Source organism: Akebia trifoliata, chromosome 5 (assembly GCF_017979445.1).
Source record: "Akebia trifoliata isolate Shusen 1 chromosome 5, ASM1797944v1, whole genome shotgun sequence".
Lineage (NCBI taxonomy): Eukaryota > Viridiplantae > Streptophyta > Magnoliopsida > Ranunculales > Lardizabalaceae > Akebia > Akebia trifoliata.
The window spans coordinates 28201633-28261943 of NC_141379.1; the positions used below are offsets into that span (position 1 = coordinate 28201633).

General features: G+C 34.4%; 4 protein-coding genes and 1 long non-coding RNA gene across 10 annotated transcripts; 2 read left to right on the plus strand and 3 right to left on the minus strand.

Annotated features, from left to right (window-relative positions):
* The first annotated feature begins 1303 nt into the window (after nt 1-1303).
* PEL1 (Eukaryotic release factor 1 (eRF1) family protein) lies at nt 1304-11012 on the plus strand. The gene is made up of 16 exons (XM_086443439.1): nt 1304-1515; nt 1594-1676; nt 2137-2212; nt 2462-2536; nt 2679-2735; nt 3413-3458; nt 3697-3772; nt 5435-5510; nt 5654-5686; nt 5822-5890; nt 7642-7748; nt 9361-9433; nt 9627-9665; nt 9948-10042; nt 10277-10383; nt 10719-11012. The coding sequence occupies exons 1-16, from the start codon at nt 1465-1467 to the stop codon at nt 10790-10792; spliced, it is 1137 nt and encodes a 378-aa protein (XP_086299565.1). The 5' UTR covers nt 1304-1464; the 3' UTR covers nt 10793-11012.
* A 9781-nt stretch (nt 11013-20793) lies between these two features.
* LOC147401950 (uncharacterized) lies at nt 20794-27317 on the minus strand. 6 transcript variants are annotated; one of them, XM_086443445.1, is made up of 4 exons: nt 27020-27317; nt 23323-23378; nt 21504-23133; nt 20794-21417 (listed from the first exon to the last, which is right to left on the minus strand). In XM_086443445.1, exons 3-4 carry the CDS (start codon nt 22675-22677, stop codon nt 21017-21019), a joined length of 1575 nt encoding a protein of 524 aa, XP_086299571.1. In that variant the 5' UTR covers nt 22678-23133; nt 23323-23378; nt 27020-27317; the 3' UTR covers nt 20794-21016. The 6 variants fall into 6 exon arrangements, with proteins under 6 accessions (XP_086299571.1, XP_086299569.1, XP_086299570.1 ...); XM_086443443.1 differs by lacking the exon at nt 23323-23378 and adding an exon at nt 23689-23774; XM_086443444.1 differs by lacking the exon at nt 23323-23378 and adding an exon at nt 23689-23779.
* An 8027-nt stretch (nt 27318-35344) lies between these two features.
* On the plus strand, nt 35345-38120 carry LOC147401951 (uncharacterized). Its single transcript, XR_015178771.1, has 3 exons — nt 35345-35502; nt 35640-35770; nt 37887-38120. It is a non-coding gene; the product is annotated as an uncharacterized LOC147401951 (long non-coding RNA).
* A 2402-nt stretch (nt 38121-40522) lies between these two features.
* SKS3 (SKU5 similar 3) lies at nt 40523-53163 on the minus strand. Its single transcript, XM_086443446.1, has 9 exons — nt 52847-53163; nt 49096-49205; nt 48380-48650; nt 48159-48297; nt 47599-47962; nt 43196-43561; nt 43022-43100; nt 41512-41711; nt 40523-40865 (listed from the first exon to the last, which is right to left on the minus strand). Exons 1-9 carry the CDS (start codon nt 52994-52996, stop codon nt 40754-40756), a joined length of 1791 nt encoding a protein of 596 aa, XP_086299572.1. The 5' UTR covers nt 52997-53163; the 3' UTR covers nt 40523-40753.
* Nucleotides 53164-56323: 3160 nt separating this feature from the next.
* LOC147401953 (amino acid-ligase) lies at nt 56324-59399 on the minus strand. The gene is made up of 4 exons (XM_086443453.1): nt 59031-59399; nt 57167-57301; nt 56873-57007; nt 56324-56657 (listed from the first exon to the last, which is right to left on the minus strand). The coding sequence occupies exons 1-4, from the start codon at nt 59332-59334 to the stop codon at nt 56560-56562; spliced, it is 672 nt and encodes a 223-aa protein (XP_086299579.1). The 5' UTR covers nt 59335-59399; the 3' UTR covers nt 56324-56559.
* Nucleotides 59400-60311: the final 912 nt, after the last annotated feature.

Sequence of the window (60311 nt, forward strand, 5' to 3'; positions counted from 1 at the left end):
GGTCCACGTTTCTTCAACTTGTAAACTGGGGTTAAAAGTTTCAGAATGGATGATTTTTTGTAAGAATGATGATCTAATTATAGAGATCATCCTCAACAAATAAAAAGAAAAAAAAAAAAAAAAATCAACCCATTCTAAACTTGTCAATAGCATCATCACCCAACTCTTTTCTTGAGATTGGTAAAAAAAGAAAAGAAAATATAAAATACGTGCAATAGTAAGGATAATATAAGATTTCATAAAATAAAAAATAAGCAATTTTTTTAGATTGATTTCTATTGGGCCGTGTTGATATGATAGTATTTAATCACTTCAGATAAATTTTGGATGGAAAAAATGAGTGGAGGGTTAGAATGAAAAATCAGTGTTTGTTTTGAAATCTAAAGCTCAATTGATTCATTTGTTTCGAATTTTTCATGTGATTGCTATAATAAATATTAGAATCATTGAAAATATAGATTTCAGGAAAAGAAAAAGTAGATTATGAATTTTAAAATCAGTTTTTGATCCATAATTAAAAGGGGCATTCTCCTTGCACCCATCATTTGTGCTCTATGACACACTTAAAAATAAAATGAAAAATGGTAAAATATCCAAACAGACCCAAATAAAAACTCTTCAAACTCACTTTAAAAAAAGACAACTTTTTGTTAGGTAGAAAGCTATTGAAAATTTTCATTGTGATATGATAGGATCCTACTAAATCTACCTGAACAAACTTGATAAGATCATATTGAATCTAATATAGTAAATTTCCCACTAAATCTTTCTCAATTGATTAAATAAAAACCTAGCAAATATTTATTGTCAAATGGTTTAGGTAATTTATACCTTAATTTGTTAATTCTAAGGATATTACTTATTTTATCATGAAATCTTCGTTGAAACTCTCTTTGAAATCATCGTAGATGAAAAATAGAAGACAACAAAGAAGAAAAATACTTATCACAAGAAGGAAGAAGAATGAGAAAGGGAGAGAAACCGACCAAAAACAAAAGAGTTGTGCTAGAATGACCTCAAGATTGTACCTCATAGTGGGACTCGATGAAAAGCATTTATGGTTCCTACACACTTCCACCCAGAAAAGTGCAATACGAGGTATATCTAAAGGAAAAGGAACCAGGGAGCTTGATAGTGGAGTGGATGCAAAGAGTAGACTAATAAGGTTTGATTGGGGTGATGGGTCAACCGGGACTGAAGGAATTTTGGGGTTGGGTGCAAAGAGTAAGTGGGTGCATACAAGACAAATGATTGGTGCAAGTGCAACCCTCCTGAATCCTGATTAAAATCTAAATCCTAAACAAACGCCCCCTATGAAATGCGACACGAGAATGTCTCCACAAAACAGGAAGAAAAAGAAATCCTCCCCAATAGGTGTTGTTGGAGAGAGAGAGAGAGAGAGAGAGAGAGATTTAGTTCAGTAGGGTAGGCGTTATTGGAATCGAGTCGAATTGGGTTTCGAAAATGAAGATAGTTCGCAAGGATCTCATCACCAACGGACCTGGAAGTGTTAAGGTAAACGAAAACAATAATTTATTTATTTATTTTTCTCTTATCTTCAGTCTTTAGTTGTTAATTTTGAATAATTTGCAGCTGATCCCAGAAGAATCAGATGATCTCTGGATTGCTTACAATCTCATATCTCGAGGAGACACTGTTTTAGCTGTCACTATGAGGTACCCCTCATCCCATCTGCTATTTCCCTATCTTAGAGGATCAATTTGAAATCTTTTATCTGTACAAGAGTAGATCATTATTATTCTAAAACACTAAATTGTTTAATTTTGAATTTCTTGAGAATAATGAATTGGGTTTAAAGCATCATGGGTTGGTTTTAGCTGTATAATTACATGTATGTATGTGTATCTTGGGATGTTTGCTTAGTCGAAAAACTCAAAATAGTTTAATTTTGGAGTTCTTGAGAATGATGAATTGGTTTTAAAGAATCATGGGTTGGTTTTGGCTGTATAATTACATGTATATATGTGTATTTTGGGATATTTGCTTAGTCGAAAAACTCAAAATTGTTTACTTTTGGAGTTATGAATTCTGTTCAAAGAATCATGGGTTGGTTTTACATTTTTAGGGCTAAGGATCATTCCTTAAAATTTTCCCCCCTAACATGTTTTGTTACAGAAAAGTTCTAAGAGAGGCAGCTTCCGGTGGAAGGGATGCGGAACGTGTGAAGCTCAAATTGGAAATTAAAGTTGAGGTATGATAATTATTGTGACTTAGGGCTCTAGTTATGTAAACATCGATGAGTTCCGAGCAAGTCATTTCTTGTATTGGGTGATGTTATTGCCTTTGGTGTCATCATTTAAGTTAAACTAGATGTAAGTATGCTCTAGTACCGAGAATTTTAAATTGAGAAGTCTGCAAACAACATAGATTTTGTTTATGATGCCTTTTAGTTCTCTCAGTGTCCTTGTTTTATACCATTTTTGATATTTTTTTTGCTTAGACTGTAGATTACGACAAAGAAGGGTCAGTCTTGCGTCTTCGTGGCAAGAATATCTTGGAGAATGAACATGTAAAGGTAGGTTTTATAGCAAAATAAACCTTGTTTATTATAAGTTGTCCAATGAGTGTTTCTCTAAATAACTTTTTTTTTTGTTGGGGGGGGGGGGGGGGGGGTTGTTCGTTAGTTCTCCAAATAACTCATTTATGTTTCCTTGCAGATTGGGGCATTCCATACCTTAGAAATTGAGCTACATCGACCTTTTGTGTTAAGGAAGGTATTCTCAGAAACTGCTTTGAGTAATGTATCCTCGATTAATTCTTACTAGATAAATTAAAATTGAAAACTTACTCTCTTTCCCATTTACTTCATTCAACACAAGAAATTGCAAGTTTTATTGTGTGACTCAGAAGTCACTTTGAGGAAGGCTTACTCGAGCAATATATGGTGATTGCATGAGTACCACATAGGCGTCAAGCAAATGAGAAAATTTGTTTGCTGTATGAGCTTGTTATTTGGTTAGAACTTAGAAGTATGTTTTGGGGATGAAACGTGGTGACCTTAGCTCCTTTACTTGTTTAGCGTGTCTGAGAATAGGGGTGGAGGTTCACTAGTGAAAGATAGCTTTTGGGTAAGTGATTGCTAAGGTTTCTTTTCCCGTGGTATTGGGTAATAATAGCTCATCCTTTGATGAGGAAGGAGGGTATACTCCTAGCTGGTCTATAACGGTTGTGCAAGTCTCTCGGGACATCTTTTGGATATTGAGGTTTCCAAGGAGGGGATACACTGAACTGGGCTTGGATAGATTTAACCAAGACTGTTTCATCATTGCCCAAACGATGATTATAGTCTTCAAGTTGGGCGCATAATGACTGAATTGAAATCTCTCAGATAATTACTTAATTGTATCATATCATATATTCTAACCTACATGTTTTTTCTCCATAATTCTAGGTTGTTTGGGATTCATTGGCATTGGATACAATCCAGCAAGCATCCGGTATGCTGTAAAAAGATTCTCAAGATATGGAAATTGAAAGCATTTTTGTTTATATCAAGAACTTAGATTCCTGTAATATTGTTGTTAGGTTAATAATAAAACAAAGTTTCTTGTTGTTTAATATTTTTGTTTATATCAAGAACTTAGACTGCTGTAATATTGCTGTTAGGTTAATAATAAAACTAACATATTTATATTAACTCTATTTGTTATATATTTTGCTACTTTCAAATTTCAGATCCTGCAGCAAGTGCTGATCTAGCTGTGGCTTTAATGCAAGAAGGACTGGCACATATGTTTCTTATAGGCAAAAGGTATTTGGCATGGCATTTGATTAACTTAAAAGGAAAATATTACGAATTTACGGTTAATGTTGATGGAAGAACAATTAATCTGCGTACCAATTTCGTTTGTGTCAATATGGCGCTTCTTATGACCTTTTTTGGTTACATTGTCACTTTCTTTGGTGTTTAAGAGCCTGCCTAAAATATCTTCTGGCATTTACAACTTACGATTTATCAATTTTGGGCACAAGATTGACACTTACAGAGCATGAAGACATTTATGGTGTTAATTTTAATTTCTTAAATCAAAGAGAACTCCCTTGTTAATGAGACTAGAAATGTCACGTGTAGATTGCACAAGCGATAACTTTTCTATGTTCATAGTCATCCGCTTTTGAATTTTCTCATTAGAAATTGGGCTTTGAATAATTCTCAGGATATCTTTGACTCATTCCATGTATACTTTTTCATAACGTGGTCAGCACATAGTTTTTTTGGTCTGTTTTCATGGTCAACACATATAGTTGAGGCCTATGTCAGATGAATTCTTCTAAATGATTGGATTCCGACACTTCACAGATTTTGGTGGGACACTTCTGGTTTCATTTTTTTATTTTAATTTTTTTTATTTTAATTTTATTATAAGTAATTTTTATTTTTTTACTATTGACACTTGCAATATACTGACTGAACATTTACAATAAGTTATGAGCTCTACCATTCCCAGTTGTTTATGTAGCAAGTATAATATCTATCAAAAAATGTAGAAAACATAACATTATATATATATATATATATTCTTTTTTATGTAGGTGTATGATACAAATTATAAAGTATCCTGTTACAATATCCATTAATATCCGTAGGATTATGTAGAAAACAATTACTTTGTTTCATAATAGGGATACAGCTGAATCCAAGGATCATATTTTCACATTTTCTTAATCTGACATTCTTTGCCCGTCTTGGAATATGACACCAATATCTGTATCAATGCAACATAGACATCTCGCATCCCTTAATAAACTTCCCATTTACCTTCTTTTGCATGCTGAAGTTGTTATGGTTAAGTTTCTCATCAATTAGTTTTTCACCCATAACTAATGCCTCTTCTCAACAGAATATGTTGAATGATTTAATGAGTGGATTGATGCTTGTTGGTCCATCAATCCGTGTTTTGTTTTTAGCTTCCTTGAGGGGCTCTATCAATGAGAATTTGGATTTTGACTTTCTTTCCACAGCTTTAAATATGGCACATGAGATGGAACAAATAAAAAATAGATACGAAGTCAGTAGGCAAGGAACAACTTCATGCTCCGTCTCCATAAAAGATATAAAACTGAAATAAAGCTTCATTTAACGCTTATAAGTCAATGCTTTCAAAAATTTTGGTTGGCCTATCATACATAACTTTTTCAACAATATATTGTAGTTGTATGGGCTCTGTTTCACCCTTGAATAGGAAATTTTAGATGAATCTCTGGGTATGACACATGTCAGTTCTTTAATTTCTCAAACATGGACATTTAGATACAAATTGGCTGATCATCTTTTTAGTTTAGGCAATTGCCTTCCTAAAAGAAATATGACAAGTGGTAGTCACGCATTCTACAAATTTCTTGTCTTAGCCATTTGATCCCACGATAGTGTTTCTTATTTATGATTTGCGTGGTTGGGGTTAATTCTGAACAGTGTGACGACAACTCGTTCCCGGATAGAATCTTCGATCCCGCGCAAGCATGGGCCTGCAATTGCTGGTTATGAGGCGGTACGCTGCTTGGTTCTTTCTGAAATGTAGTCTGTGATTTCTAAAATGCTGCAGTGCTGTATATTAGGATGATAATAGAATCCATTCTCTCCAAAAATTTAATTATTTAATGTATGCTGAAAAAATCTCATTTCATTTTGCAGGCTTTGAACAAGTTCTTTGAGAACGTTCTTCAAGTGAGTTTAATCTCAGTTGTACAATAATTTTTTTTTATATCATGCTTTCAGAAATTGGGTCTCTACCATATCATGTTTACCAGAGTCGTAGATGTAATTTCTTTACCTGTAATACGTGATGCATTTTTCTCTTAGGCTTTCCTGAGGCATGTTGATTTCACGGTTGTCCGGTGTGCTGTAATTGCAAGTCCAGGTTTCACAAAGGTATGCAATAGCCATGTTAGATTTTCTTTACTTTGTTCTTAGTGAGAAGTATTGGATAGGGCCATATGATTTTCTTTTGAAGGTGGGTTATATCTGAATAACATAAATGGACTTAAACTTAGTTATGTACAGAATTCTATCCTAGTTTAAAATTTTCTGCTTCTTTGAATGATTATTTGTAATGTCTTTCCTCTCTTGAGAGCAATTCATGATAATGAGTACCAAAGAAGGATTTGGCTTATGGGTTTGAGTGGAATGATATGTTATTACATAACATTGAGATAGAGATCTCTAACTGGGAAGATGTGTGAAGCTTGATGTGAATTTTGGATTTTTCTTAGTTACCAATACGAATTCAATTATTTTTACTACTTTTTCTATTTATAAGTTTAGAAAACAAACTATATTCTTTAAATAACTTCTTGTGATTGGGAACAGTAACATTTCAGCTTCTTTTGTTTGAAAACTGGTGTTATCTTCATTCTGACCCAAAACCACAGTATATGTGATAAATTTGGGGGTCCAACTCAAAACCAATTGGCAATGAGTGGATAGGCCCAGGAACTTATAAGGAGAGAGACAAGGCAATTTGTGTCCGATGTGGAACTAAACTCAACATGGCCCTACACGTGTGGGCCGAACTGGGCCAAAGCACGTGGATATATGAACTGAGTGACGTGGTGGAGAGAAAGGCGCGCTTTGATACCATGATAAATTTGGGGGTCCAACTCAAAACCAATTGGCAATGAGTGGAGAGACCTATAAGCTTATAAGGAGAGAGACAAGGCAATTTGTGTCTGATGTGGGACTAAACTCAACAATATGTGCCCATCAATGCAAAGAATGTATTGTATAGAAATCTGGATTTGTTCTCTGCAGTTGTTTGTTTGATTTCGTCTGTAAGTATATCATTTATTCAGTTGCATGTTGAGCTTTTGCGGTCCATTCATTGAAAGGTATCTACTGCTTCAGATTGGTGAGCTAGATACAATACAACACAAGGAATTCCTGTTGTCTTATTAATTGAGTTAAAATCTGTAGTTTCTCTTTAGTCAGGTATCTGTAGTTTGTTAGACATACAAGTCTTGAAGTTGACTGATTGAAAGTTAAAGTATGTCAGTCATGGTTGTGATGGAAAAAATGGGTACACATGCTACAATACGGTTTTAGTTCTTGATTCTTAGGGCCATTATACTGGACAGCACTCCCAAGACTTGCCAACATTAGTTGATATTTAATCTGTTGGAATAGTTCAGAGAAATGGTTATAGGGAAATTGTTGATTTTCCATGTGCACTTATAATGATTGTGAGTGGTGCGTGTTCCTAATCTGTTTAGTTATCTGGAGCATGTAATCTCTCTCCTACATCAATCTAATTCTCATTGTATGGAGGCAAATTTTCCATATTATCAACCAAATGTTCATATGCTTTCATGATACTCTTTAGTTTCTGGTTATGCTATTCATTCATTATTGAATGGGTATTTCCAGTGTTCTGTTTCTTGAATTTTTGTTTCCATAAGACATCATTTTTTGTCATAATGTCTTTTTCTAAAGTTGGTTTCAAGGGTGGGTTTCTTTGAATTTATAGTTTTTAAAGCATTACTGATATTATGTTTAGAAGATAATTCACTTGGTTGCTTTTCTTCATTTTGTTGTCACATATATTAAGAAACTAATCAAATGTAAATGATTTTTTTCCCCATTCAGGATGGTTCATCTTGTAAAATTGTGTTTTTAATGTGACGCAGGATCAATTTCATCGCTACTTGCTATTAGAGGCGGAAAGAAAACAGTTGAGACCTATCATTGAGAACAAGTCGCGTATACTTCTTGTGCATACAACATCTGGATACAAGTATGCCAATGCTTTATTATTATTTTTTTTCTTTTTGTTGATCATGGTTCCTAATTAATTATGGTTTCAGTGGATATCTGAAATGATATTATTTCTATGGTACATATGTGATGGATGGTAAGAAGTACCTTTAGGTAGATTTTTCTGTATGTTGAACTTCTATTTTGAATCACATTCAATATTCTGAGCCTGGAGATGATTTTTAGTGTGCCAAAGGCAAAATGGAAAGCCTAATGTTATTTGAACACACTCTTCCAGTTTGAAAGTCATGACAGGTCGTTTTTGGTTAGCTCCTATCACTCCCTTGCTTCTGTTCTGGAGCATTTCCCATTATTGCTATCTTGGGGTCCAAGGTTTTGTCCTAAGTATCTTTGTTTATCTGGATGGCAGCCTTGGGTAGACTCCTAACATTGGACAATTTAAGTGTTAGGGGTGTAACCATGGTTAATTTTTTTTTTCTTACTCTGTAAATCAATGGGAATCCGTCAATCACTTGCTTATTCATTTCCCCATTTTAGGGAAGTATGGTCTCATTTCCTATCCTTGTTTCATATTTGTTGGTGTTTCTGCACTTGATCCTGCAATTGTTGCTCTGTTGGAAGATTCAAGCATTTTTTGCATGGGGAGGAGACCGTGATCTTTAACCCTGTTTGCCTTGTGTTGGGATATTTGGAAGGAAACGAATAGCAGAGCATTAGAGGGAAAGGAGCATTCACTTCAAGAAGTTATTATATTTGAGAACTTGTTTAGATGAGATGCTATGTGTAGGGCTCTGTAATGTTGGAGGGTCACTTTGTATTGCACGGTATTAGGATGACTATCTCAGCATCCACTCTTTTCTTTATTGATAAATATTTTTTACCTATAAAAAATGCTCTTCCAGTTCCAAATCTGAGTTCCGATTAATAAATATGTATAGGGTCAGGTTCGGTAGACAAAATTGTAGACTAAGTGTTTTGTCCTATATGGGCAAAAAGTTCTGGAATGGACTGATTTTTTGTGAGGATGATCTCTATGGTGAGGAGATCATCCTCACAAAAAAAAAAGCCTATTCTGAAATTTCTAACCCTAGTTTACTAGTTGAAGAATTGTGGACCATCAATTTTTACCGTTAGTTTGTAAACCACTTTTCGTGGGGTTAGAAGTTTTGGAATGTGCTGATTTTTTTGTGAGGACGATCTCCTCACCATATTTTTAGCCATATAAGACAACTTTGTCTACCGAACGCTGTCCATATATAAAATGTTGTATGTGAATCAACAGAATGATAATTTTGTCAAAATGACCGCATACCTCTAGCTTACAAAAATTCACATGCGCCAGCTTAGAATTAATGCTATAGCACAATTTCTAAAGATGGGCCTAGCATAGCTATTATATCTTCCAATTTGTGGAGTGAATTTAGTATTATGTTAGACCTCTTTTGTACTTGACGCAAATACTTTAGCTTGGTTACTGGATAAGTTTGATTTGTTTTTGTTTTATTTTGTTTTTAGTTACTCCTCAATTGAAGAAATCTCATTTTTATTTCTTTTGATTTAATACAATTCTGAGAAATTATTACACACAAGATTCCTTTCTTTTCTCTTGATATTAATGCTTTGGTGGATAGGCATAGTTTGAAGGAGGTTTTGGATGCCCCAAATGTCATGAATTTAATAAAGGATACAAAAGCAGCACAAGAGGTAATATATTGAGCCAAACTCACTTAACAGTCTCCTATTTGTCTCTTTTGCTGTTTTTTTTTTTTGGCATAACTTTTGTTCATCTTTCTTATCCAAGCTCTCTAGGTGTGTATGAACATGTTAAAATTCATATTTTCTGTCCGTTTTGGTTCTTTTCATTCCTATACCCATTTTTTGTGACATCTTGTTTCAGGTTCGAGCTCTCAAGGATTTCTTCAACATGCTTTCAAATGTCAGGTTCTATCCTTGATATTGTGTTCTAAATTTAGATATGTGATACGTCACCTACATAAATGCTGTAATTTAAATGATAAATACTTTTAAAAATCCTTCCTTTGGCCACCTTCAGTTGGACTTAACCGTCTATGTAATTAGTTTGCTGAATGAAGAAAACTCACCCCTCTCATATATACACAAGGGTAAAGGGAAAAAAATTGGATAATCGTTTCTTGGAGTTCCTCTAAGAATTTTCTATTTCTTTTATTGGAATTGAATTTTATTTGGAATTTTGTAGGATCCAGCGCGTGCCTGCTATGGGCCAAAGCATGTTGAGGTTGCCCATGAACGAATGGCAGTTCAAACACTTCTAATCACTGATGATCTTTTCAGGTAAATATTTGTGTAGGTTTGTTTTAAGGACACTTAATTTCAAATTTAGTTAAAAAATGAACAATTTCAGTGTTGTAGGCCCCCTATAAATGGGTGTCAATTTATTGATTTATTTGTGTTGATTACATGTCAGAATGTACTCGTTCTTGCTCTCTGCATCTTCGCTCTTATTTTTTCCTCATTTTCCTTTTTTTTCCATCAATTAAAATTCTTGGGTCTGATTTTCTCTCACAGAAATGCTGATGTAGTAACAAGGCAAAAATATGTCGATTTGGTCAACTCAGTCAAGGGTTCAGGGGGCAATGCTTACATATTCTCTTCTATGCACGTGTCTGGAGAACGTAAGTAGAAATCTTCCCGTAGCATTCCTCATCGTTATTTCCCCTGTTTTCTATTATATATCAGTGTGTATTATTGGACATAGTTCAAAGTTCCGTACCATTTCTGAATGTTTCTTCAAAAAGCACAAGCGAAATGTTGAATGTTTTGGTTGGGTTGTACTCAACTGAAATATTGCCTCAACAAAAACTTAAACATTATCTTTGAAATCCGAAGTAGAATTCTCCAACTCTATACTTAATTTTGAAATTCAATCAGAGAAGTTTCTTTAGTGAAGAGTTCTGTCCCAAAAAGATGCATCTAATATTTTTTGAATTTTTTGGAAAAAAAAAAACAGAATTAGCTCAGCTGACGGGTATTGCGGCAATTCTGCGCTTTCCTCTCCCAGATCTGGAAGACATTGAAATGTGATCGAAGTTTCTGCAAATATGAACGGAGTACATAAAATACTTTAGAGCTCCGAGTTTTGTTAATTTATCGATTGATATATTATAAGCTGTGATAAGTTCAGAGCATAACGAATGGGTCTTGTATGGTTGATGTGAATGATCAGAAAAATTATACATGAATTTGTATTATAGTGATTCTAAGTTCTTTTTCAATATATTTTGGTGGAAAACATTTATATAAATTTTTGTTTGACCTTTCAAGTTGACTCACGAGTTATTGACTTGGTTTGACTCAGACTTGTTGGACATCTGAGTTTTGTCTAGTTTTTTAATTTTGAGGATGAAAAATGAGAAACATTTTCCTTAGTAACTTAGTAAAGATTTGAAGTCTTATTAATTTTTTGTTTTGTTTTTGGGCCTGACAAGTTTTTGAAAATGGACGGCCGTCTTGCTCCAAAATTTAAAATTAAAATTCAATGGTAAAAAATATTTTATTTTGAATATTTTATTTTCAAAGTTCATAAAATTGTCCTTTACAACTCTGAAGCATTAGATCATGTCTTTTTTTTTTGGACATCACAAGGTGAGCCAAGGACCTTTAGTAAGGGTGAAATCCTTACCAAGTTAGTGAGAATAGTCGGACTAGTGAAAATTTTCTTTTGCCTGGAAATTGAATTTAAAAGAAAAATAAATAATACTTAGAAGTCATATCTTCTAATAGAAATCATTTTCCATGCAGAATCAAACATATTCTAAGACACATTCAGGTTCACAAGTTTATCTTTTTTTATCACTCTGTAATTTGGTCATGGCAGGAATTGAACCCAGGTCCATTGCCTATTGGAAAATATTAATAATTGTTTTTAAAAATAAAAATTATTTTTATGGTTTGATCTAATTATAATAGATCTAATTACACTGAAGTAACATTGAAATGTACATCGTGGGGGATAAGGGACATTTCTGACGTGGATGTGTGTTCGAATCATAGATCTCGATGAAAAGCATCTATGATTCTGACACACATCCATCCATGTAAGAACCCCCCCCCCCCCCCGATGTACATTTCAATGTTACTCTTGCACGACTCCCAAATAAATAGAAAAAAATTGTGAAATTCTACTTTTCATTTTAAATTCAAAAATGGTAAATTATGAAATCGGAATTAATTTTTTTCATAAAATAAGAGGGTGCTAAATTATTATATAAAAAAAACCCTTTAATCCAGAATCTGGTTTGATTACACACTGTATTTTTAAAATTTGATTTCAAAATTTAGAATCATGATCTCCTTTTGTTGATCCTATTTTACATATCTACGAACAAAAAGTCACTTCAGCACGACGAACACAAGAAACAGATTCCAAAATCACAAAAATACATGCTGCTTCAATTCTCTATTGTAATCGATTTTTTATTATAACAACTGATCCAAGAATCTGATGGTCTCTGTTAGGAGCTTGGTGCCTAATGTGCCCACTCAAATGAGAGAAAGAACGATCTCGAGTGCTCAACACACCAGAGATAAGTGTAAAAGCATGAAAACAATATTCTCTATTAATTAATAAAGGGATTACATCCTTTTATAAATAAAAAGTCCTATTCTTAATAATTTACCAATTTTACTCTTTCTAAAACATCTATCCAAATCAAATACCTACTAAATCAATAATTAATCCTATTGATAGAATCCTAATAGAAATAGAAACTAAATCTATAAAAAATAGAGTCCTAACAACGCCCCCTTTAAAAATCGACCATGTACTCGTGGCAGTAAAGTAACTTTTATTGGAATATTTTCATTATCTACTTCATCTTGTTTTTCTAGTAAATATATTTGCATCTTCTTACATTGATGGTTTGGAGTGTAATGTTCATCGCAATTATAACACAACCCTTTGTCTCGTTGAACTTTTTCTTATCGCTTGAAATTCATCGTGCGGGTGCCGTGATCATCTTAGGTAAATTTTTGGTGTGTGTTTGACCGTTGGTAATCATTCTTGACATTGGTTGATTTGCACGTCGAAATCAGAACAATTTATCTTCTTGTCGTCGAACCAACATCATTGCCTTTTATAATGTTGAAGGTTGAAACATCAACACTTCTATCTTGTCTTGAAAGTCTTGAATGAAGGATCCCATTAAGGCTCTATCTATCCAATCATCAACTCGATTGCAAAGTTGTTTAAATTCTTTTTGATAATTTTGTACAGATACAAAATCTTGTTGTATCTTTGCCTACATTCCATCCAAATTCTCATAATCAGTTGATCCGAATCGAACCAACATGGATTTTAATGGAAAGGATTTGAGAAAAAAGAAGATGTCATTTTCAAGCCTTTTGAAGATTATGTAAAAAACTAAGGCTTTTTTTTTTAAATTGTTTTACTTCATTTTTTATTTGAAATCATCTACGCATATCATTATGTCAAGTTTTAAGTCGATCTTTCCATGTATTTTAGTTGGAAAAACTTGAAAAAACGAAATTAGGCTGGTTTTACAGCGTTGAGGTCGATAATTTTTATTTTTGAGTTCAATATTTTTATTGTTGAGGTTGATATTTAAAAAAAAAAAAAAAATTATTGTTGAGGCCACCCATTTTTTTAATTATTGCCGTCCTCGCCAATTTTTTTTATTGTCAAGGTTGACAATAAAAAAAAAATATTGGTGACCTCGACAATAAAATTATTGAACTCAAAAATAAAAATTATCAATCTCGATGTTGCAAAATCCACCTGATATTGTTTTTTCAAGTTTTTCCAACTAAAAATATATAAGAAAGAACCATCCTTAATCGATTTTTATTCAAAAAGAAAGTAAAGAAAAAATCCTAATTTTTTTACTTACATCTTCAAAATGCTTGAAAAAAGAAGAAAAAAACCCCTTGAAAATGGTTTCTTCTTCCTTCTCAAATCCTTTTCATCGTAATAGACTCTCCAAAACTCAATTGGGATACCAAAAATCTAAATTTTTTGGACGTAAAATGATGAATTTGAATGGTTAGAGCAATTTCGACATTTTAATTTTTATAAATGTCTAGAATGAGATTCACGGGCTGTTTTGAAGAGAGGGATTTACTAAATAGACTATTTTAATAACCTATAAAATCAAGGACTAAATTAAAAGAAAAATTAGCGTCAGAGACTATTAAGTAATTTTTTCTAAATCAAATCAATCAATTTCTCTCTCAATTCAGGGGGGAAAAGCCTTGTTATCTTAGAGTTCAATAGCAGTTAGGTTTTTCTTTTTGAAAATACTAGTTGCCGTGCATTTAGTTGTTCTTTTAGTATTTTTTTTTACTATTTTTTATTATTTATTTCATTATTTTCAAAGAAAATTTAGATTTTTAGGAGCTGATTTGAATTCAAATGGGTATGTAGATTTTTCTTATTATTTTCTAGTTTTTCTTTTTTCCTTTGTTGATGTTAGTTTGTTTCTTTATAAGTGACATTTTAGTTTTCTTAAGAAAATTTTATATTTTATATTTTATTCTATTTTTGTGTAATTAGATTTTGATGAAAATCATTTGAGTCGATGAGTCATGCAACTTCTTCCTTTACTTTTACATAGAACTAGTGCATTGTGAGGGAGGTTTTCTTTTCAATTTTAATATTTTTTTTTCTTAGTTTTTTGTTTTGTTTTGTTTTTCAATCCGAAGAAATTATATTTTCGCTAAGGGCTAATGATTTTTGAACTCAACCTGACAGCCGGACTCAAAACTCACTGACATGTCATGCACAAAGAGCCATTGATTCTTTCGCTCAGGATACACAATTGTACCCTTGGGATACACAACTGCAGATGACAGGTCGGTTGTCTATCCTGAGGGACAGAATCTACGGTTCTTTTCCCATGCCACATCAGTGAGTTTTTTAGTTTCCCTGTCAGGTTGAGTTAAAAAATCAGCACTCTTTTGACTAATGGGTTTTGTTTGAGTGAAGAGATGGGACTTTCGATGCAAGCTTAAAAGAAAAAGAAAAAATTCCATATAATCGTTTAGGTCACCCAAACTCAATCTACAAAATATATGTACCAAAGCTACCAAGCAATATTTTAAGTGAGTTCTTTGATTTCAAAATGATCCAGAAGGAGTTATACAATTTTATCGGATTTAAATTATTTACTACATCATAATAAACTTTGACAAATAGCTTGCAATCTAAATCCATCTCGGGATCAATATTAGACAAACAGTATGCTAGTTAATCTAGTAAAGAATTTCTAATAGAATCGTGATAATTTGATTTACCCACGTGGCATACTCATTCGATACCCCTAACGTGATAGGTTCACGAACTGTAGACCCACTCTCCTTGGGATACATAATTACGGGTTTCTATAAAAATGTGGAGTTTTATATTTCGAGGAGAGCAAATCTACGATTCTCGAACTTGTCATGTCAGAGGTGTCAATTGAGTATGTCACATGGCTAAGTCAGATTTTCTTGTCATGTCGGATTTTCCTTTTCATTTTGTTAATAGCATTGTGAGTTCCTCATATGGACTTTTCTAGCTCTCCATCAACATAAGAGTTGGGATTCACAGTGAAAATGCAGATTTTCTATAGATTAGTTTCAATCTTGTATGGATTTGTATACATTTTTCTAGAGATACAACTTTACTGGGAATCCCACACACCCCATTGGTGGTTGATGGTGAGCTCAACTTCGCTATTTTCCGGATACAGAAAGTTTGATGTCGCAGTCTATTGTACACCGTCAATCAAAATTAGCATTCTGTTTGATTAATGATGTGTTCTCCAATCAAATTTAATGATAGTAGAAAAATGAGTTATGTAATAAAATAGAGTTGTGCTGGAGTAACAATAGAATTAACATCGATTCTCACATTGCTGATGTGTAGGTGCACACGTAGCCATAGATGATTTTCACTCGTATCTATGATTCCGTATGTATGTACAGTTACATCAATAATGTGAGAATCGATGTCAATTTTAATGTTACTTCAGCATTTTCCAATAAAATATAAGGGGTTTTTTTTAACATGTGGACTGAGGGTAGACGTTTAGGTACATTAATTATACTTTGGAAATTTAATTTCCTACCAAAAAATGCCCTAATTTTTTTCCTAACCAAATATACTCTCAAATGATTATTTTCAAGGTGTATTTAATACATCTTAACTTGTGCCCTTAGGGCACATATTAACATACTCCTAAAATGAGTTGGTTACTGGGACTGTTACAATACAAATATTTAAGGAAGGGGTAAGGCTTTGGAAATGTGTGGAACCAACTCCAAATAGTCCTACCCCCAAGGGTAAGGCTGTAAATAGGGATACTAATCGAATCGGATGCGGTTATATCTGAATTTAAATTTAAAAATTTTTAGCGACATCCGAATTTGAATCTGAAATCCGACGGATCTTATGAATCAATATCTGAATTTGAATTCAAAAAGTATATCGGATATCTAATCCGATAAAAATTAGATGCGACCTATACCATCATCTTCAATTTGTAAAAAAAAAAAAAAAAAATGATTTTCCTATTCTTTTCAACTTCAAAAGTTGCTATCTTCAACCTATTTTATTCTTAAAATCAAAGAAACTTTGATTTTTTGAAAACAAAAAAGATGAAAAATTTGAACAAAACATCATATAGATATGGATTTTTGAAAAACAAATCAAGATTATTTTGGTTTGAGGTTGAAACCCAAAATTTTTGAAGGGGATAAAAATAGAGTTTCACTTTGAGAGAGAGAGAGAGAGAGAGAGGAAGTATCTACTTGGGTGCTCATCGGCCAAAGAAGATGGTGGTTATGGATAAGAGCGGAGTCAAGATTTTGCTCATGTGGGGGCAACCAAGAGTAGAAATTTTTTATGGGGACAACTAAGAGTGAAAAAAATAGTTGTGGGGCAACTAAGATTGGAAAAAAAATTTAGGGGGGGGGGGGGGCAATAATGGCATATTTTTTTAACCGTTACTGAAATCTATTGCAATATCTCACAAATTTATAGACTTTGAAATTCTTGTGGGGGCAAGTGCCCCCACTCTAAATCCACCTCTGGTTATGGAGTTGGCATAGTGCTCTTGCATTTTAGGTTGAGAGAAGATAAATATTTGAATAAAAATTAAGTTTCGTAACATGAATACACGAGACCATATATATAAGTTTTGTTGTGTAACATGAATACATAACATATATATTTAAATCGGAGCGGATATTATCGAATTGGATTTCGCAATATTTGAATTTGTATCTGAAACTCATTCGAATCTTAAAACAACATCTGAATTTGAATACGATATTCAAAAAATTCGAATAATATCCAATTATTCAAATCGAATTCGAATTCAGATTCGAATGTCTGAATATCCTTTAACAGGCCTACCCAAGGGGTTGGCTCTCTCTGACCATGTATTTGAAATTGGGTGGCCTTTCGATTTATTCTATTTGAATGTTAGGAAACTTCAATGGGGTTGGGGTGTGCGACCTCAAGGACTAGTTCTAATAGTTGTTTTAATCACAATAATGGGTGTTTGGTTATTCTTCAGGAACACGAGTGATGCCCTACTCTTCGTTAGCTTTGTTTGACATACTACTTAGCCATCAAAATCCCTAAAAACAATTATAAGAACATGATACGTATAGTTCTGTTAATAAAGTAGTTTCATCTTTTGGATTTTTTTTTTCTGGGAAACATTTGGTATCGGATTAGCATTGAACCGACCCAAAAATTTTGCTATATGAAACAAATCCGATTCGATCAATACATTTCTAAATCAAACCCGATCCAAATACATTTTCATTCAACCCAAAAACGATCCAATTAAGAAATTAGGCTTTTGCAAATTTTCAAAGTAGCCATTGTGAGCATGGTTTTTAAACTCGGTATCGCATCTCGTCTCGTTCAGCTTCGATACCGAGTTGTCTCGGATGAGTTTTCCGATACGTTTGAGACGTCTCGTGAGATAACTCAAAAAATTACACTGTGAGATGTAAAACTCGGTCAAAAAATGACTTTGTGAGTAGGTCTCGTTCAACTTCGAAACCAAGTTAACTCGGGCGATACGTCTCGGTCGAGTTTAAAAACCATGATTGTGAGAAAAGACAACTGAGTGAGGACGAGAAATGATAAATCTGTATTCGAAACTTTTGGACTTCCATCACTTCATCATTTGCTTCAGTTGGGCGATCATCATCAGCTTTGGTTGGACGATTTGGGCGATCAAATGCCAGTAACACACAAGTTTTTGTTGCTGAGTTGGTTTTGAGAATTTTGTTGGAATGGACAAAAAAAAGGATTCTATTTTATTTGTGAAAATGAAAAACACATATCTAGAAAAATAGGAGAGAAGCTTAACTTCATATTGAAGATGATGGGATTTGAAGATTTTGTGGATAATGTTTTAGAGTTTTTTCGTTTTAATATGGATAAAAAATAGATTTTGTGTTATGAACTAATAGGTTCAGATTTCAATGGAGAGGATTGAGGTTGATCCGATCAAGAATTTATCTGAGGTTTTAAATTTCAAATCAAATCTGATCGGAAATACCATTAATTTAAATCTAAATCTTTTTTTTTTTATCGGATTGGATACTAGATAAATTTCGTTTTGACAGTCCTATTAATCGATATACTCAAATTCAAAATCGAGTTTCGTTTCCTATTTTAATATAAAAACAGTGTGTTATGATTATTCTTTGAATTTAAACCGTCAAAATTGCGATAATGGAAGTAAAAAAATTTATTTAAATAGATCTTTAGTTTCCTCCAATATATCAAATGTGCATAATTTTCAATTTATAGGATTTTAAAATATTGAAGGAGAGATCAATTTTATTGTTCTAATAATAATAATAGGCTTCTAGTTTGATATTTCTTATATGAAAAGAGAAAGAATAAAAAACATTTAAATAATGTGATTTGATTTGTCATGCAAAATAAGTTGGTGTCAATAGTAGAATCGTGAAATTCATGAGAAATTATTTGCTTAAATGAAATGGCAAAAATGAGAAAATAGATTAGATGCTATATTAAATGGCCAATTTCTTAATAAGCCTCTTTTGGGAAGTTATGTTTTGAGTAATTGCGACTGCAAAATTAGATTGTTGGCAAGCTGGTTATAGGAAAAGTACTTTTTGGGGTGGGTCTAGAAGCATGAATTATTTTTTATTTATGATATTAAATTGTTTACCATCGATTGTGTATGAATAACAATAATGCCCCCAGAGAGAAAGAGAAGATAAAGAATGACATATATTGGAAAATGTGAAAAATACGAAATAGCAAAGATAACATAATTGCACAAAAATACAATGATTTACGTGGTTCGATAGTGTACTTATGTCCATGAGACAGAACAATCACTATTTTCTTTTTAGTTTTACTGTCCTAGAGATCTCTATTTATAAAATCAGAAGTTATCAAAACATTAATCTCATTTCCCTAAAATAGAAAATTCTTAAGAAAATATTACACAATTACGGGTAGTACCCCTGCTGCCCATAACTTTGCGTAGCGCAACAAAATACAAGATATTTATACAATAGAAAGAACAATGCTCAAGTGACCTTAAGATTGACATTGATTCTCACTTTGCTAATGAGGAAGTGTGTTTGAAACCTTAGTTGCTTTTCATTGAGATAAGAGTGAAAAACATTTATGATTTTGTGCACAACTCCACATCAGAAAGTGAGAATCGATGTCAATCTTGAGGTCACTCCAGCACGACTCTATTCGAAAATGTTGCATGAACAAAAGACCCCATAGAGCTTGGATGGGTAGAAAGTCACATTGGTCCAAATAACACCTCAGCCCTCTAGATTCTAATTTTATATTTTTGCCATTCAGGTCGAATGATTTATATAGGGTTTTGTGTTATAAGAGTTATTGGATGATGATGCCTTTTGTTGCACTCGTCTTAAATTGAAACCACATTTCGATTGCTCAGGGTCTCCAATTTTCCATGTCATTGTTGGAATTCCAAATTCACATTTTTTTGGTAAAAAATAAATTTGATCTTCTTCTGCAATGTTTCATGAGGAGTACTTATGCATATATTGTATATAATTAGTTGAAGTTATATATGCTTTTCGGGTAGCTCACAAATATCCATAGTAATAACCAAATGAATGTGGAGAGTTCGTGCTTCTAAACTTTAAAAAATTACAAATTCAGCATTACGAAACCTTATAATAAAAAAAAACATGTAATTTGTCACTTGAGATTATCAAACAACAAAATCATTTCTTGGTCATAATCGACAGAGTTCACAGTGTGGATTTTTGCAAAAATCAGAATTATAATTAGGAAAATTGATAAGGAACTTGAATATTCAAAAAACAATGAGAATATTTATTGTAATTTTTCCTTTTTTGGCCATTACAATTTGACTAAAAAATTGATAAGTAATTTGACAAACAGTCCTGACCCTTCAACCTAATGGTTTGAACACCCGGCAACAATAATCAATGATAGCTTAGTCAAAATCCCATTTAAGATGGTGAAAAACAAGAAAAACTTTGTTTTATTTAAATTTTACTAGAAGGTGGTATGTGCAAACACATAAATAAAAGGGTTTATTTATAATTTAAAATATTGATTAAAGGATTTTTTTTAGTTTAGATAACAAATAAGGATATCTTTGTAATTTTGTAAACTAAACTGTGTCATTCAAGAGGTTGTGGTTTGATGTTTTCTGGATTGATTTTTTACTAAAATAACCATGATTATATATTTCAATTTAAATATAAAAGTGAGGGCATTTATGACCACTCAAATTTGATGTCGAATTCACTTCTACTCCGCCTACTCTCATTATAATAGTAGAAATATTAGTCATAAGGAATTCCTAATAACTTCACCATGACTCAAATGGCTCGAGGTATGCATTGAACCATAAAAAATAAAGCAATCAGAAAGACCAAGATGGTGCCACATAAAAAGAACCAAGGTCAGGATGGCATGGTTGGCGATTCAAAGTAATGTGTGTGTGTGTGTGTGTTTTATTTGATTTCAATGCTGAAGAACAATGGTTTGAAAAAGAAAAAAACAGGGCGCCGATAAGTTTTCATCACTTCAATACCTAATAAACAGATTACAAAGCATATAATCAACATGTAAGTTCAAAAGGAATAATCAATTACAACAGACCAAATTATGTAAATAATACAATATAATTATACAGTGGGCCAACAATAATTAACCCAATTGTGTAAATAGTCCACATCTCTCTCGCAAGAAAAGACGGTTAACTAATCTGAAATTTTACAGTCTTAGAATCACATGACATTGTTAGGATGGTGTGATGAAGATCCGGCACCAACCACATCATCGGGCATTAGAGTATCACCAACACTATTTGTACTAAACTCCTCATCGTCAAACTTTTCAAAACCATCGTCTATGTCTTCGGGAAGTTCCCCAAGATTCTCAACACTGATTGCAAACTTATCTCGCATTTCAAGTTCATTATAATAGGCCATCATCTTCGAATTCATTTTTGTATAAACCAAATCTTCTAAAATATCTGGTGACAACTTGTTTATCTTCTTTGTCTTTGCAACTTCGAAAGCACTCCAATTTCGCCCACATGTTGAGGAACTACATGGTTGGCTCAAAATACGAATGGCAACCTTTCGTAGTAAAGGAACTTCACCACCATTGTATTCCCACCAAACTCCTATATGTAAAGAAAATGTTACCCACACATATTGTGAACAAAATATAAAATGAAAGAAAGTAAATAAATGAAAGTAACATACGTACGAGGATGAGCCTTTTTCATCATTAATATCGAGAGAGTGTTAAACAACTTTGGACTTTTTCCATTGTAAAGCAACAACTGTGCAGCGAAATCATCCATTTCATTTGGACCAACCATGCTTTCCACAACATAGTTCATGCCATCTCTTATCTCGGGTTGCTCATATTTAATCTTCCCATCATACATTAAAGATGGGTTAAGAAATGCGGCGGCTGCATGTATCTTGTGAATCATATCTCCATTTCGTTTTGATTCAAATAATTCCCATACCTTCAAGTATTTTAATGAATCACTATTACAATGTTGCCTGAGCTCTGTCCTTACCCTTTCCATTGCCTCGTACAAATAGCCCGCAGTTGATCCTTCACCATCAACTAAACGAAGTACTGTAATAAGAGGCTCCAAAACTGATATTACCTCCTCTCCTCGGCTCCAAAATGTAGTGCTTTCAATCATTTGAGTAATTTTTTCAGTTAGTGGACTCCTATTGTCACTCATGTCTCTCCACTCAGGTGACACAATCATCAATCGTAAATTTTCTTCAACTTCTAATATGGATTGAAGCATCATAAAGTGTGACACAAATCTGGAATTACAAGGCCTTTTAATCTCCTTCTCGGCAGTATAAACCCTCATTAGCTTTAAAGCCGTAGTGTACTTGTACATGTAATCAACTATCAATTGTGCATCATCGAAGACACTTTGTATCCATTCAACCTCTTTGTAAATATCTTCTAGAAGTAATTGAACTCCATGGGCAACACATTGTATTTTGTAGATGTGAGGATATCTTCCCATAATCAAATCAGTGACACATTCGTACTTGGAAGCGTTATTTACAACAATTTGGACCACATTTTCTTGCCCAATCTCATCTATAACAGACAAAAGCATGTCTCCAAGAAACACTCCTGTTTTTCCTTTGTCTGATCTCTCAAAGTTTTTTAAGAAAACAGCCCCTTTCGGTGAATAAGCAACCACATTAATGAAACAAACATCTTTCATATCAGTCCATGTGTCTAACATTAAAGAACATCCCGTAAGCGACCACGAGTCCTTAACATTAGAGACATATTCCTCGACATCTTTCCTAGAATCTTGTACCAACTTTGTGCAAAGAGTTGAATGGTTAGGTAATGAGTAACTTGTACCAAATTCAGCAATGGCCTTGACCATTGCAACAAATGATGGTGATTGAATTGCACCAGTGCAATATTGTTCATTATGAAGGCTTGAGCAACCATTCTATCCACTAAATCCTTGTCTTTCTTATTGTATATTGTTGGCAATGTAGTTTGATGTAAAACTGTAGAAGAATCTGGACAGGAAAGAATAGGGCTTACTATTGAATCGGCTCCATTTCGCTCAATATCTGTTGAACACATCGCAGTTTTTCTTTTCTTGTAAGGTGTCAAGTCTTTACCACAAACGGCATGAAATGCTAAAGCTTGGACATCTTCTGGCACACTATTACAAATAGCAATATCTCGCCCCTGTTGTCTAGACAAATGAGATTTAACTCGTGCTATGCCGCCAGGATAATCCTTACGGCAAAATTTGCAAACGAAACGTCCTTTTAAATCCTCAGCATACTCCCAAAATCGATCTCTTTGTCTCACCATTTACCTTCACCTACACATTATTAAATACATAGAAAGAATACATTACAAAATCGAAAAACTAAAAATGAATTTAAAAATGTAAATAATGGCCTACTCAGTTATCCTTATTCATGTATTCAAACATCATCCCCTTCATTACATTTTCATTCATTAGCATTTAGAAAAGAAGATAAAATAATAATTGTTAAAAAGGGGCAACCTGGCCATCCCTTTACTTAGACCTGAGTCCCATCTGCTGCATTCCATTTTCATTCACTAACATTAAAAAGAAAATGAGAATAAAATAAAATTGACCATCCATTCATTCAGATCTCATTCTCATCAGCCTAATAACATTTTCATTCATCAACACTAGAAATAAGAAGAAAATATATATTTTTTTAAATTATAACTAAAGAACCAATCTAGACATATATCATTTGCATTAGCTATATTCCATTTTCATTCATCATAATTAAAAATGACAACAGAACAAACAATTATGAGAGAAAACACAATAAATAAATTTACAACGAATATGCAATTATAAGGGCTCAAATACGCCAAAAAGAGAGATTCCAGTTACCTATGCGTTGATTAAGGCTTGAGAAACTGGCAGCCGAGATATAGTAGAAGTTATGGCTATCCTCGTACAAATAAATTAATCATAGTCTGAGCTATTTGTCAAGCCAAATGAGACGGAAAAAAGAAGAAGATTCAGATGATTGGCCGACTAGCACCTAGACTTAAAACAGAAAAAAAATAGATATTTTAAATTGACCCCAAAGCACCATTATTTGTTTGTATATCCATCAGAATGTCAATTTTTGGATATTTTTCTTGACAAATGAAACAACTTTCATCTCCAAATCCACAGGCGAGATATCATTTAGCCAAACACGTGGTAGAGGCAATACATGCAGCATTGAGATAATAGATATGTTGTATGGGATGAAATCTTCAAATTTAAATGACAAGTTCAAGAAAAGGAGGAAAATATCAAACATACTTGATGCAATAGTTGGAAAGCAACCATATCCAGGCAGATTAGAAAAGGAGATCATACAGTGGTAGTGATGCTTAGAGTACCAATATGAGTACTTATTTCCTTGGTTCAAAACATGTCATGGCCTTTATGTCAGATAGATATAAAAAATGCCTTCTTACATGGGGATATCTGATAGAGGAGGTTTATATGGTGTTGCCACCTGGATTGAAACTTGTAAGAAGTCCCAATCGGGTGTGCAAATTGAAAAAAGTTTTATATGGACTTAAGCAGTTTTCGTGCGCATAGGTTGAGAGATTCAGGAATGTATTCACTACATACAAAGTCAGGCAAATCCTGCATTATTTGTGCAGCCCAAACTGAATATCACTGTATTGATTGTGTATGTAGATGATATTATGGTCACAGGTAATAAGTGAAGATTTAGATCATGTCTGATGCATTAAGGAGAAAATGATGAGTCTTGCTAATAGATGAAGGGATTAAGGAAAGATGATGGAGTCATTACCAAAAAATTGTTAAATGAAGACTATACAAGACGCTAAGACTAACAAGAGATATATGTGAGATCAGAGATCATATGTACTTCCATAAAAATTAGGGGATCAAAAGTGAAAACAACTGTAATAAAGATGAAGACATGTATGGATTTAAGATCACATGGTATTCTTTTTTGGGAAATTTTATTGACACGCAAAAGAACTCTAAGAGCCCTCCAATTTTTAGGGAACCTCTAAAAATCCAAAATTTGTTATGGGCACTCCATGTCAAAGGGCACCCCTCTCATCTCCAACAATTCCGACAACTCGGGCGAGGAGGAGGGAGGAGGAGAAGAAGAGAAGAAGAAAACCAGAGAGAGGGAGAGAAATCGCAGGAGGAGGAAGAGGAGGAGGACAAGAAGAAGAAAAACAGAGAGAGAGAGAGAGAGAGAGAGAGAGAGAGAGAGAGAGAGAGAGAGAGATGAGGTGTCGACGTGTCGATTCACCGGAGAAGATGGAGCGGAGTGCCAAAATATATATATGTATTTTTTTCACTTTGGCCCGCCCTCGGAGAAAGTTGGCGTGTCAATAAATTTTCCCTTCTTTTTTTCTTTTTTTGATAAGTAAATGCAAATTATATTAAGTTTGGTCAAGAAATGGTATTCTGACACTTATCAAAAAAAAGAAATGGTATTCTGACAAAAATATGAAAATGCATGGAACATATTAGATTTTTCTAACTAAGTTCTATTTTGAAGATAAAAGATGTTCGATGAATGGAGAAAAAGTATGGCACTATCCATAAATATAACACAATAGACGTATAGAGTTGGACTATTGGAGCATCAAACTTATGAGTTGCGATGTGAAGTTACGAGAAATAACGAAGAAACAAAGATTAAAATAACAATAATATGAATTAAATAATTTGAGTTTATGATAAGGAGGTCAACCATTGAGGCTATCTTTTTTACTCAGAAAAATGATGGGAAAGTTTAAAAAAAAGGAGGAAGAATCTCCACATGACTTGTATTTACTTGGAAAATATCTATGATAAATTAGCTAGAGAGTTAATTTGGTAGGTAATGGGGAAAAAAGACATATTGCGAGGGGATATATATATTTTTTGCTTATCATGGATATCCCCACCTTACAGGTGAGACTAGTCCTACATGAAACTGGTTGAGTCGAGGATCAACCTACCTTGGAGGGTGGCCCCAAGGAATTCATTACTTCGTGGGGTTTCGAACTCTTGACCTACTCTTCCTGAGGAGCTTATCAAGGCTCGGCTTGCCACTAGGCCAACCCATTGGGGTTAAGAGGATATATTTACATTTACATAATCAAAAAGACATGTATGAGAGAGTCGACTCGAGTCATGTGAGAACAATTGGTGAGGAAACAAATGAGTTCTAAGTTACAACTCTTTTGGTAGTTTACATCAAGGATCTACTTCGAGTTCGTATTTTCTTGATCTAATTTAAAGGCTTTGTAAAAAATAGTAGTTGAGCATAAATGAGAAAATTACAGCCATAATTTCAAAACTCGTCCGAGACCGAGACGTATCGCCTGAGTCGTCTCGGTATCAGGCATGGACTAGACGGACGAACAAGGTATTTAGTTTTTGTGGAATCTCGCGAGACAAGCAATACATCTCGGACAAGATATAGAAAATCTCGTCTGAGATATCCAAGATGAACGAGTTTTACCAGTTTTCATGATTGAAACCCAATCATTTTCACTCCCAAATTGAGTTACGTTCCTCTTCTCAACCAAGTGAACCAGAGAACAAAGGGATTGGGTCCAAATTGAGTTAAAAACTTCATCTTCTTCATCAGATTTTTTAAATGGTTAAAAACCATTGTCTCAATATCAAAATGAAACGACTTGAACGAGCAGAGATGTATCAACCGAGTCAACTCGGTATCAGGCATGGACGAGACAAGAAAGGGAGTTTTAAAACCATGATTACAGCAGAGTATTAAGGGCCTGTTTGGTTGCCAAAAAACAATGTTTCATTTGTGACCTTCTATGGAAGCTTAGAAAAAAATTTATCCCTAAAAATAATTTTCTCCTGTATTGAAATTTTCAAAAATTTGCACTTTAAGTGATGTTAGCCCATTCCTCCAATTAATATCTTCAAGGGAAAAAATTCTAATTTTTCCCTGAATTAAATGAATTAAAAAAGACATCATTAAAAATTGACGAATTATTGCAACCAAACAGGTCCTAAAATGATAATCAACCCAGCTCAAACTCAAAACTCAAAACCATCATCATAGGAGGAATATAAAAAAAAAAAACCCTATTGAGCTTCCACCATCAAACCCTAGAACAAGAAGAGATACTAAATCAACCCAAGAAAACTAAAATTGATGAAAAAGTTCATTAATTGACACGAAATCAAATGAAACATCAGAGAACAAACATACCTGAATTAGACGATTACGAACAATTAGGATGTTTTAGAGGCTCTAACAGATAGAGGAGGGCGCAGTCTAGTAATCGTGCGCACCTTGAGAGAGAGAGACAAAGGTATCGAGCGCCGAAAAACAAGAGCGATGGAGGAGAAGGGTGGCGCCGCCGTGGAGATTGACGAACGAACGAAAAAGCAAACGGCGTGCAAAGAGTTGGTTCGCTTCGCCGTCTAGATGAGAATTTTACACGAACTTTTGGTTTGATCGTGTACGCCAAGGCCTCGCGTCTTTGTCGTCTTTTCTCGCATTTTTGGGTATCGACTATCGAGTGGACTCGTCTTGGACGAGTCAAACTATTTAACTCTGTATTTTAAAAACCGGACCGATGGTCCGACCGGATTTAAAAAAATAATCGGTTTGATTATCTTTGAACCAGTATTTTATAATGTACCCTTGATTTAAATAAAAAAAAAAAAAAAAAATCAATGGTTCAATTGTAAGAACTAAGAACCACCTTCTCATGAACCAGTCTTGAAATTTAAATATTATTACTATAGAAAAAAACATTTTTATTAAGAAATTTTCAAGAAATGAAGTTGAGAATTTTGTAGATTTGAAGAAAATAAAAATATTTCCGCTTAATCCTTTTGTGTTTTTTCATCAATTTGTGAAAGAATCCATTTTTTTTTTCTATTTTTAATTTTTATATATATTCAAAACTAGTTAATATCTATTGTTGAGATTAGTCCCACATCGAACACAAATTGCCTTGTCTATCTCCTTGTAAGCTCGTGGGTCTCTTCACGCATTGTCAATTGATTTTGAGTAAAGAGACCTCAGAGCTTATAAGGTGAGAGACTACACAATTTGTGTTCGATGTGGGACTAACTTCAACGTATAAATCAGTTTGACCATATTGAATCTCAGTCGAACCATTTAAATTCATATGCACTAATGAAATTAATATTTCTTTTTGGGTTGGTTCAAATAGACTTGTTGACGATGTGAAAAGAAGCATTCTTATTGATTGATTATCACATGGAATGGGAAGGGAGGATGATTTCTTGTTTACTTTAAAATTCTTACTTTCAATTGGTCGTTTAGGTGAGTTCGATCAAATATTTTAAACTTTTTCCCTAGAAGCAATTAATTTTTGTATAGATTATAAATTCATAGTAAATTTGTTTTAAAATTTCTCTAATGGAGATTTTCAGTTGTATCGAGAGGAAGTGAGATTGAGAGATTATGACCTTGTTTGTCACAAAAATGGTGAATATGTCTTATCGTCGCTTAAGCAATCTTGTTAAACCATATTAATTTTGCATTTTATTTGTTTCGATTTACAAAATTTATAATTGATAGATAAGGCAATGGTTTTTGAAATGAAGTTAACCTAATTACATTTATCTCCTGATAATTATAGATAGATAAGGCAACTACAAGTAGTTACATAAGTGACTAACTACACCCTAACTATATAAGATAATGATCTAGTGTATCAGTATACACCATTATAAAAAACAACATAATCTACTACTCTAACCTCCCCTGAATCAAATGGTCCTTTGAATAAGGAATGTACAATTGTACATATTATCAATGCCCTCGATCGTACTTATTGGAGATCATCACTGATTGTTGATGAATCTGATTGTCGATGATTGAGATGAAGTGATCGTCCTGATGGTTTGCTTGAAAGAAAAGGATGATATGCCTACGTGAATAGAAGAGAAGGAGCAACACGTTCAACTCAGATGACCTAAATTTGACCATTATCGGTTTAGGCTAAATCGAAATCCGACGGATTTTAATCCAAGAATTAATCAAATGGTCTACAATGGACCACATCACAGGCTCAATCATTGGCGATGACTTCTATGGGCCTTTAAAAGTCGTAATGGGCCAAGGGGAGCTTAAATGAATATTGATCAATGTGATCTCAACCAATTAGGCTTGAGTCAAATGTGGCCTATGTTGGGCCATACACGTATATTGGCCTCATATTTGAGCCAATTGGCCTCTTTTGAGCCTAAATGAGGAGATTTGACTCATCTTTGAGTCATTGGGCCTCTTTTGGGTTCATACCCAAAGCTCTAATACCATAAAACACTTTCAATATAGTTGAAATACTTGGGAAAACAATGGTGTTTGAAATGAAGTTAACCTAATTACATTGATCTCCTGACACTTAATAGATAGATAAGGCAACTACAAGTACTTACACCCTAACCATATAAGATAATGATTCAGACCATTATACGGTATGACATAATCTAATAATCTAACAAGCACAACCCGTAGTCTTGGTTGTCGACTGTGTTGATCCATACCTTCGATCAGAAGTTCATTGTTCTATAGTATGAGCCACTATAAACCCATCCCTTTGAACTCTATAAACCTATAGAATTTTGTGAAGGGCGACTTAGGCACTAATCCGAGAATACATCAGTACTCATCGATTAGGGACATCGTGCGCAACATAAGCCTCTCACCAACAAAAAACTTGATAAATCATCTCTTTCTTTGTTTAACGATCAGCATTATGTCGATGATCATAACATTGCTAGCTCGATTGCATCTCTGACCATACTTACTATAACATAGTTCATGTAAGTGTTGATATTATTTATGTAATGTTGTCTAAGCCGAATCATAACTAGAAATTTTACAATCTTACAACATAAAATGGACGAGGAAATCCCACATTTTCGATAGGTATACATACACTCAAAAGCCCATTTCCTTCTTTTCTCAAAATCATGATGGATCGAATAGGCTATCGTTATTAGATATTTTCTTCTTTTATTGATCGACTACGCCAAATATCTCGAACTTTGCTATTCACGATGATCAAATTGTGAGGATTGGGTGGAAACTGTAGCTCGTTTCTTGGTCCTTTGACTTAATAATACCCATCAGTTCCTTAGAAATCATCACTTTCGGAATAATTGAATATGACGCCGGAGAGTCCCCAGGAGTAGTCACGTCGTTATCAATCATCGACCTTACTTTGAGCATGTCTACCTCCCCATTGTTATTCATCATCACGACGTTGCATGGTATTCTATGTGCATAAAATGCTCTCTTCTTCCTGTGGTGCCTGTACAAAAGCAATGCCATACAACCATTTTTTCAATATTTTCTTTTAGAAATTAAGGGGGAATCGACTCATAATCAATTATGGGACTAATTAAGCCAATTATAGATTATTGACCTCACAATCCATTATTATGGTAACCTTGTCACTCATGAAATGGATCCTCAAGTGTTCATCTTAATGTAAATATAGTTATTTGTAGAGTCCAATACCTATCGAAAACTACCCATGTCGCATGAAGGGCCGTGATTCGCTCCAACACCACTAAATGCGATGGGTACCCCATGGCTACTTTCATATTTGGAACCACCTTCAATACATATAGTGCAAGAGGTTATCTAATCCAATTCACCCAAAAAAGATCCTAAGAAGATAGAAGAATTGTGTGTTTTAATTACCCCATATTTGTCACAAAGCTCAATTATGGCCCGTACTTTCTGATACTTTACATCACTATGCCACTCACTCCTCTCTCTTAATGCTGGCAAATCCTGGAGATCAACTGTCCAAACATCCAACCATGTCTTGCAAGAGACTGAAAAGATAGATCGTACTAACATTATAACCAAAACTAACAGATCGAAAATTTTATGTTACCAATTAAACATCGAAATCACGTCTTTCTTACGTAGAAGATTAAGCCATGGCATGACACCTAGGAGTGTGACGACATAACCAGACCCAATGACATGATCTAGTGCCCATTGAAGGGTCTCGATCGAGAACTCCTTCATTGCATCCATGACTATAACGACATGTTTGTACGAGTAAGGTGACTCACGTATAACATGATCCCCAGGCGCCAATCCATTGCCAGTAAGGGGAGATTTTGGTATTGTGTACTTGTCACCTTCATCTGACTTCATAGAATCAATCATTTTATATTAAAAAACAAATTGTCATAGAAATTGATAAAGAAAAAAAGATTGGGTAAAGGTACGATAAGCTAAATAAGGTTCTTCGACGAAAAATATTTACGATGTTCAATAGATTCTCTTAGAGCATGGTAGATCAAGTTTTGGGAATTTGGGCTTAGGGGAAGAGAAAAGGATTTGTTTGGTGTAACTGTGCCCTTTAAATACGGACCTGGCCTTGTTTTTGTAAATTGTAATAATTTGAGAAATAAACTAGGAGAGCCGCTTAGTACAATTTTATGTGACCGAGAATTTGGGGATTTCAAGGTACGACACAACCAAGTGTGGGTATCTGGCTAAATGGGCGGAGGAACCCAACTTATAATATCTCTGTCTTTTCTTTCCAGGAGTCCGGATTCTGATTTAGACATAATCCTTATATTTTGGTGAATATTTGAGATACCCCCTCTCTTATGTTTTCAAACTGAAGATTTGTTCCTTGACTTTGGTCTGCTCCAACAGAACAATGAAAAATGACCTAATGACCTAATGCCCTTGCTATTTTCTTTGTTTTTTTTTTTTCCTTTAGCCAAAAACCCATGATTTTGGCCCTAAAATCAGTCCTCTTTAATAGATTGTATCTACTTCAACCTTCAAGCCTCAAGAGTAAACGGTAAGGATTTTATGGAGAAACCAAAGACTAAAGTTTTGAAACGAATTACATGGGATAGTTAAGGCTAGATTGAAAATCATGGATTGAAGATGACGTTAAATAGAATAAAATAATGATTCGTGCTGGAGTAGCATTGAAATTGACGTCGTTTAAACATTGGTGTGCACAGAACCATAGACGCTTCTCACTCATATCTTGTTGAAAATCATTAATGGTTCTGTACATACATTTGCATCGAAAATGTGTGAAATGATGTCATTTCAATGTTACTGTAGCATTTTCCTAAAATTATTCACCATTGAGGTTAAATTACTAGTTTTGAAAAGAGAAATAAAGGATTTTTTGTTAGAGATTGAAGATGAGGCTATTTCAGTCATTTTCTCATTAATGTTTATAAGAGAAGACCAAGCTCAAAGGAGGCATGTTATCAGTTTGAAAACTCTAGGGGCATCTCAAATATTGGATCTACACCTATCAGGCCAATGGAGTCTAATAATCTATACCCTGATGTTTCGATTAAAAAGGGTACTCGATTAAAACAACTTTCTTTCTACCCTGTCTCGATAGATAGGAGAGAAAAATAATATAATAGAAAGTAATTTGTTCTATTTTCTCACTTTCTCTCCAAGTCTCTTTGATGTGGAGGAGAGCAAAACTGAATAATTTTTTCTCCATTTCTCCTCATTAACTTTCTCTTCTCTCCTCACTTTACTTCCCAAACGAGAGAAATGGAGAAAAAATTGATTCATTTCTCTCAATCCAATCAAAGTGCAAATAAACAATCCATTACAAGATTAATTTCATCGAAGGATTCATTATTCCTATACATGACAACACCTTAGAAAATATTGCAATTATAAGATGCACACCTTCCAATATTCATAGATATTAAATTACCTTATTGCTTCACTACCATCATCACATTGATTCGGATAATCTAATATTCTTATACAAAAAATTCTATAAAGTTCATTTATTAATGATAAATGTAATGGAAATTTTCTTCCTTTCGTGTGAGCTTCGAATAGTTGATACGGGTTTCTTTGAAGATTTCTTGTTTAAGTGGGATTTTATCTGTAATAAACTTGGTTTGGGTTTTTACTTAATAGAAGTAGTTAATTTTTCATTTTTAAATTTAAGAGTGATCCCCTCCATGTTTTGGTTGATACTTTTAATACCACATTGTTTTCAAATTGATGACATGTCCTTGACTTCAATCTATTCTAATAGATTACAAAAAATGACTTAAAAGCCCTCATCTTCAAGAAATATCTAAAAACCCTTGATTTTTCTTTTTAAAATCAAGTATCTTTAATTTCTTAGGTAAAATTTTTTTACCTTCATCTTCAAAGTATGATTGTATCTGCTTCAACCTTCAAAACTCAAGAACAAGATATGATTTTTAATGAAGTAGAAGATGAAATTTTGGATAGACAAATAAAGTTTTTTATTTTTTTCTATGAGGAGTAGATGTTGAAAAGAATGGATTGAATATGAAGTTAAATAGGGTAAAAAGAAAAACTACAATTGACACCCCAACTTTTACTTATTACACCCCAATTTTTTAAATTGTTTAACACACCCCAATTAAAGATTAAAACACACTATTCAAACATTTCAAAGGTTTGGCTCAAATAATTATCTCAAAAGTCAATTATAACACTCTACTCCAACAATTTCAGTAGTTGTTTGCAATTATGTTATATAAAATCCGAAACCCAAAAAAAAACAAAAAATAATAAAAATAAAAATAAGAGTGCTTCTTTTGGCTTCTCAACCTCTACTTATTCTCAATCATTCACTTATTTTTAATTGGGATATAATAACTAAAAGTTGGAGTGCCAATAGTTCTTTTATAAAAAATAAATAAATTAGAGAGTTACTATTGGCACCCCAACTTTTACTTATTACACCCCAATTTCTTAAATTATTTATCACACTCCAATTAAAGATTAAAACACACTTCAAACATTATAAAAGTTTGTCTCAAATTATAATCTCAACATTACAAAACATTATAACAATCGTTCAAACAATTTTAATAGTTGTTTAGTATAAAAAAAAAAAAAAATAGAGTTTCCATTGGCACACCAACTTTTATTTATTCTCAATCATTCATTTATTTTCTTATTTTTAATTGAGGTGTAATAAGTAAAAATCAAGGTGCCAATAGCAGCTCTCATTATTTATCACATCCTAACTAAAGATTAAAACACACTATTCAAACATTACTAAAGTTTGGTTCAAGTAATTACCTCACCATCACAAAGCATTCTAACATGTACATTCAAGCAACTTCTTAGGATTAGGCTCGTATAAAATTTAAGGAAAATGCTGAAATGACAAAAAGTATTTATTACGATTCTCACAAGTCTAGCATGGGATGTGCACATAACCATAGATGTATTTCCTCAAGATACGAGTAAAAATCATCTACGGTTATCTATGCATCTCCACGTTAGAATTGTGAGAATCACAGTAAATACTGTGTCCCCTTAGCATGACTCAAAATTTAAATCTAACGAAAAAAAATAATAATAATAATGAGAGAGAGGGTGAGAGAGTTTCTATTGGCACCTTAACATTTACTTATTCTCAACCATTGATTTATGGGTGAATCTCCATTTTGTGCGTTGAATATGATGAAATTTCGAGTTTGGTACATTGTTTATTTTAACTCTCAAAACATGCACTCGTCATTTTTATAACCTACGAACTCGTGAGTTTGTCACTTTTAATACCAATGAATTCGTAGATATACCAACGAAATCATTGATTATAAAAGTGACCTGGAAAATGCATGTTTTGAGAATTAAAATGAATAGTGTACCAAAATCGGAATTTGGACATAATTTGTGCACATTTTGGGGAAAATCCCTTGATTTATTTTTTATTTTTTAAATTGGGATGTAATAAGTAGGGGTGTCAATGAATACCCATTTAACCGAAAACCCCGATTCCGATTATCTTTTTATTGGAATTAATTATAACCGGATCTAAAATGGAATTGAACCGATAAGAACCAGAACCGTTAAGTCCTATTCAATGAATACCTGTGGGTACCCCGAGCCGATTCATTTTGTCAATTCTTTTCATACTATAGATGCTTTAAGGTATAAAATTCTTCAATTTTTTATATAAATTATCGATTTGAACTTAAAATGAGTTATCTTCTAAAACTTCATTACTTTTAACTAAGATTAATTTTTATTTTTGAAAAAAAACCATTAATTTGTACCTTTAATATAACAAATTATAACTAAGTTAATAATTTTGTTGATAATATATTAATTTTTAAAAGGAATTTATTATTATTATTTATAATGATTAGAAATACTTTTTTTCTCATTCGAGTCTTGAGAATAGGAATCGATGGGTACTTATGATTTTTTGCGGTTCCAGTTCTATTTTTTATTATCCAAATCTGAAATCGATAAAAATTGAAACCAAATTAAATATAATGATTATGATTCTAAGTTCCTTATGAACAGAACCGGAACTGACACATTGAAACCCCTAGTAATAAGTAAAACTTGGGGTGCCAATAACAGCTATAAAAAATTACCATAGAGGTCGAAGAGGTAGAAGATGACAGATTTTTATATGGGAGAAAAATCAAGGGCATTTTGTCGCATTTTAGTCATTTTATATTAGTCTATAAGAGAAGACTATAGTAAAGAAATATTCCGTCAAATTTGAAAACACAATGGCCTATCTCAAATATTCACCAAAACAGGAAATCACTTGAAACTTTCCTCATCAGCCCTCATTCAGATCAGCAGCAATAGAAGTTTGGAGTTGGGAGTGGAGATGTTTAAGGATAAGAGCCCAGGCGTGAAGATTCTTTGGTTATGGGCCTTTGGAACTGCTGCAAGTAGGGTTTTACTCTCTTCCTCTCTCTACTTCTCAACCCTATTTTTTTTTTTTTTTTAAATTTCATCAAACATAATTTTTGTTTCTTTGAATTTGATTGAAATATTGAAACCATCTATGATTTCTTCTATCTATCAGTTCTTGTTACGAGTGTGGTGAGAACGAGAATAAGAGACATGGAGAAACTCATCAATGCTGACCAACAAGAACCACCCATTACTCCAACTGAATCAATTATTATGGATGATGAATGAATCAATATTTTTTAGGTATAATTCCATTGATAATCATCTCATTCTATGATCATTTCTGTAGAAATTATATCTATTTGTTCATTGGGTAAGTTCATTTTTTTTTAATGATTTTGTTGCTATATAGAGTAATGGAAGAAACATAGCTAGAGAAGTTATAGGTTCATTTTAGTTTTATTTTATTTTTTTTCTTATTAATTTAATCATTAGTTTTAGATTTTGTTGTTGTTTGCGAATTTCTGTTAGAAATTATAAATTAACTTGATTCGATTTAAAGTCGCACAAAGATCTCACATTTTAGATTTCTCATTCATTAGTTTTAGATTTTTTAAGTGGCATAAAGATCTCACTTTCCTAAGCATCTGACCATAAATTTTGAAGGATAAGATAGACCGACTTTGATAATTATTTCAAGGAAAGTTGTTTACATAGCGAAACTTCTTTAGACATAAATATCAACTTTGTGAGTTGTTTCTTAAGAGCTGATCAAAAAAGACTGGAGGAACTATTCCGCTGAACTGAAAAGTATGCCAAGTTGGAGCCGACTTACGGACTAGAGTGAAATTGTATCCTCAAATCATGTAGTTTGTCACAGCTCCGGTTTAAAACTAGAATGATGCACACAAGAATAGCTAAACCGAAGCTGAAGAACAAACCTCATGTTTTGGCCGAGGTTGATCCCAAGGAAGCCATGAATTCCATGGTGGTGGAACAACCAGCCGAGAACCGAGGAGTCATAAATTTGATATAAGCTCCAACCTCTCTGGTAGTTACATGACCACAAGCCCTCACCAAGAGGGATTGGGTGTGCTAGTTGAAATTAACTTAGCAGAAGTATCTGTAGGATTAATATTTTGTAGAACTGAATTACATGTCATCACTCCCAAGGTTGACCCAAAATCTCATGTGGTACAAGTTCTTGGTTTATGGTGTTTTGATCTTGGTACTCTCTTCTCAACCTTTTTGTACATGCAATAAACGGTGTTCCTGGAAGGTAAGAAACACAAAAGTCATCTATGAATGGTCCACGCTTGAATGGAGCTCAACTTTTGATACGGTGGATTGACATTTTTTGCAACCTTGGTGGGACCTGTAGAGAGCAACTACTTTTGACTCTAAACATAGCCACATCTATGGAGTTGTTTAATGTGTTGATGGAGGCTCCTCCCTCCCAGTTTCATGGAGTGATTGTCTATAATGGTTGTGGCTAGTCTCCAGCTCATGGATGATCTATCATAGCCATGGAACTAGACAGGCTATCCCCTAATGACGGACCTGGTTGGTGTATCCCTTAATTGTCCCAGAGACCACGGGCCTGTATTAGTTTCTTGCATTAAGAGAGCTAAACTAATAAACTGATGAAAACATTGGAGCTATAATGGGGTTTGAGAACTACCGAAGAGCATCACCAGAACACCCAAATACAATTAGAACCCCCACCATTAAAAGAGTAGAAACCCACTAACACCCACAAAGCTTACCCCAACAAGGAATCTCACCTAAAAAACAAAGTCCTCAGAGAACACCCCCTTGAGGTCACATTGAAAGACTAAGGATACCATGGGACCCATCTTCAGCTTCTTCTTTTTTTCTTACCTTCTTTCTCCTTTCTTTCCTTTAATTTTACTTATTTATTTCTTTTTTCTGATCAATAACAACAATAAACTATATATATGTGGTGCATCAAAACTCTTCCTAAGGAATTCCATTTCAATTTTTGAATCTCTACATTTAAGGGAACATACTTCCCTATTAGCCACTGAAAAGAGGTTGGATTGCATACCACCTTTATTTACCTTCCAAATTAATCTTGCACCTGAACTTGTCCCTTGGTCACACTGCCTTCAATGCCCGAACTTCCAATGTTGTGTTTGGCTGCAGTGATGCTTTCCTCAATTGAAGGCATAATACCGTGAGAGCTATTTTATTGTTTGCTTCCACGGGGAGGGTTGTTAGACATTCTTGTCCAGAGAGTGCATTTCTGTGTGTCAAGATTTATATGTTTTTGGAAAATATGATTTACATCGCAACCATACATCCCCTAATGCCTTCAATTTTATGGGTTAAAGAAATTTTCTTTGGTTTCATATTTCATTTGTGGTATTTTTTCTTCTGATTGGTCATTTTATTATAGGGATCAGGACAGTTTCGATGATTGGCCCACTAAGGAGGAAGGTGGAAAATGCTTATTTGATACAATTAGAATTTTGTCTTGGCATACTGGTCTCTCTATTTCTGCCTTTGTCGATCTTGGTACTGCTTGTAAATTGTCAAGAAGTGCTTTGATGCGTTTTTAATGAATTGCATATGCTATGAGAGTTCCGAACTAATTCTCCAATACTTAGAGGCTTTTCCATTTGGTGCACCACTCTCGGTATCCTACACCATTTAGTTCACTAATTTCTCATGTTGAACCCTTTTTTTTGGCTGGGAAGGGCTATTATGTATCTCAGCATCAAAATTTCTGGGTGCTCCACATCGGCAGGAAGCTAATATAAAAATTGTATATATAGTCATATTTTCTTAATTTTATAGATGACGAAATTTTCTCAAAACCACAACCTTGCACACCTAGCATAACTGTGTCTTTGAGGATGGGCTGATTTCATGCTCTCTATGGTGCAATGCTTTCTTTGGTAAAAGCTTTCTCTCAAGGTGCTATCTTCGGTAAGTGAGCAAGGTTTGTGAGTAGCAATACCATAAACCTAGGTTCAATACAACCCTTCACCTTCAAAGAAATGATGATTGTGAACTGGCACCAAGTTAGGGAATTTCGGCAATTAGGAGCATACATGAACCTTGCTTGCTTGATTTTTTTTGTTTTTTGTTTTTTTTTTGTGAGCACCTCAATTTCTTTCCCATGTACTCTCCAAATAACTTTCATTTTGGGAGTGGTGGTTGATTTAGTATTTATTTATTTATTTCTTTTTATGATGCTTTGGCTTGGCGTTGATATATATGATTTCCAGAGTGATCAATCTACTTTGTTAGGGGAGCCTGAGTTGTAAGGATGGAGAAAGATTTGGTTTTACTTAATTGTAAAATGTAGGAGTAACCCCAATAGATGATAAACTAAGACCATCGATTGAGATGGTTTGGTACGTGCATTGAAGGCATATTATTGTCTCAATTAGGAAATTGTTTTAAGTTGAATGTTCTAGAAGAGCGAGAGGTAGATCCAAAAGAATGTGAATTAAGAGAGTGAAAGTAGATGTGAGCATACTTGCAATGAAGGCATGGTTGTTGGATGAATGAGATTTATTCGGTTGATCTTGAACATACATTGAAACTAACATAAATTTTTTGTTGTTGGGTTAGATGTCTTGAGTTGAGGCCCTGGTGGGTATTCATCACCAAGAGCAATTACATGGGTCCAAGCTCATTTTAGGGGCAATGATCTAGCTTGTTTTCCAGAGTTTCATAACTCATTTTAGCAAACTTTTGGTGGCAGTTTTCAGAGTTTTTATGAGGCAGATTTCCATTTTTTTTTTCCCCAAGGAAGTGAGATTGTAACCTTGTTTTTATGGAAATAGTGCAAGGACCTCATCATTATCCTTGGAGTAGGCAATCTAGCCGAATCACGTAAATCTTGTGTTTGTTGATTGTTTATTTGTTTGTTTCATTGTGTACATCGTTAGATCTAACAATTTGCATGAACACTTATTACCTATTAAGTTCTATTAGGGTCGCCAATGGATTGGATTTGGTTCGACTTGGGGTTGATTTGGAGCTATTTGATAAGAGTTGGTTTTCATGTATTTTTATAACTTGCAACCGTTATCCATCCTACGTAAGTTTGTAAAATTGATTCCAATGAAATACCTCCAAGATCCAAGGAGTTCAATTTCCAAAAAAAAAAAAAAAAAACCAGTCTTCAACCTCTATTGAAAATAATCAACCACTTGTCAAAAAGGCCCTTGAAAAATCAGTTATCTTCAACTTTCCCAAAAAAATCTTTTTTTTTTTTTTGGTTAGGTAGGTTTTTTACACCAAGGGTAAAAGATCATGAATTTCAGTGGAAAATTAAGAGTTTTGACAAAAGATTGAAAATAAGGTATTATTATAATTTTTTTGTTAGTCTAATTGTAACTTGAAATCATGCTCTCCTTTTTTCCTTTTTTTTTTTTTTTTTTGATAGTTTAAGATTTATTATCAAGCAAGCACAAAGATTACTGAAGAAATCTAAAGGTGTCTAGGAAACCTTCACATAGATAATAAATCAAAACTATAATATAAACTCCATTGATTCTTGAATAATGACTTATGAGAAACACATAATCCCAACTGTATAAATACAAAATCCGACAACTGAGATTTATGCGTATCTTGATAACACAAATCTCAAAAATACTTACTCAAGGATAAATCTCAATCATTGGATTTTGTGTTTAAATGGTTGGGATCATGTGTTTTTTTCATGAGTCAACAGATCTAGACCTTAAGAAGAAATATTAATCCTTTCATTATCGATGAGTCATCGAAATAAAGGTCACCAAAATCAAAAGTACACGAGAGCTTTTTAGTTTAAACCATCCCTTTCCATCAAACACTTTGGACAACACCACGAAGGATTGGAAGACGCCTTGAAAAAGGAATTTATGAATGGTATTGACCATCTACAATTCATTAGGCCGCCAATTGCAATCAAAACCCAACCAATGGTCTCCTCCCTTTCTGTTCTAATTACACCCCTAATCGCCCTCATAACCACATCACGTTAGTGTTCGACTAGATCTCAGAAGCACAACTGGATAGAGTAATGAACCCAAATTTATGAGAGAAGATTTTTGAGGATGATGATGATTTCTGACATCTCACTTCTTCAATGAAATAAAGAAAATATCGACAACATAGACAACATAGACACCGATACATATAATATTTTTATCCTATTTTCCTAAACTACAGAAGAATACATTTCCTGCTATACATTATTAAGATTTGCACGAGCAGGATTACAACACCACCACTAATTTCTATTGTTTGTGCTGCAAAAAATCATTATCTATGGAAAACTCCAAACCAAATTACCATAAGTGTAACCAAAATCATTCTTCCACTCGCTTTAGCAAATGATGCCGCACCAGAAAACTGTACTCTATGTGCTTGGTCTCTGAAAACAAAGCCGAAATCAGTAGGCGAATCTTACAACAGTTTGGATTACAAGTTGATTCTTATCCGGGATAACCTCTCAAATTTTGCACCAAAAAATTGAAGGGTGATTTAGACACCCCATAGGGCTTTGGTGAATTATTGAGATAGCTGTTGTATTTAAAACTGAAGTCAGTATTCTTCTGTGAGAGACTAGTCAAAAGTTGACCGAAATGCCCTTGTTTGACCACTTGAAAAAAACCAAGATTTTTTTTTTAATTCAGTTTTTATCTGCAAACCCATTGTCTTCAACCTCTTGTAAAAAAATCTTGATTTTTCTTCCCCAAAACCCATCATCTTCAACCTCCTCCAAAACCATATCTGGTTATTGAGGTTTGAAAGTTGGAATTCAATAGAATCTTGAGCACAACGATGAGGGCCAAAAAATAAAAAATAATACCCAAGGGTTTATGTAAAAGGTTGAAAACGATGGCATTTCAATTATTTTTTGTTAGTCTATCACAGAAGACCATGGTCAAGGGGTATGTCATCAGTTCAAAAGAACAGGTCATCTCGAATATTGACCAAAAACCAAGAGAAGTATGTCTGAATATTCCAAGAAGAACAATAAATGCAATAGCACAGAAGAAAGTTCTTGAAAATCTTACTTTTGTAAATATGAGAGTACACCACAGTAGATTGCATTCTCGGGTAAAGAAAGCTCAGTCTTGTTGGTGATCTCTGGATTAACCACACTCACATATACTTCCTGCCCCAAATACCATGAGTTGAGATTCTCGGCGCGTAAGTTCCACATTCCCACATTATCAAGAGAAACCAGTATCGCTGTCCATGCTCCAGGAAACACCTGCAGAGTAGAGGAAGAACTTAGTAGTTATGCCCAGAGATGAAATTTCCAGAACACAACAGACCAACCTTGCTTCTTTCTATAAATTTGTCCGAGTCGAGTCAAGTACACGTTAACGCGTCCCTAGAACTAGTTTGAACAAACTCACTCAGTCAACCTAGAAACTCAGCCAAGTCGGCTTGGAAATGCACAGAATCAAGCTAGAAACTCAACCGAGCTATACGGTTAGATTTAACGTCTTTGTTTTTCAGAAAACAGTGAATAATTATAATTCTTAGTTTTAATTTAAAAATCATTTTAAATATTTAATAATTTAACAGGCATTCATTCTATTTTAAATATTTAATAAATGCAATATACATTTATTTGACTTGGCCAAGTCAGGTAACATTTCGTTCAGTTGACTCGGCTTGACGGACATTCCAGTTGAGGTTTAAAACTATGAGACGGATAAATTAAATAGCAAGATTTTCAAAGAGATTTCTATGTATTAGCTTCTGTACTCAGGCTCGACAACCGTCCAACGATCTCATAACTTCCAGCATACTAACCTAGCATCATAATAAAAATACCAAAGGCAAGTATTGGCTGTGTTGCAATGTATTGTCTTTATATATATTGCTAGTTTTCTTAATAAAATTTGTACTTAAAAAATATAGAAAAGTTGTGATAAAGCGACGCGCTAAAACATACACGGTCTGTACGAGGCTGACGTGGCAAGGACACAGAACCATAGATCTTTTTCTTCGGGACACACAAGGAAAAGATCAACGGTTCTGTGCCCTTGCCATGTCAGCCACGTACAGACCGTGTATTTTTTGGCGCATCGCTTTATCGTTAGTCAATATAGAATTCAAAACACCAAATCCACATATAACATATAAAACATCAACTGTCCAGTGTTTACTAGATTGTGGAATAGCTTATGTCCATACAACTCCCCCAAAATCTCAATATTTTGTAGAGGTTCAAATGGTGATGCCGCTTGAGAAAAGATACCCCTTTTAACCGTTGGTTTATGGCCCTAACTTGAGTTATATTTGGATGTAACTTGGGCCAGGGGTGGGTCCCTTCAGGGTCCCAGGATTGGGATTTTTTGGCAGTCCGTACAACTTCTGGGGGCATTTTCATCTTTAGAAAATGTGTGTTTCACCCTAGGATGCCATAAATATTCTGAGTTCAGAAACCCCAAGTATGTGTTGTATTTTCGCAGTTTTCATTAATAAAGAATTATCATCACCGCCCACGGATGTAGGCAATCTTGTCAAACTACGTAAATCTCTTGGGCTAAATGGTTCATATAAGCTTGCCTGTGTAGTGCTGCGAGCAACTCCATCCCACTTGTTATAAGTGCCTCTGCTATTTTCTGTCCAGATTCCATAATCCATGCTAAAACACAAATGGAAAAAGACAATGTTCAGTTCAAACTCTCGAAAGGTATGTTTCAAGAATAAACAATATGAACATTGGATACCCGTGCTTACCCCACTACAAAGAATGCATATCCATCCATGTGGTAGCTTTGCACGGTAGTGTCATTATTTTGGAATATAATTTCCATAAAACCTCGGTAAGTGCCATTTATTATGGATGTGTCAAGCTTTGCCGGTCTATTCATCAATCTATTTGGGAAATCAAGTTTGAAAACTCCTGGAATATTAAATTGTTGGGCAAGCTTTAAGGGAGTTGTAGGTGCAATATATGAAATGCCATTCATGGTTGTGCGCCACTTTCCATCTATAAGCTCTGTAGGTCTGTTGAGTATCACATACACCTCTGTGACAGTAATCTGACCGTATCTAAAAGATCCCTGTGGATTAGGACGAGCAGCACCAGCAGAGACATTCCATCTGAAAATTAGACCGTTGACACACAAAAATTATGAGAAAAGCTGAAGATACCATCAAACAAACCAAAATAAATAACGGATATACAAACTCCATTGTTATGTTACAATGATTCAGACAGGAGTGTTTATTGACTGAAACAGATACTAGCTTTTGGACACTGCGACTGCAAGAAACCTGGAAGGCAGACGTATACATACATATATATACATATATATATATAGGGAAATGTTCAGCAACAAACATTTTGGCAAAACATTTTTCAAAATATGGGTTAGAGGTTTTGGAATGGGCTGATTTTTGGTGAGGATGATCTCTACGGTGAGGAGATCATCATCACCAAAAATCAGCCCATTCCAAAACCTCTTACCCATCAAAAATGGCTTACAAAAAATGGACGGTCCACGATTTCCCAACTTGTAAACATGGGGTTAGAAGTTTTGGAATGGGCTGATTTTTGATGAGGATGATCTCCTCACCATAGAGATCATGCTCATCAAAAATCAGCCCATTCCAAAACCTCTAACCCATGTTTTGAAAAATGTTTTGCCAAAATGTTTTGCCAAAATGTTTGTTGCTGAAAGGGACCCATATATATATATATATATATATATATATTATATATATATATATATATATATATATATATATATATATATATAACAGATACTAGCTTTTGGACACTGCGACTGCAAGAAACCTGGAAGGCAGACGTATACATACATATATATATATATAAATAATAATAATAAGGGGAAATATAAGAAATGAAAAAGAAAATATTGGCACGTAGTTCTTTAAAAGATGCTAAGTACATTTTATTAAGAAAATAAAGAAGAAATAATTGCCGGGATGACCATCATAGTACAAAGTTGCTATGCCTATTTGACAAGCTTACATACAGAATCCCATCTGAAGAGAGATCTTCAATAAAAACTCAATTGAAGTCCTCAAACAACTTAGACCCAAAAAAAAGGTAAACCACAATGGAAATAATGAGTTCCTGGATTGATTCTCCCTTTCCTTCAGAAACTCTTCCAAAGCACCCAATACCCATCAAAAGGAAGCAAATACCATAGGATTCTTTCCTTCCCCCTAAACGCACATGATTGCCAACTCACAAACAGGGAGCAAATTGAGAAACGGAAAACAATCAGAGTAATAGAATAAGGAGAAGAAATGAGCCGACACTGACCATGCTACTTTGCAATGTTGTAGAATATGGTTAAGCAGCTCACCGCAAAATTTACACATGGAGCAAAAATTTGTTGATATAATACCATGAACATAATGTTGTCCAGTACTGGGATTTATTCATAAAAGCGATCCAAAAAAAAAAAAAACAAAAAACTCTGGATGGAATTTTCTTAATCCAAATAGTGGACACTGGAAAAGTTGGTTGATCCGGGGCTTGCAAAAGGAATTTATGAAAAGATCCCCCCCCCCCAGAAAAAAAGTCCCTATTGCCCTCCAGCATCATACAATCTTCCTCTATTGAGAATATGGTCACAATAGAATGTTTTATCAGAAAGTCCAGCTACAAGTAGTATTTCCCAATCATAGAAGTTTCTCCAGAAGACAAAGTCCCAAGTAAACTCATCACCGGTTTGTATTATGAATGGGTATAATTTTTTTGCAGAAATGAAATATAGAATTGTGACCTGCTCTAGCAAAGGTACCACGCCACACCATAGAGCTCCATTTGCAGAACCTAGCCCCTTTGTCTTTAGTTATACATATAGCTTTCAATCTGACTATATAGAACTTTCTTCCACCTGACTTATCGCACCAAAGAAAATCATGAATCAACCAATCCAAACTCATCTCCACATTTCTAGGAATTGTGAAAAGAAAAAGAAGGTAGGTTGTTATGATGGCAACCCCATTTAGAGGGATATCTTCCATTCCAAGAACTTAGTCGATGGCCCATACTCTCAATGACAGGATCCCATATGGCTATGAAGACATGGCACCCCCAAGGGAGGTCTCGAATATGAAACTGGCAGGGAATCACTTTATAGCCCCAAAATCCTAGCCAATATATCGATGTGTGGGACTGATCCCAACCCATTGAAACAATCTGGGAGCAACCCAACAAGCCTCTAAAGTACTGAAGGAGCTCTATGGACACATAGAGGAATCCAGCATATCATATCCCCATTCACCACTACCTTCCCTATGAATCTCTCCTACTTCAACCACCAAGTTAAAAATGAAGGAAGAGATTGTTTCCCTGTCTCAGACCTCCAGAGCTTCTAAAAAAAATAGTTGGACTCCAATTGAGCAAGATAGAAAAGGATGTGGAGGATACACCTTTCATAATCCATCCTGTCCATTTTTCACCAAACTCCAATCTTCCCATCACTTGTCTCAAGAACTCCCAATTCACATGATCATAAGACTTTTCCATATCCAACTTGCACAACATCACTTGTCTCAAGAACTCCCAATTCACATGATCATAAGACTTTTCCATATCCAACTTGCACACCACCTTGTCCTATCATCTCATAACCTTGAATCTATACATTCGTCAGAAATGAGGACTTTATCCAAACTTTGTCGACCCTTGATAAATGTCCCTTATTATTGGCTTATCATCGTAGTTATTAGTTCTTTCAAAATGGTCGCCAAGACCTTGGAGATGATCTTGTACATTGACCCAACTAGATTGATAGGCCAAAAATTCACAATATCTTACCTGTTTTGGATACCCGTGTACCAGACTCTTTCCACTATCTAAATACTGCCCCGTGTCACAGATTTCCTCCAGAAGACTTCGACAACACACAACCCAACATCATCCTTTAATACTTCCAGGAACCATAAAGTTTCCTTCAGGGAGGCTGACAACTTACCAGACCATCTCTTGTTTCTTTCAAAAATTGATACAAAAGTCTGATTCTTCACCCAACCCATCTTCAACACAAAAACCTTTGATTTTGTGGGGACCAATATATTTTGATGGCACCGTAAACTCAACCAGCTCATCCTCACTTGTAGTCATCCAAAGAGACTAGAGGACTCGTCTGATCTTTTTTTTCCTCTCAATAACTCCCAGATCCAACATCTCACTCTCGTTAACATTCCAGCTTCTTTCCACTATCTAAATACTGCCCCACGTCACATATTTCCTCCAGAGGACTTCTATCAGCACACATCCCAAAATCATCCTTTAATATGTCCACTAACCATAAAGCTTCCTTCATGGAGACTGTCAACTTACCAGACCATCTTGAAAACCTTTTACTCTATGGGGACCAATATATTTTGATGGCACCAGAATCTCAACTAGTCCAATCCAAAGAAACTCGAGGACCCAGATGGCATGATATTGGATCCGGGAGTTACTTATAGGAAAGAAAGATAGGACATAGATGCAAACAGAAATAAAACACAAGTTGAAAAGAAAGATGGTGGAAAGGTAGCCTAAGTGTCCCTCGCCTCTTATTGATAAGTTGTACTTAGGGGCCATCTCGACCTCTTTTTAATAAAATTTTAACTTATCAGAAAAAAAAAAAAAAAAAAAAGATGGTGGAAAGGTACAAACAGTTTAGCAAAAATAGCACTGCAACTGGTTGGAACTTAGAAGGAAAACACATACAGATGAAAGAAGAAGACAGAAGAATAAACAAGAAAAATCAAACTGAATAGAAGAAAAAGCAACATGGTTTTCAAATATCCCTGGAATTTGTAAAAAGAAAAGGAAAGACAATACATTAAAGCTATCCAATAACTTAATAAATATGCATATATAAAAAGGAAAACGATGAACTACTATGGTTATAATTACTAAGTGATGTATAGAAGCTGGAACACACCAGCGCTTTTTTAGAAATTATCTTTTTATTAAGAAACAAAATAAAGGGTAACACAGTAGTACATGTTATAATGTGCTAACGATGTGTTAATAGATACTGACCAAGGCAACATACCCCCTAAAAGTTCTGCCATTGTTGCATAGCTTTACACTAACATGGATGCAAGACAAAGCATAGATATACAAAAAAATAAAATAAAAAATTAAAATAAACTACCACCTGATGGATCTTGCCTGGTTCATTGAAAAATAGGTGTCAAGCTCATCAGGCGGATCTGGAAGAGGACCCGAAGCAGGGCCCTGGGAATTGAAGTAGTGCAAGATGGCAACACCGGTGGCCTTAGCCCAAGCAGATGAGTTGACAACCCTAGCACTCGCAACCATGTAGTAATCACTGCTAGCATTTTGATCCATTGTGACCAAGAAAGAGTATGATTGGCCGACATGAATATCCATATTTGTGTAATTCTGTTGAACTGTGTATGACCCTTCTGTCTCTACAAGGAGTAGGTTATGGTTTTGGATTCTAAAATTCAAGCTAGTCGAGATGCCAACATTATGCACACGAAAACGGTACGTTTTTCCTGTTTTACATAAAAGAGACAACTTTAGATATCAAGGTAAACATAATAGCAACACTCCAAAAATGTATTACAGGGCACAAGAACTTCATTAGCAAACTGAAATTCTTAACTAAATAACTTGGAAAAATCACCATTTAAAAATAAAAAATAAAAAAGTATGGGATATAATATGACGTATCCACCAACACCTACTAACCTGGTTCAACATTTACCGTCTCGAAGGCAATACCTTCAGGGACAAGCAACTCATTGTAGCGATAGGGGCCAAATCCATTAAAGAGGACTCCATCAGGCATTCCAAGGTCAATGCCATCTTCAAGATTTTTCCTCAGTTCCTATTGTCTCGTTACGTTAGTATGTTCAAAAACACTAAAATAGATAAAAATCAACAAAATTTACCTGGCAGAAGAGACGCACCTTGTGACTCCTGATATACCAATCACTGATGAAGATTGTTATATCTCCATCTGGTGTCCCAAAGGGAACTGGAATCACCTCTCGGTTGTTTATAATGATTCCTCCATAACCACCTGAGGCTTTTTGGAAATAAAGAGAAGGGAAATAAAAGAAACTTCCTATTTGATCTTTAACTTGAAATTCGTATGTCCAATTCCAACCAACAGGAATAGGACAATTTGTCCCCAAAACGCCATCCTGCCAAGAATTTTTCCTATGTTGTACTCCATTCCTATATCAACACCATCATAATATGAAGACAATGTGTTAGAATTATAGGCAAAACATGATTCAACTATCAAGGCATCTATACTTATATAATGAGAGAAGACGGAGTAGAAGTGGTTCAACACCAAAATTTGGATTCCAAAAATGCCTCCACTTTTACAATTAAATTTAATATAATCAGGGTCATTTTTGTCAAAAAGCAAGAAAATCGCAATCCCACATCCCTAAAACCATGTTGGTCACTTTTCAAAATTACAAACACATCCCTTTTGCTATGTAATCTTCAAAACAACCCTTTAATTAATATTTTAAATTACAAATAAGCCCTTTTGATACATGTGAGTTTGCACATGCCACCACCTAGTTGTTTATAATGATCAATTATAGTTGAAATTAACACCATCATTTGCCACTTCTATCACCCATCAAACAGACAAGCACAAAAGTACCATGTGAAAAGGAATGGCTCATCCAAATGGTTCTTGACATTGACTTCGACATTCCAGTTTGTGGTCACATTCAGAATCGGTCCTGGAAACTGTCCATTAATTCCTATCACCTGAAATCATGAACCAAAATAGATGAGCAACCAACAATATTTTTATCATTTAATGATATAGAACTTTCCCATAAATGATGGAATGCGTAATAAAGTAATTCAGAACCTTTGAGAAGCCCCCGAGAACGAAAGGATATCATCAGCAAACTAAAGATAAGATATTCTTTGACCCACCGAATTCACATAAAAACCTGTCGTTTTTTGAATGAATTTTTTTGTGGAACCCACACTTCTTTAAGCAGACTAAAATTTCTAGGTGGGGCCAACACATTTTATTTTGAATAATTTTGTATTGAATTTTTATTTAGCTTCTCTGCCAGTTATTTCCTAATATTTTATTCAGTGGCTCCCTATTTGTTAAGGTTTCTTATTGTTGTTCTTGGGTTACCAATTTTTAATGTGTGAGGTGTCATTTTAAACAAGCAGCTTTACTCTACACTAAGAGAGTTTTGTGGGGGCTCCTTTTGTAGATGATGTTCTCTAGGGGACATCTAATCAGAGTTGACGGACTCTAGAAGAAACCTGTTGGACTACTATTCACAAGAATGAAGACAAAGAACGAAGAGACTCATTTCATAATCCACAAGCTTTGGAAACCCATCCTAGGCAGTTCTAGCTAATCTGGCCATCGACTTTCTCCAAGTCAATCTTAAAACCATTCCTAGGGAACCCTATTTAATCCTCGAGTCAATGATTTCATTGCAATTAAGACGCCATTTGGGGTCTACCCGCCCATAACAAAAGCACTCTATTGTGGATTTATGATTGAAGACACCACTCTCTTAATCCTTTGGGCTAATATCTTTGCAACAATCTTGTGTGTAGCCCCAAATTCAAGATATTCACAACTCCTGGCTACTTTGGAATCAAAAGCCACGAAGGTTTTATTACATCCATAATCCAAGAAAGCCTCTTCTTGAAAACCTCTAACAACTGCCATCAGGTCATCCTTGATAACTTCCCAACAAGCCTTAAAAAAGGCCATTGTGAAGTCATCTAGCCCAAGGGCTTTGTCACCATCCATGCTTCTCATTGAAGCCCAAACCTTCCCTTCCTCGAAAGTCTTTCCAACCAAGAATTAGGATCCAGGGAAATGGGGAATCCTTCCTAAAAAAGGTCTCAGCAAATGCCTTTTAGAATATAGATTTTCATAGTACTCAACCAACCCTTCCCATGTACTACCTTTGCCAACACTCATTGAACCATTATTGTTCAATATGACAATTCGATTATTTCTTTTGTGGACGGCAACCCAATGAAAAATTGTGTTACTGTCCATTCCCTCAGCCAATTAACTCTTCATTGTTGCCTCCAACTGACCTACTCTGATTTGCCACTTATTCGAATTCAGCCTTAAGGTTAGCTCTTTTTTATTTCTCTTCAAAGGATAGGGATTACAACTCCTCCAAAACTTGCAAATGAGATACTTAATCCGTAGCTCTCGCTTCTCAACATCAACCCTTTTGAACACTTCATTGTTCTACATCTCAATACCTAAATTGGATCCCTAGCCTGCCATCAAAAGAAAAAAAAAAAAAAAAAACCACCATCCCTTGATCAATTCTGCAATTTGGGTGTGATAACCACATGTTTTAACGTATCAAACAGACTAGAACGATTCTCTGAATCTCTAACCTCCCATACATAGGGTGAGTGATATGAGATCAACCTCAAGATTGCCACCTAGGTGATCCTCCCATGAGGAAAGACCCGAAAACCTGCCAAGTTCACTCATAGAATTTCACCCTATGACCAAGTTAAATTATGCTCAGGTCATTATCTCTATGATAGCTAGTCTTTGGCAACTATATCAGTTGGATGTTAAGAATGCGTTTTTGCATGGTCACTTTCCTGAGAAGGTATATATAGGAGATCAACTGTAGTCTACAGGTTATTTAACAAGTTTGATTACTTGTAGGTGGAAATTTGGTCATTGTACCTATCAAAAAAATTGGTCAATGTAAATGGAAATTCGAGTGCTTAGAGGAGTAAGAAACAAAGTGTTATCACGAGGTCAAGTACAAAAGTCTATTGTGCTAGAATTTCAAGAAGCACCAAGGCTTTGACACCATAAAGATAAAAGATTTCGGAAGATAACTACTTGACCCGAATTGAGTTCACAACAGTAAATTCATGTTTAAAAATATAAGAAGGTACTGGTAGAGTTATGATCTGATAAGAAGTTGCAAGCAAATACGAGAAGCAGTAAATATAGCAACCAAATCAATTATGATCCAATGTGGTGTGTTGATGCATCACTATTGAGATCAAAGGTGTTATTGCGTTGATGGTCCAAGCTATCTTAGGATTGTAAGGGGGTGAAGATTTTATTTTCACATAAGATTCCATTATTAAATTTTATTAGATTTCTTATTCATTTATTTTTCTTCCTTGATAGGTCCCCCCTTGACCTCCTCGGGTTTGATTGTATGTTTTCCAAGTCTTTAATAAAATTTTATACTTAATTCTTAAAAAAGGGGGTGATTTAGTAATGGTACAATAGTAGACAATAATGAGTGTTAAAGAAAAAGTAAATTAATGCCTATTATATTGAGGTTCCTAAATATTCAAGAAGAGATTGAATATCGGATGGATAACCAAATGGTCTCTAGTCATATGAGGTAGCTAGATGTTCCTAGTAAAGTGGGAAATGATAAGACCGCAACTAATACATCAAAAGCACCTTAGCTTTAATGATGCAGAAAGTTAATCCCTTATATATTTGGGGGTCATTAAACACCAATACACCCCAACCAGCATCCACCGATCCACCACAACCCACGACTCTGTGGCGACTTTCACTCTAGCACTCTTCTCATGCTTTCCTCTAGTCACCCCTTTCCATGGTGGGGTGGCAGTTTTCACTTTATAACCCTTTTCTTTGGGCACCTAGGTTGCTCCTTCCGAGGTTTGAACCTATGAAGTGATGCTAACTCTAGCACTAAATGATATCAATCTACCAATGTACCAAAAGTTACACTCTTTATCTCTATGGGTTCATAAGATAATAAAAGATATCAACCTACCAATGTACCAAAGGCACCTAGGTGCTAGTGAGTTCGGAAAGTTGAGCTCTTCTCTCTTAAATTTGAACCTAACTCTAATGCCAAATGATATCAACCTACCAATGTACCAAAGGTGCCTAGATGCTAGTGGTGTGGAAAGTTAAGCTCTGTATCTCTTTGCCGTCGTAACATAATAAATGCTTCATTTGATATTATACAATGTGTCGAGAAAGAGAATTCGGAATCAAAATGCAAGTTTTAAAATCTCATCTCGAGGCATTGTCAAGATCCAAAAGGAGAAAAATTGAATCAAAGACAATTCCAACTCATTCTATCTATGTTTACCAAATTTAATTACAGAAATTGATTGGAGCGCTCTTGTTTTTTATAAATGAGAAATCTCTTCGGTGAAAATGTCAAATCTACCCTTCCTCTAATAAGAATACTGTATTAGAGAAATAAAGGCAGATTTGTCTTTTCACATGAAGGGAGTAAGGGACGAGGACGACAGCCCAACCACTTTCCCTTTTACCAACTATGACTGTGACTCTCAAGACTCAAAAGAGTGCTTCTCAACTAATTTTAAGCTCAAATCATAAATAAAAGTGAACGAAATTGGAGAGAAAAAGAAGAAACCTGTTGTTTAGCTCCGAGTGGAGAAGCTGTGATGTATGAAACTGTCCAGTCGAAGTAGATGAAAGGATCTTCAGAGACTCCCACATTCCATAATACAGAAAACAAGATGAACAAGAAGAAAAGAAATAATGGAATATGGCGAGAAGGCATCAGATCTCTATCTCTCTCTCTCTCTTCTCCTTTTTTGTGTCTTTATTTTAGAGTTGAAGATGTGCAGACTGCACACATACAGGAGCGGAAAGACAGCAAAGCAGAGAAATTCAGCAAAAGCAGTCTTTTGAGCTTCCTTTACTGTATGAATGGGAATGGTGAAATCTAGTCATGGTTTTCAAGTTTTAAAACCTGGTAGTGGTATCCCTCTCGGATGCCGAGTTGACTCATCAAATCATATCCGTTTAAATCGGCTTACAATTATTTTTTAGAACTGCTATTGGCACCCCAATTTTAACTTATTATACTCTAATTAAAAATAAAGAAAATACGATGAATCTCCATTTCATGCCCTGAGTACGGCGAGATTTGAAGTTTGGTATACTGTTCATTTTAATTCTCAAAACATGTATTCATCATTTTTATAACTTACATACTCGTCGTCACTTTTAGTACCTACGAATTCATAGGCATACCAACAAATTCATTGATTATACAAGTGACAAATTCACTCAAAATGCATGTTTTGGGAATCAAAAATGAATAGTGTACCAAAGTCGGTGTTTGGACATAACTTGCACACATTTTGGGAAAAATGCCAAGAAAATAAGTAAATGATTACGAATAAGTAAAAGTTGGGGTGCCAATAGTTATCTGGATTTTTAATTTTTTTTGTTTAAGATTATATGAGTGTAATCGTAATGTAAACAACTACTGAAATTGTTTGAAAGTGTGTCGTAATGTTGAGATAATAATTTTAGCCAAACCCTTTTAATATTTGAATGGTGTGTTTTAATTTTTACTTGAGGTGTGATAAACATTTTATGAAATTGGGGTGTGTTAACTAAAAGTTGGGGTGCCAATAACAACTCTTTTATTTATAGATATTTAAATAATTAGATGTGGTCCACATCTACTTCTCATACAAATAATTAATACTTAAATAAATTTTTAAGCAATTAATGTCTGAAGATTTATCTGAACAATCATGATTACATCACATACATTTAAACAAATTTTTAAATAAAAAAAGATTTTACACATAATTTTTATTTACAAACAAAATTGGTATGGTGCATGGTTTTAAAACTCGTTTTGACGTCTTGTCTCATCCATGAACGAGATCGAGTCGTTCAAATTTTTCGATACATTTGAGTTGTCTCATTCAACAATGAGAAAAATGAATTGTGATTTTAAATCTTGTTCAATATGTTTGACTTGTCTATTTGTCTCGTTGATGGACAACATTGAAACATATCAAACGAGGTGTCTCTGTCTCGAATGAGATTTGGTATCTTCTCATTAATTGCATATTGTATTTATTAAAAATTTGTAATACTCTATTGATAAATTCAATTGAGATTTTTAATACATTGGTGGACCCATATTTGATCTTAGATGAGTCAGTGAGACCAAGATGACTCGCTCAAGTCATCTTAAAATGTGATGAATTTTAAATGAGAGTTGGTATTGCCAGACCAACTTTTTCTAATGCCACACCAATTCCTATCATCAAAGATTATATACGATGGAAGATACGAAGCATCAAATCTCTCTCTTGATGGAACCTAAAAAACAAGTGAGATAAGCCTTTATCTCGGGTGTGGCATTAGTAAAAGTTGGTGTGGCAACATTAACTCTCATTTTAAAACGTTGGGCCCAAAGTGGTAGGTGATGGAAGGGAATGGGGCCTAGAGACAGCTTTACTTCGACTGTTGGGGACCCAGTTTTTAACTTTTTGTTCATCCCAATAATAAGGTCGAATTTGAATACTTCCAAGTAAAACGATAAGTTTGATTACGAGTAACCATAGAGAAAGTAAATCTCTGCTGACTCTGATTGCTACAACAGTTACTTGTTCCCTTAATTGAATGCAATTGGATCAAAATTCCCTAAGTTGTTTGATTGATTGGACCTAAGGCATCAACAATCCCTTTTACCCAAAATCATTGCTCATTGATGATCGGTCTAGAGTGTTGGAAGATCCTTAAGTTTTACTATAATTAGCACTCCAAACGAGACCGATTTTAGCCACAATTAGTACATTATCATGGTTTTAAAAGTAGGTGTCTCGTCTCGTCCCAGTCCCAAATATACCTAGTTGACTCATTGGACTTCTGTATGAGTCAAAATTTTAGACAGATATAAATTTATTTGATATAATATATTTATTTTTAAAATCATTATGATATTTTCTTGGAGAACTTCTATTGACACGCCAACTATTACTTAATACTCACCATTTATATATAAACAAGAGATTTTTCCCAAAACGTGCTTAACTTTTGCAATAATTCTGATTCTAATACATTGTTCATTTTAATTCCCAAAACATATTTTCAAACGAGTTCGTTGGTAGGTATTCTAATTTAAAATGACGATCTCGCTAATAAAAAAAGTGATGAACTTATCTATAAATTTAAAATACAAATCTATGTCACCTAATTCATAGGTTTGCTCGGTTCGAATTTGGGTTCTCGATTCGCCACTCAAGAAAGAACCCAGTTCATAAGTACATACAGAGTTGAGTGTGATTGAAGATTGATTTGATGAGTATAGTACAAAAGAGATTGAAGATGGCGTATTTTAGAAGAAGGCAAAAATCAAGTCTATTTATTTATTAGTTGGAGATGAGGGTATTTGGTTATTTTTTTTCATCAATCTATCGAGAAAGACCATTAAATTTTAGGAAAATATCTCTAATATTATAAAATATTTGGAGGGGCTATAAAAAAAAACAAAAGTAAAACAGGTTGCTTATTAATTCATTGTATTCGCTATTTTTGACGTATCGTGAGCGAATTGTACAACAAATTGGTTCGATTCAAACCGATTCACGGTTCAATTCTCAACCAACAAATTAGGTAACCCAAGTACAAACTCCTTGATGACGATCTTATTGGTAAATTTAAAGACAAATATCCTTATATTTTAACAACAAGATCGTCACTTTAAATTAGAATTCCTACTAGTAAATTTGCTCGGAAACATGTTTTGGGCATTAAAATAAATAGTGTATCAGACTCGGAATTTTGTCATATCATATTCAACGCACAAAATGGTAATTTCCCCTATAAACAATTCTTCAATTTCAGAAGGATTGGTGTGTTATACGTAAAAGTTGGTGTGCCAATAGAATCTATCTTTTCTTGTTATTCGACGGATTAGTTGATGCTTAATTACAAGTCTATAAAATCTAGATTAAAAACATTTAAAGCAATAGAAGATTAATTATTATTTTATATTAAAATGTCAAATGTGATGGACCATTCAAATTGATCATCAGAAGGTGATCAAGAATAAGATGACTTGTGTTTTAAACCATGATTAGTACTCATCAAAAAATAATAATATTTATCCCTAAATATTTCCTCATTCAATTTTCCAATAACCAGAGGATTCAAGACAACCTCAGGAGATGTAAACAAGCACTGCAAATTAACCACATTTCACAAACCATAATATATAATAGAAGCACATAGCTATCTTCTATACAAGGTATACTTGATTATGTTGCTTACTATTTTAAGACTCTCCTACAAGAGGCGGTGGAGATAATCATCTCATCTTCTCTCAAACGCTTCCGGCTTCCGATTCCCATGGATACCACCGCAAGTGACTTGGATATTTGATATGTCGTCTTGTTGGTTGAGTTGGTTCCCTACAAATCCAAAATCGACCCCAAAAAATGTTACTTTCTACAAGCATGTATTTGACCAAAACCAACCAACTACCCAAAAAAAGAAAAGAAAAGAGACCATGTTACAAGAAATTGCATTATCTTGGGTGGTTACAAGTTTGACGACGTGAAACTATGGGTTTTTTTTTTTTTTTTAATACACACTATGAAACATTGCTTCAAATTAAAAAATGTACCCGAGTTGTTTTCGTCCATCTTCTTTTTCTTTAGTGGAATAACATCTTCCAACCATGGTCCTCTTTTAACACCAAGGCCATTGTATTTGATCGTTCGATGATCCCCATTTTCTCCACTGAAAGGGTTTTGTGTTCCTGAAGAATTGCAAGTCAATGTCAAGAAAGTGCACAATGTATTCCATTCCAAGAAAAAATGGGGAAATACTGGGCCAGTCGCAATGGGTTATTCTAATTGATGATGGGAAGCTTGAGTTTTCCCAATGATCTATCAAATATAGCATCGCATTAATGTACCTGAGTAAGCTTCATCCATCTTTTTCTTCTTTTTAAGGTCGACATCTTCCAGCCGTGGCTTTCTTTTGGTGCCAAGAACGTTGTTTTCTGTGTTTTGAGGATCTCCAATATCACCATCTGAAGGGCTATACGCTCCTAAAAAAAACAGTAGTTATGTGTCAATGAAGGTGAACAAATATGATTTCATTACAAGAAAGCAATGTGGAAAAACAGTATTTGCCACCATGGTATAAAGTAGCCCATAGAAACTTTAACATGGTATCAGAGCGCTAGGTTCATATAGGTCACACGTTTGAATCTTTCCACCTTTATGGGTGAGGGGGAGTGTTGAGTGTATATTTTCCTCCACTCCCGGGTGTCTCACACCCCCTCTTATACACATAGTTCTCCCCCTCTCCAACAGATTGTTCATTTGGAGTAGTTGGTTGGTTAACACGGGTCAACAAAGAGTTACTATTAATCAAGTCAAAGTACTTTGCCAAAGGGCAAAATAGTACTTTTACGTTAATAGGTTGCTAACCGTAATTCATTACAGGTATTGCAGTTAAGGTTTCAAATCTCAGCAGAGATGACTTGCCCAAATCATCTTGGTACCGTCCATGAACGAGATGGATAGACATGGCGTTTCAAATGTGTTGAATCTTACGAGATGACTCAGAGGAGATTTTAGTAAGACTCGACTGAGTCAATTGGGATTTTGTATATTATAGTTAAAATAACTAATTTTTTAGAATTTAAATACATATTATATCAATAACATATGATTTTATGACCAAACGTCTTCTATTTTACATTATTTTATAAAGAATTAAAATTAGTTTGTAAAGACCCAAGCCAATGCTCCAAAAATACCTAAGCGTTAATGGAGTAGTAAGTTTACCAAATGTTATGACCCAAACCAAGGCTCCAAAAATACCTAACGTTAATGGAGTGGAAATTTAAGTCTTAACCTAAGTATCGTAACATATTTTCATATAAATAAGAATAATGATTTTTTGACACCCCCTGATGTGGCATAGATTATTTCCTCGTGATACACACTACACATATTTATGGGGATGTACAATTGTGTATCCCAAGGTGAAAATGTATGGTTCTAACCTATGCCATGTCCGGGGTCATGTGTCAGAGGGGGCATCAGAAATCACGACTCTATAAATAATTGTAAACCGAGTTAAATGGTCTATCTCGCCCAAGACAACTCGGACTCATCCACTAATGAGACAAAAGCCAAACCGAGATTTGAAAATTGAAACTACGATTATGGTAGGGCTCATTAGCCATAAAAATAAAACTGGTAAAACTAATAGAGGAGAATCATGTTCAAATAAATAGAAGAGAGATGTTATTTCCACATTAATTTTTGCTAATGCCACACCAATTCCTATGTAAATCACCAAAGAATTGCAAACAGTTGGTGTGGCAATAGCAGCTCTCTAAATTGAATCAACCGAACTTGGCTAACATTGCTTACAGACTTATTCTAGTCTCAACCCACGGTTGAGACTCTCCATCAACATGACCGTTGGGATTTGAGGGAAAATGCAGATTTCCTCGGGATACATTTCTCTTGGGAATCATTAACATCCAACGGTCATATTGATGGAAAGCTTTTCCAAGATAAAATTAGGTATTGCTGGAGATACAAAGACTTCTCTAGCAGGTTTTGAGGCTCTCCATCAAACAGATGGTGAGGATAATAAGGAAAAAACACAAACGCAGATTTCCTAGAGATCAGTACCGGCCTTTTAGGGATTAATTTTTTTTTTTTTTTCTAGAGATATAATTTTCTTGGGAATCCCTACCATCTCAACCATCTCAAACATACGGTTGAGATAAGAAAATCACAAAAAGAGAGACTTACTCTTGGTTCCTGATTTACAGAGCTTGCCCTCAACAATTAGAGCATCACAATCGTTGGTTCCAGTGGCCAAACCTCGAGATGAGAAGAAAGAAAGGAGGGATTTCCAAGTAACAGAGGAGGAGATGAGATCGACTCCTCTGCTAATAAAGTAGCCGTTGAGTCTCAGTGTGGGTGGGTCGAGCCCAAAGGTCCGAGCTATGGAACCAAGGTCCAGCCTTTGGTCTTCCAAAGCCACCAAAGGGACCAGCTTCGACAGTGATGGACAGAACAGATTGATCGTTTTGCTTCTCCCACTCCCAGACATCTAATCTGATTTCTTTCAAACCATTTGTTGTATTTCATCTCTCTCTCTCAAGTCTCTAATGGCTTCTCGAAGTGTGTAAAACCTTCTTTCTATTCTATTCGCACCCTAACTTTTATTTATTACACTCCAAATTTCTTAAATTATTTCTCTCCCCCATTAAATATAAAAAACGCACCATTCAAACATTACAAAAGTTTGGCTTAAATTGTTGAGTTGTGCTGGGGTCACACAGGATTTATTACTATTTCTCACAATTCTGACATGGAGATGCGTACATAACCGTTGATGATTTTTACTCATATTATGAGAAAATATATTTACGGTTATGTGCACATCCCACATTAGTATTGTTAGAATCACAGAAAATACCTTGTGTCACCTCAGCATTAGTGTAAATTATTATCTTAACATTATACAATATTATAACACTCGTTCAAATAATTTCGAAACTTCTAATAAAATTTTCAGCGATTTTGGGGAGTAAGTCTTAACAACCGTAAAATCATTCTTTCATAATACCCCGATAAAACGGGGAACACAAATCATTGATCTCAATAATTTGAATTATTGATCTAGATGTTTCATGATGAAATATCAAAATCGATGATTTTAGTAAGATTGATCTCGATAATTTGATTGTTGATATTGATTATTCGTGTTCTAGTTTCAAGAATGATAAATTACAACCTTTGATCTTGATTGTTATAAATTTCAAACTTGACAATTAGAACTCCGGTGGATCGATATCAATGATATGAGTAGAAATGATGGCAGAGTCATTAATAAATAAATGGGAAATGCTAGTCTCACCAATGGGTTGACGTTGTCTATCAACATTACCATTGGGATGGTAGGGATTTTCAAGATAATGTATCCCTAAGTAAAGGTGTATTAATCCGTCATGCCATGTTGATCGTGAGCCTCAAAGAAAATATTCATAAAATTTTACTTATTAGAACCTACGGGAGAGGTTTATT

Bases quoted from the DNA above. Each gene is read 5' to 3' on its own strand.
- PEL1 (XM_086443439.1), top strand. From the start codon at position 1,465: ATGAAGATAGTTCGCAAGGATCTCATCACCAACGGACCTGGAAGTGTT. The intron at 1,677-2,136 runs GTACCCCTCATC...GTTTTGTTACAG, and splicing joins GTTTTAGCTGTCACTATGAG to AAAAGTTCTAAGAGAGGCAG. The intron at 5,687-5,821 runs GTGAGTTTAATC...TTTTTCTCTTAG, and splicing joins TCTTTGAGAACGTTCTTCAA to GCTTTCCTGAGGCATGTTGA.
- LOC147401950 (XM_086443440.1), bottom strand. From the start codon at position 22,677: ATGGTCAAGGCCATTGCTGAATTTGGTACAAGTTACTCATTACCTAAC. The intron at 21,418-21,503 runs GTACGTATGTTA...CTTTACATATAG, and splicing joins GATGAAAAAGGCTCATCCTC to GAGTTTGGTGGGAATACAAT.
- SKS3 (XM_086443446.1), bottom strand. From the start codon at position 52,996: ATGCCTTCTCGCCATATTCCATTATTTCTTTTCTTCTTGTTCATCTTG. The intron at 49,206-52,846 runs GTTTCTTCTTTT...TCATGATTTCAG, and splicing joins CACTCGGAGCTAAACAACAG to GTGATAGGAATTAATGGACA. The intron at 48,651-49,095 runs GTACTTTTGTGC...GTGTTGATATAG, and splicing joins GAGCCATTCCTTTTCACATG to GAATGGAGTACAACATAGGA.
- LOC147401953 (XM_086443453.1), bottom strand. From the start codon at position 59,334: ATGTCTGGGAGTGGGAGAAGCAAAACGATCAATCTGTTCTGTCCATCA. The intron at 57,008-57,166 runs GTACATTAATGC...GCAATTCTTCAG, and splicing joins GATGGATGAAGCTTACTCAG to GAACACAAAACCCTTTCAGT. The intron at 56,658-56,872 runs GTACATTTTTTA...TTGGATTTGTAG, and splicing joins GATGGACGAAAACAACTCGG to GGAACCAACTCAACCAACAA.